This window comes from Camellia sinensis, chromosome 6 (assembly GCF_055761805.1).
Source record: "Camellia sinensis isolate YWXY chromosome 6, ASM5576180v1, whole genome shotgun sequence".
Classification (NCBI taxonomy): Eukaryota; Viridiplantae; Streptophyta; class Magnoliopsida; order Ericales; family Theaceae; genus Camellia; species Camellia sinensis.
The window spans coordinates 135,766,604-135,838,692 of record NC_138966.1 but is presented as its reverse complement, the minus strand read 5'-3'; the positions used below and the strand labels follow the sequence as shown (position 1 = coordinate 135,838,692).

Here is a 72,089-nt window from a genome sequence, read left to right as displayed (position 1 = left end):
GTCTTTTTGTGATTATTTAACCCAACATAATTACCAAACAATCCCTAAGCCAATTTCATGGCTTTTGTCAAGTGGACCAATCTAATGGTCACTTCATTCGTCCCATCTTAGGAAGCTAGCCGTTCTCATAAGGGTTAAGATTCAAAAATTTTGTACTTTAAAGCCCACCAACACAAAAGCCTGTTAATGACCAAAGTACCCTTATGAAATTTCTCCATTGAATGATTCACCACCGTCACCATCACTCTCGCTGATCATCCATTCCAACTCTACCCAAGAAATTTCCTCCCAGAGCTAAAACAACCATTTTTTGCAGACTTCCAACTAAAACAAGTTTTTTATTCAAAAAATAGAAAAATTAAAATAAAACAAAAATGGTGCCACCAAATTGCCTTATAACACTTGATCTAACCAACAAATCCATGAAAAAGCACAATTTTTATAGCCTTTTGAAGTTTTTCACCACCACCACCAAATAAATTTCTAGCAAGGAAAGGGAAATTTCTGTTACCATGCAAGAGTAAACTTGTCTCCAAAAAGGATTATTGTTCAATTCATGGATCTCTTATCCCAAACAAAACTACTGTTTTGAGGCCTTTTACACATCTAAAAACACATATACATACTGCATGACATAGAATTTTTAATGAGGAGGCTAATGGTAATCCACTCTAAAAAAAATAAATTAACGGTTCAATTATGCTTAAATCCATGTAAATAAGACCATGTTGAAAAACAATTGAAAAATTATACTAATCTCTTTTGAAGTTTGATAAAAATATAACACGTTACCTCCACTTGACTAAGGGAAGAGTAAACTAGCCTAACAGAAAATATATAATTACTTTTTCACCCCTTTCTTTGCTTAAAAATTACATTTATCTTTAATATGAAATGACAAAAACATCCTAGATATACTTAACACTAATCTCAATCCTTTCTTTATCTATTTCTTTCTCTCATCTAATGGTCCCCTTCATCATTTCCCTTCAGTATACCCCTCAACGGCCTCCACCTTTGTCCATCTCTCTTTTTTAATCTCACCTTTGGGTGAGAGTTGTGGTTGATGTTGGAAAATGATTTTATATAGGTATATTTTTTAGCTCAATTTTGAGTGGGCCCCAAACGTCTTTTGGGGTGGGTCCGAATAGGTGATGTGTTCCTTGCCACGTGGCAAGTCACACAGTGAAGACGGAACGTCAAAACCATTTATGAGTAAATGGGAAGTTGACGTCGTTTTCGGATTTAACTTTAATTTTTTAGATTAAATTCATTTGAATTTTTTCAATAAAAAATTATGGTGGGAATTCAATTTAATTCTAAATTCAAATTTTATATTCCTAAGTGGTTTCCTAAAATTTGTTCCTCTTTTTATTTATTTATTAAACTATTTAATTTGATTTATATATTTTTATATATATAAATAAGTACCTTTTGTTTCTTTGTTTTGGTTGAGTTTATTTGACTTGGTCAAACCAATGGTTGTTTTTCCAAATTCGTGTGGTAAAGCTGATCCCAAAAGTTGCTAACGGTCAGATTCGGTTTTTATAAACTACTATGAATCTGTTTGAAATTTTCAAAATAGTTTCCGTTACACTTATTGCACCTGTTCAGCCTTGTAGCGCCTATTCGGGCTGTGTAATTTTGCCTATATATACTGCCATGTTTTCTGCAGTCTAGACGTCCAAAAATTCAGTCTGAAACTGTCTTATTGCTGTCTAGATAAGTACCTTTTGTTTCTTTGTTTTGGTTAAGTTTATTTGACTTGGTCAAACCAATGGTTGTTTTTCCAAATTCGTGTGGTAAAGCTGATTCCAAAAGTTGCTAACGGTCAGATTCGGTTTTTATAAACTACTATGAATCTGTTTGAAATTTTCAAAATAGTTTCCGTTACACTTATTGCACCTGTTCAGCCTTGTAGCGCCTATTCGGGCTGTGTAATTTTGCCTATATATACTGCCATGTTTTCTGCAGTCTAGACGTCCAAAAATTCAGTCTGAAACTGTCTTATTGCTGTCTAGATAAGTACCTTTTGTTTCTTTGTTTTGGTTAAGTTTATTTGACTTGGTCAAACCAATGGTTGTTTTTCCAAATTCGTGTGGTAAAGCTGATTCCAAAAGTTGCTAACGGTCAGATTCGGTTTTTATAAACTACTATGAATCTGTTTGAAATTTTCAAAATAGTTTCCGTTACACTTATTGCACCTGTTCAGCCTTGTAACGCCTATTCGGGTTGTGTAATTTTGCCTATATATACTGCCATGTTTTCTGCAGTCTAGACGTCTAAAAATTCAGTCTGAAACTGTCTTATTGCTGTCTAGATTTTATTGTGTGCATTTTTCTTCATTTTAGTTTTAGAATAAAATTCAGAGAGTAAGAACACAAGGTTCTAGTTCGCCGAACAAATTGTTTGGAGTACTACTACAATTTGTGAAGATCATTGTATCTTGGGAGATAGACGCCACTCAACCGTAAGTACCGTAGCGGGGCGAATCTGTCTTAAGGACAGAGTGTCACACACTCGACATGATCTTAAGTTATTTATTCGGTTCAACGAAATAAATTCGGTATGTTATTTATTTATTTTGTTTGAATTATTTCAAGTTATTTTATTTACACAGAAAATTGTTCCAACAATCTTAAGACAGATTCGAATTATTTTGTTTACAGAATTTTTCGCTTGTTTTCCTTTTTCATTCTTCGTAAATAATTTCGGAAGAAAATTATTTTCTGTGGATTTACAAAATAATATTCTGGTTGGAAAAACAAATAGTTATTATATGCTATTTGACAGATAGTAGTAATATACTGTCTATTTTCTTTAACAACTAGTAGTATGATACTGGTGTCATTAACAATTCAGAATATATTTTTGTGAAATTTTTTTTTCAGAAATTAATTTTGGGTTTTAGAAATTATTTTCTTAGTTTTCATTAATTAAAATTCTGTTTCAGTACTTTAATTATTGAAGTGTTACTGAAATTAATTTTCTTGTGTGGAATTAATTTGGTTAAATAAAATTTTATTTTATTTCCAAATTAATTGAAAAATAAAAGTTATAGTTTTTATTTCTTTTATTTTTACAGAATTTAATTTCTTGTGTGGAATTATTTTGGTTAAATAAAATTTTATTTTATTTCCAAATTAATTGAAAAATAAAAGTTATAGGTTTTATTTCTTTTATTTTACAGAATTTAATTTTCTGTGTGGAATTAATTTGTTTAAATAAAATTTTATTTTATTTTCAAATTAATTAGAAAATAAAAGTTACATTCTTGTTTCTTTTATTTTTACAGAATTTAATTCTGTGAATTTGGTTTAATTTTCTGTGTAGTATAAATTCTAATTATAATTTTGTTTTATATATTAGAATTGATGGCTACTGAAACAAATGCCCGAACAAGTACTACTGTGTGGTGGCTGCAATGACGCCAACCCCCTCTCCTGTTGTAACAGTACCGATAAATCACGGGGAAAAGCCAGAGAAGTTCTTAGGAACTGACTTTAAAAGATGGCAACAGAAAATGTTGTTCTATCTTACAACTCTGAACCTGGTTCGTTTCCTCCGTGAAGATGCTCCTATCCTGAAAGAGGATGAAACCGACCGGCAAGTGGTTGCTACGGTTGATACTTGGAAACATGCCGATTTCCTTTGCCGGAATTACGTCTTGAACGGACTTGACAACACATTATACAACGTCTACAGTCCAATCAAGACTGCAAAGGAACTTTGGGAATCGTTGGAGAAAAAGTATAAAACGGAAGATGCCGGCTCAAAGAAATTTGTGGTTGGCAGATTCTTGGATTTTGTAATGGTTGATTCAAAAACTGTAATCAGCCAAGCTCAAGATTTCCAACTCATTCTGCATGACATTCACGCAGAAGGTATGTCTCTCAGTGAATCCTTTCAAGTTACAGCCTTAATTGAAAAATTACCAAAAGGTTGGAAGGAATTCAAGAACTACCTCAAACACAAGCGCAAAGAAATTTCTATGGATGAGTTAATTGTGCGTTTGAGGATTGAGGAGGACAACCGCAATTCTGACAAGCGGGCTGGTAAGCTTCCTATGGAGTCTAAGGCAAATGTGGTGGAACATGCTTCAAAAACCAAAAAACGAAAGTCTTTTGGAGAAAGTTCATCACAAGGCTCTAAAGGGGGGAAAATAAAAAGTACAAGTTTAATGGCAAATGTTACATCTGTGACAAAGAGGGACATCGGGCCAAAGATTGCCGTAGCAAAGGCAAAAGGAAAAGAAGAACAAGCAAGAAGCCTGCTCAAGCCCATATGACCGAAGTGGACAATATTTCCAATGGTGTCGATGACATCAATCTTTCTGCAGTTGTTTCCGAGACAAATCTTGTCGGAAATCCTAAAGAATGGTGGGTGGACACTGGTGCTACTCGCCATATTTGTGCCGACAAAAAGATGTTCACATCTTATTCTTCAGTGGATAATGGTAAACAACTTTTTATGGGCAACTCCTCAACTTCCAAAGTTGAAGGACAAGGAAAGATTGTACTCAAGATGACATCTGGAAAGGAACTCACTCTCAACAATGTACTGCATGTATCGGACATTCGCAAGAATTTAGTTTCTGGATCTTTGTTGAGTAAGAATAGGTTTAGGCTAGTATTTGAGAGTGATAAATTTGTACTTACTAAGAATGAGATGTATGTAGGAAAAGGTTACATGTCTGATGGCCTTTTCAAGTTAAATGTAATGACCGTTGTACCCTCAGTTATTAATAATACTACATCTTCTTCTTACTTGCTTGAGTCTTCAAATTTATGGCATGGTAGACTAGGACATGTTAATTATGAATCTTTGCGTAGATTAATTAATATGGAATGTTTACCTAAATTTAACATTGATTCAAATCATAAATGTGAAGTTTGCGTTGAGGAAAAATTATCTAAAACTCCTTTTCATTCAATTGAAAGAAGTACGGAACCACTTGAATTAATTCATAGTGACATTTGTGATTTTAAATCAATTCAAACCAGAGGTGGGAAAAAGTATTTTATCACTTTTATAGATGACTATACTAGATATAGTTATGTTTATTTAATTCGAACCAAGGATGAAGCTTTGGAAACTTTCATTCAATATAAGAATAAAGTTGAAAATCAACTTGGTAAGAAAATCAAGAAACTTAGAAGTGATAGAGGTGGTGAATATGAATCACTTTTTGGTGAGTTTTGTAAAGAACATGGAATAATTCATCAAACCACCGCTCCTTACTCACCTCAGCAAAATGGAATTGCTGAAAGAAAAAATAGAACTTTAAAAGAAATGATGAATACCATGTTAATAAGTTCTGGATTACCTCAGAACTTGTGGGAGGAAGCAATACTTTCTGCTAATTATATACTTAATAAAGTACCCCGAAAGAAAGTGAATCAAACACCTTATGAATTGTGGCATGGAAGAGTACCATCCTACAAATACTTAAAAGTGTGGGGGTGTTTGGCTAAAGTGGCTATTCCTAGTCCGAAAAAGACTAAGATAGGTCCTAAGACCATTGATTGCATTTTCATTGGTTATGCTAAGAATAGTAGTGCATATCGGGTTTTGATTCATAAATCAGAACATACCGAAATGCATGTAAATACTATTATTGAGTCTCGGAATGCATCATTCTTTGAACATGTATTTCCAAAGAAGACTGGACAAGAGACTAGTACTAATAAAAGATCTTTTGATGCTATTACTAGTCAGGATCAAGAACATGATCAAGAACAAGAGTTAGATCAAAATGAGGAAGAGGAACTTAGGCGTAGTAAACATGCTAGAACCTCAAAATCTTTTGGTCCAGATTTTCTAACATATTTGTTAGAAAATGAGCCTTTAACTTTTAAGGAGGCTATGTCCAGTCCTGAAGCTCCTTTATGGAAAGAAGCTGTCAACAGTGAAGTTGAATCCATCTTGCAAAATCACACTTGGGAATTAGTAGACTTGCCACCAGGTTGTAAACTTCTTGGGTACAAATGGATTTTCAAAAGAAAATTGAAAGCGGATGGATCAATAGATAAATACAAGGCAAGACTTGTAGTCAAAGGATTTAGACAAAAAGAAGGTTTTGATTACTTTGACACGTACTCACCGGTTACTAGAATAACATCCATTAGAATGCTAATTGCCATTGCATCTCTATACAATCTAGAAATTCATCAAATGGATGTTAAAACCGCTTTCTTAAATGGTGAGTTAAATGAAGAAATTTACATGGAACAACCAGAAGGGTTTTCTGTTCCAGGGAAAGAAAAGAAAGTGTATAAATTGGTTAAATCATTATATGGTTTAAAACAAGCGCCAAAGCAATGGCATGAGAAATTTGACAAGGCAATGATGTCAAATGGATTTAAAATTAATGAGTGTGACAAATGTGTTTATATTAAAAACACAGATAAAGGTTATGTCATTGTATGTCTTTATGTAGATGATATGCTCATCATAGGTAGTAATAATGATATGATTAAAACTACCAAGAAAATGTTGAATAAACATTTTGACATGAAGGACATGGGCATTGCTGATGTAATTCTTGGTATGAAAATTACCAAAACATCAGAAGGATATACTTTGTCATAATCTCATTACATTGAGAAAATACTTGACAAATTCAGCAAAGATGATGATCATCTAGCTAGAACACCTGTAGATGTTAACTTGTATCTTTCTAAAAATGCACAGGAAAGTATTTCTCAATTAGAGTATGCCCAAATTATTGAAAACTTAATGTACTTGATGAACTGCACTCGCCCAGATATAGCTTATGCAGTAAGTAAATTAAGTAGATATACGAGTAATCCGGGAGCAGAACACTGGAAAGCAATTATAAGGGTTCTAAGATATCTCCGATTTACTCGTAACATTAGGCTGAATTATACTAGATATCCAGCAGTACTTGAAGGATACTGTGATGCAAATTGGATATCAGATACAAGAGACTCGAAGTCCACCAGTGGGTATGTCTTTACTCTTGGTGGGGCGGCTGTATCTTGGAAATCTTCCAAACAGACTTGTATTGCTAGGTCTACTATGGAATCTGAATTCATAGCTTTAGACAAAGCTGGGGAAGAGGCAGAATGGCTTCGTCACTTCCTTGAAGATATTTCAATTTGGCCAAAACCGGTGCCTGCTATATGCATACATTGCGATAGTCAATCAGCAATAGGTAGAGCACAGAGTCATATGTATAACGGTAAGTCTCGACACATTCGTCGTCGACATCATACCGTAAGACAACTACTCTCTAATGGAATTATTTCCATAGAATACGTTAAGTCTAAAGACAACATAGCGGATCCACTAACCAAAGGGTTAGCAAGAGAGTTAGTTGAAAATTCATCGAGAGGAATAGGACTTAAGCCTATTAAATAAGAGTTACCACAACGGCAACCCAACCTAGTTGACTGGAGATCCCAAGATCTAGGTTCAAAGGGACAACCGAGTTGTGATTGACTCAGAAGGATCACTGTGGAGTCCAACTCCTACCCATTTCTATGATGAAATAAGTGATGTCTGCAGCGATTTAGGTTAAGTAATACTTTTAATGATTCTTATATTTAGGTAAACCTAGTGGAGTATGGCAGGATACTTTTCATAAGAATCACCTATGTGAGTGTGAACTGGGCCGGTTCTATAAGATTTGTGAAGGGCTACAAGTCTTTAGAGCACTCATGACAGACCAGGTTGTTCAGGGCCAAAATGAACACAATAGTGAGAACTAAACTGTGTCTAGGAATATACTGTGTGAGTTCTATTATCTTGATTTACACAAACGGCTGAACAGTTCAAGACATCATGTTCACTAGTTAGTTAGTAAATCCGATAGTATCTCACAAGGGAAGGTTCAAAGCCAAAAGCTACCTATCCTTTGCAGAATATTTTCAATTTTTGTACTCTCTGTAATTAGATCATGTTGTTGCATTTTCTCTCCGTCAAATTCCATTCATGTGGGGGATTGTTGGAAAATGGTTTTATATAGGCATATTTTTTAGCTCAATTTTGAGTGGGCCCCAAACGTCTTTTGAGGTGGGTCCGAAGAGATGATATATTCCTTGCCGCGTGGCAAGTCACACAGTGAAGACGGAACGTCAAAACCATTTATGAGTGAATGGGAAGTTGACGTCGTTTTCGGATTTAACTTTAATTTTTTAGATTAAATTCATTTGAATTTTTTCAATAAAAAATTATGGTGGGAATTCAATTTAATTCTAAATTCAAATTTTAGGTTCCTAAGTGGTTTCCTAAAATTTGTACCTCTTTTTATTTATTTATTAAACTATTTAATTTGATTTATATATTTTTATATATATATTTCAAATAGTTTACATAATAAGTACCTTTTGTTTCTTTGTTTTGGTTAAGTTTATTTGACTTGGTCAAACCAATGGTTGTTTTTCCAAATTCGTGTGGTAAAGCTGATTCCAAAAGTTGCTAACGGTCAGATTCGGTTTTTATAAACTACTATGAATCTGTTTGAAATTTTCAAAATAGTTTCCGTTACACTTATTGCACCTGTTCAGCCTTGTAGCGCCTATTCGGGCTGTGTAATTTTGCCTATATATACTGCCATGTTTTCTGCAGTCTAGACGCCCAAAAATTCAGTCTGAAACTGTCTTATTGCTGTCCAGATTTTATTGTGTGCATTTTTCTTCATTTTAGTTTTAGAATAAAATTCAGAGAGTAAGAACACAAGGTTCTAGTTCGCCGAACAAATTGTTTGGAGTACTACTACAATTTGTGAAGATCATTGTATCCTGGGAGATAGACGCCACTCAACCGTAAGTATCGTAGCGGGGCGAATCTGTCTTAAGGACAGAGTGTCACACACTCGACTTGGTCTTAAGCTATTTATTCGGTTCAACGAAATAAATTCGGTATGTTATTTATTTATTTTGTTTGAATTATTTCAAATTATTTTATTTACACAAAAGATTGTTCCAACAGTTGATTCAGTGGCAAATTACACGTAGGTGGGTTCATGTTATGGTTGATTGAAGTAGTGAGTTGTTGATTGGACGGCAAATTGGGCCTTGAGTGGTGGTGCTTATGGTGACTAAGAGCTCGTTTGGAATGTGGGTTGACTTTTTAATTTTTTTGGCTATTTTAATCTGGGGTAAAAAAGCCTCATTTGGGATAAGTTTTTTGATTTTTTTGACTTTTGTGAGAGAAAAATGAAATGATTATGAGTTAGATGTAACATTTTGTTCTATTTAACTAAAATAACGTATTTTGTCTTATATGACTATTTTAGCCCTAAGAGGCACGCCAAACGAACCCTAACAGAAGAAAGGAGGAAAAGAATAGTGATGGAGGCTGGTGGCCGTCACCGAAGGTTGATGGTTGCTAGTTTTATGGATGGAGAGAGTTTGTTTGGTTTCAAGTATATAATATCCAAATTATATAATATAAGCAAAAATGTTGTTAGTTCATTGAGTTTCAAAGTTATAACTCTATTTTTATAAATTTTTGGAGAAAAAAATTATAAAAATACACATATCAATAAAGTATTGATCATTTGATCAATATAGTAATATATTTAAACATTTAAACTTAACTCTTATGAAACATTTTATATGGAAATCAAATCAAATTTTTTTTGATATTTCAAAATATCAAAATCATATCATTTATTGATCAATAAAGTAATATATTCCCTAAAATCATATGAAAATACACGTTTAAATATAATAATATTATATTATAATATTATATGCTCTTTAGTTATATTAATAGTTCTTTCTTATTTATCATTATCTTATTTTCATTTAATTAATCAATATGGTAATTTTTTTAGTTTTGTTTAATTATAATCATCAATCTCTAATAAGCAATAACTTGACTATAATTTTTGTAATAAGCGTACATGTTTTGTAATTATCACTTTATTTTTTATCGACAAATTAAACTATAATTATTATTTGTGAGTGATAACTTTTCCAAATCTATTATTATCTATTAATTAACGCAAAATAACTTTTTGTCCAAAATATTTTAAGGGCTTCAAAATATTAATTTCAATTTATAAAAATTAAAAAATACATGTCGCATAAAATTATTAACATATCCAAACAAATCTAATTTAAAATTTTTAAAAAATAGATAAAAAAGTTTATATGTAAGCCAAATCTAATTTAAGCAATAATTAATAGATTTTGGAGTTCAAATTTAAAGTTCAACAAGAATATGAGAAAAAAAGTTATTTTTTTTGTATAAATATTCTATGACATAAATGAAATTTTTAGGAGAAAAACATTCTAGAAAAAATTCATACATGGGTAATATACATTTTCTTGATTAAATTTTAGTAATTAAATTTGGAATTTTTAAAAAGAATGTTCAAAATAAATTTTAATGATTTATACTGACAATATTTGATATCGTGCTTTAAATGACACTTCATATATATGATATGCAACATATCAAATGATGTAATTAATATCATGTAAAATGTCACATCATAATCCAAATATGATAATTCTAATATTACTCAATTTAAAAATATATATAAAAAAATGTGAATTATCCAAATTCAATATTTTATATACAAATATATGTAAGTTTAAAGGTTTAGCAAAATGGTAATGATAAGGCAAAAGTAATTGACAAAGAGAAGTTAAGATGTCTAGTAGGAGAAATACTGGATGATTAGGGTCGTGAAACTAGTGAGGCGGGTGAGAGAGAAGGACAAAAAAATGGCCCAATGTGAGGTGTCAAACCTAACGAGTGTGAGAAAATCTAGAAGTTGTATTTGATAGGTAAATATTTAATTCAGAAAGGGCAAAAGGATAAGAGTCATTGGTAGTTTCATTATTTTTTATTTTCATTTTGTTTTTCAATTTTTTGATTTAAACAAAAAAATAAAAATAAAAATAAAAATTGACATTTGATTTTTTGGGGATCAATTTTGGCATTCGATTTAAACAAATTTTGCTATATTGAGTTTCACAAAAGAAACAAAAAAAAAAAAATAGTTATATATATATACCCATAGTCTCCGATATCATCATATGAATCTATTATGTTGCAAAATAAAATTATGAAACCCTTAGAAAATAATAATATATTTATATTTTATCATAGGTGCAATTTTTGTTTCTAAAAATAAAAATAAAAATAGTTTAATTTTATAATTTACCATATTTTTTATTTAATTTTTACGAATAACATTATGATTCATGTATTTGTTATTTAGAAGAAGAAGAAAAAAACATAAGTGAAATTGTGATAAAAAAAAAATAGTTAAAATTTAAGGAGTATTTACACATAACTCTTTATTTATAAACTTATACTCTATTAAGTCTTAACTAAAATTTTTTGGACCTTCAAGTCCCATTAAATTTTTAATAATCAAAATTACCTTTCAAACAATGATTATTATCATTTATGATTATCTATAAAAAAAATGATAATTTGACATTTATTTTGATTTTCAAAACTTTAATATATATATATACCCATAGTCTCCAATATCATCATATGAATCTAATATGTTGTAAAATAAAATTATGAAACCCTTAGAAAATAATAATATATTTATATTTTATCATAGGCGCAATTTTTGTTTCTAAAAATAAAAATAAAAATAGTTTAATTTTATAATTTACCATATTTTTTATTTAATTTTTACGAATTACATTATGATTCATGTATTTGTTATTTAGAAGAAGAAAAAAAAACATAAGTGAAATTGTGATAAAAAAAAATAGTTAAAGTTTAAGGAGTATTTACACATAACTCTTAATTTATAAACTTATACACTATTAAGTCTTAATTAAAATTTTTTGGACCTTCAAGTCCCATTAAATTTTTAATAATCAAAATTACCTTTCAAACAATGATTATTTATCATTTATGATTATCTATAAAAAAAAATGATAATTTGACATTTATTTTAATTTTCAAAACTTTAAAATATCAAATTTCAAATTAAATAAATTAAAAAAAAATTATGTGCAAAAAAAAAATTGAAAAAGCTGAAGTATTTTTTTGTGCAAAACTTTGTGTTTATAAAGGAGCATGATGATAGAATATTGATGTGCAAAATTGGGGAAAAAAAAAACTTCAAAAATGAAAAAATTGATATTTTTCTCAGTTTTAAAACTGAAAAAAACTGTTAATGTTCTCGATTTTATTGAATAGTTGAATTGAAGTTGTTTGGGATGATCTAAATAAGTGCACTTTTTGATTTTTTATGAAATATGGGTTGGGTTTGAAATGATGTAATAGAGAGGTGATGTAATTTAAATAAGATGATGTGACTTAAATAGGATAGCGATTTTTTGACTTTTTGGCTTTTTTGTGTTATGCCAAACTTAATCTCATACTCTGTTTTTTTTTTCATCAGCTAGTGAAATAAGTATCTAAAATATTACTATACAAAATTGATAATGTTCTTAATTTTAAAAATTGAGAAAAACTAATAAGCTTGGTTTGGTTTTTTGACTTTTTGACTTTTTTGACTATTTTAACTTGGGCTAAAAAACTTGATTTGGGAAAGACTTTTTGAATTTGACTTTTTTTGTGAGAGAAGAGTATAAAGATTATGGGTTGAATGTGATGTTTTGTTTGTTGTAGCTAAAATAGCCTATTTTGTCTTTTGTGGCTATTTTAGCCACAAACCAACTTGCCAAACAATGCTTAAATAAGACTTATTGGTTCAAAAAATCTTAAATAGAACCTGAACTACCATAACATTTGTAAATAAAACTTTTAAATAATTAACTCAAAATTTAATCAAATCTATTTTTTTATTGTTTAATTTTAAAATTAATTATTAATTATTTATTTAAAACCATGCATATCATGAGTATTAGGTTAATACATAGAATATGGATATTTAAATATAGGTAATGATTGGATACAAGGATAAATAAGGGTAAAATTGACATTTTTGTATAAAAGTAATGACATCATCCATTGGCCTAATGAACACCAAATGTAATAAGGTTAAATTGATATGTAATTTATACCTTACGGGAAATCAGTATAATTATATTAAAATTGAGATTATGACGATTTCTTCGTACCTCAGGGGAGGTCAATGCAATTTATCAAAAAATAAAAATAGCATATACTATAGTTTCTTCAGGTGTTAGTAAAAGAGTGACAAGTGTATCACGCACTGAAGAGAGACAGAGAGAAGAGAAAGAGGAAAAACTAATGGCTTGTGGGGGTACCCCGATTCTAAATTTCCAGTAATGCTGTATCATCATGTATGCATCATCATCAGAAGTGGTCCAAATTCAAAAGTTGATCCCACCTGGGATTAAAACCGCGTTTAAACAGGGATTTGGAACACCCCCACCCACCTACCAAAACTCTCTTGATCTAAATTGCTATGTTTGTTTCTAGTGATCTTTCATTTTCTTAGTATTCAATCACACATGTTCAGAAAATATATATATATAATAATGAAAAAAATCAATGAATGGTGAACTCTAATTCGTCACAGCAATATACTGAACTGTAACGCACAAGGGGTCACAGAGATTAGTCTATCCAAACAGAGATTTGTATGTATGTCCCACCATGAAATTAAACTATTGAGACATTTTGAAACTACTTGGAAGCTCACTTACTCTCATATACTACATTACCAAGGTTACCACGTTGTGTTCATACTTGCAATGACTTTTGTTAGCATGTCAGCATCTATATATACGTGCCTGGATATAACTCAACTCCCTCAATCTTGCACAAGTTTTCACTACTTTGCATATATATATATTGATATGAAAGAGTCTAGCAACAGTCATGGTAGCAGCAGCAGCAGTGGTGGTGGTGGTGCCAGTTCGATATACAGGGGAGTTCGTAAACGGAAATGGGGGAAATGGGTGTCGGAAATACGCGAGCCTGGCAAGAAAACTCGAATTTGGCTAGGAAGTTTTGAGACACCCGAAATGGCTGCTACAGCATATGATGCAGCCGCATTGCACCTCAGGGGACATGGTGCACGACTAAATTTTCCTGAGTTGGCTGATAGACTCCCGCATCCAGCAAGCTCAAGTCCTGATGACATACGCTTAGCCGCTCAGCAGGCAGCTGCTTTGGGCCTTAGAAAGCCCGCCGGAGAGCCTCCTGATGTGAGCGGCGCTAGCTCTTCGAATCCTGCTCCAATCACCACCAGACTCTCCCCAAGCCAAATTCAGGCCATCAATGACTCCACATTGGACTCGCCAATGTGGACGGAGTTGGCTGGAGCGCTCATGTCAGAAGAGCATGCAGTCTATTACAATGATGTTGAGATGGATGAGTGGGATGAAATACCTGATGATTCCCTTTGGGACCCTTGATTCTAATTCCTAAAATAACATTCGTGCGTAGGTGAATAGGTTCTAGACACCTAGACAAAAAAGAAAAATACGTTGTGAACTGAATTTCAATCTAAAAGTGATTGACTTGGCCACTCTTGATTGGGAGCTGCTTGAGTGAGCCCATCAACTAGCAATTAGTAGTTGCCATCACAGCCACTTTTAGAGGGACCTTGGTGTGACTAGCTAGCATTGCTCAAAAAATAACCAAAATAAATCAAAAGAAATTACTATTAGGGGTTTGTTAAAAGTTTGCTATAATTAACTAATAAGGGCTTTCAAACTACATTAATTATTAATTGCTTTGAGTGCGTGCGAGTGAGGGTATGCATGATTGTGTGTGGTTTTTTTTTCTTTTTTTTACATGCTTCGAATGAATTTAACTTGTGTATTAGAAGGTTCCTAATTAACAAGGAATGACTTGGATCTTTGACAGCTCATTGGAATGTTTGTAATTTATTTTCCATATTGTTGTATGTAGAGAGGATCATTATATCTTAATAAAGTCATTTTACATACTTCTCTATTTTTCTGATTTATTTTTAATTATTTTTTGACTTTATTTACTTATTTGTCTACTAGAAGTGAATCTTAAGTGCATCTGCTTCAATTCAAATATTGTCTTTTTTTAATTTTATGATTGTTGATGTAGTTTTTTTATGCTCACGGACGACCAACCACCTGTCAAAGAAAGAATTACCAAAAAGGGAGCATCGGTGCGATGCCGGCAAAACCCCTTCAATTTACCTTTCATATTGTTGTCTATGTAAAGGACATGGTTATATCTTATTAGAGTCATTTTAAATACTTCCCTACTTCTCACTTATATCTTCCTCTTTTTTTAGACTTCTATTTCACTTATTTGTCTACCAGAAGTGAATCCTAAATGCATATACTTTTATTTCAAATATTATTTTATTCACTTTATGATTGTTGATTTAGTTTTTTTTTATGCTCACTGATGACGTCAAATAAACAACTTTCAAAAGCGGGCCATCGGTGTGATGCCGACCAAAACTCCTCTGATGCTTATGTCAGGATAATCTCTGTAGTGAAATAACTTTAACAGTTACAAGAGTTAGGCAATGTCGTATACCTTCTCAAGGTGGAGCAACAAATTGCCAGTGCAAACTTTACAAATTCCTAGAACAATAACTCATACAGATCAAACTTTACAAATAACTAGAGCAATAAACCTCTTTAAGGCTCAACCATTCTATAAATAAATAGAAGTTAGGTAGATTTGTAGACTTAGCTGATTTGAGGTGTAAATTTGCATGTCCAGAATGCCCCCGATGTTTTTTGCACTACTTGAAAGGCATGGTGGGCAGGGCAGCCACTGGACCTGTCAGCTTCAGGCTTCCAAACTTCATTCAAATTTTACAGGGTTCACACTTCAGCTTCCTGCGGTAGAAATCAAACATTTTTAACAAATAAATTGATAACAGAGCTGCAACAATTATCCACAAATAAATCACATGTTGCTCTTCATCTCATTATTGTTACATATCCAACACACATGTTTCACGTAAGTACAAGTTTTTTGGGTCTAGATAAATCTACTTCATCCAGTAGCAGTCTATTTGTAGGAATTTTTATTTTTATTTTTTTCCTTTCTTTTTTATAACTTAAATTCTAGGAAATCAAAACAAAAATATTTTGCAGGCCTCCCAGAAGAATCTCAGTGGAAAGAAATAAAAGGGTGGGTGGATAAAATATGTCTTTTATGAAGCAACCATTAGCCAACAGCTGGATTTGAAGGACTTGTCCACTAGGAGGATTAAAATAAAAATAAAATAAAAATCTCAACCAACTTTCAGACTTTGATAAAAAAGCAGGTGAACCATAATATAATGTCATTAGAAATATCCACTCCAAATCAGGAAGCATTCAAATGATAACAAGGAAAGGAAGAAACTGTTGTACCTCTTAAGTTGTTGAAGCTCTGGCTAATGGGAAACAGAGGCCAACCATGGTCCCCTTATCCACCGAGTAAAACTGCTTTTAGAACCACATCTTCATGCCAAACCATCAGAAGCAAAATTGTATCTTCTTTCCAACCCTATTACATTCAGATGCCCCGGATTTGATCTTCAGAAACCATTTTATGCCTTTCATCATAGAGAGGAGAGTTCCTCACTATCCAATCACTCATATCAACTACACATTCCATCACTACTTCTTTAGTCACTCTCTTGAGTTTTTAAAGGCCCGTCATTTGCATTCAGTATTGCATTCCACATCCAGTTGAGAAGATCAGTCATGTCATGGCTTTGCTTCGGACATTATGACAATGCCCGGTGGACTCTGGTTTCTTTAGGTCATCCATAAATTTTACAAGTACCAACTTGAATTTCTATTGGTAATGTAAAAAGGACCACATTTGTGGGTTCATTTCTACCATTTGTATTCACTTTTATTGGTAAGTTACCAGTTCAAACTGAAACAGAACATAAAGCACCCTTTTTTTATTTCTTTTGTGTAAGTGAACAGAACATAAAGTACCCTTTTGTCTGTAATGAACAAATGACATTAGTTACCGTTTGCAATTGCTGAAAATCTATATTTAGCTCCCTCAAAGCAGAAGGTGCAATTATAAAGTCAGTGGCAGCCTAATTGATATAACAACAGATATTGGCAACAATAATCACCAAGATTCCAATCCCAGTGAAGCACAGTGATGAGTTCACAAGCCATTCTCTTCATGCAAATAAACTACCGACTCATTCATTAGATTATCAGTGGGCACTTCTTGGTGACTACTAACTAGAATTTAAATTACAGCTAAACAAAAGCCACAATATGCAAATCACAAGCCACCATGCTTGCTACTCTATGGGTTGCTTTGTGCTAACATATAATATAAGAGACCAAGCAAGCTCCCTAGCATGGCTTACTTGAATCAGTTTCTTTTCAGCAATGATATTATGGTGCAGCCTGACCACACTCGTTGACAACCTAGATGTGTCTGTGCAACAAATGCAAATGCAATGAGGACTTGAACTCGATAAGGAAAATTTGAGGGAAAATCCACTTGATTTAAGTGTGTCTGCAAAACTGGACGTAAAAACTTCAAACATATCATTGAAGAAGTAACAATTGGGATAGACAAGCAGAGAAAACTAGTCAGCAATCACATAAGTCTCAAGTCTCAGCATGCAAACACGAGTATAATTGTTCTGGTAGCCTGAAATCAAACATGTATCAAAGCAGATAAATTGGGATATACCAGGATGGCAGCTCAGTCATTCTTTTTTATTTTTCAAATAAAGATGTAGTTAAAAAACAGGGGCCAAAACCTGGCATAACTGCATAAGTTACTAAGAAAAACAATCCTACACCAGCTAACATTACCCAATCTCACCCACAACACAGACAAAACAGTAAGTGAAGAACTTGCTCAACCCTGAACAAAAAGCAAACAACTTGTGTCAACAATTCACTGCAAATCTCTTTGGCCCCGTTTGATTGCCAGATTAATTTTGGGGGGAGGGATTGGATACCATGAAACTGTGGTCAGGTTTAGAGAGGATAAGTCGTAGATGGATTATGTATGTAGATAGGATTAGTTATACTATGTTTTCTTAGGGTGGGATAAATGTATGGGATAATAAAGAGGATTATTTTTTGACAGTTGGATGAAGGGGGAGAACAATCCGAACAATAACTGGGGGACAGCTATTAGTTGTTCCCCCATTTATTTGAATTTAAAAATTGTAAGCATTTATCCTTCACAAAATTCACCTATTCTCATCTTCCTAGATACACTCAAGAAAACAAGAGGAACATCATCTTAAGCTCCCAGACAGCAAAAAGCTGAAAACATTTTTTTGGCATTACTTACCAGAAACCAGACTAGATAAAACCAAATTAGAGTCATTGCATTATCAATCAGTAAAGAATGTTCTTACTAGAACAGGGGTGCAAATTGAGAGAATTTCTAACATATGCGGCGGGGGGGGGGAATGAATATGCTTCACAAATTAACTTCTTAGAAATAGATGCTATTAAGCCTCATTGCTCATTCAAAAATCTAGCAGTGAACAATCTCACTTCTTTTGTTGGAACCTCTCCTATGTTCTAGTTCTAGGTCTACATAGCATGAAACAGAACATTGAAAAAAAATAGACAGAAAAAGAACGAAAAAAAAAATGTCACGGATTCTCACAATCAATTAACTCTCCACCTAGAGAACCTGACTCTGATCTCAACCTAGAGAACTTGCGCTTTAAATCTCCAGCTAATTGTGTCCGGCCAGACCTGTAAAGCTGCTTCATAATTTTTATATAATCCGGAAAGAATGGAATGAGACCCTTATCCATCATTTCAATAAGAATGTTTCCAGCAGTGATAAGATTTCCATTTCTGTGATGAAGTCTTGCAAGTAAACTGTAAATCATATTGCCTGAGTCCTTATACTTGACACCTGAATCTACAACATAATTGTATGCCTTGTCATATTGCCTTGAATGGAAAAAACCCTTGATAAAGGCAGCATGTGTTGTAAGCCGAGGTTCAAGACCCATAGACACCATTTGATCAAAAAATTGAATTGCAGCATCCAACTGGCCAAGCCTACATGAGAAATAGATTAATATTTCAAAGGTTATTGCATCAGGAGGACAACCCTTCTTTTTCATTTCTTCAAGCACACCGCAAGCTTCAGCTATTCTATCGTGCTTGCATAAAGCACTAAGCAGATAGTTGTAAGTTTTGGCATCTGGGTCGCAACTAAATTGTCTCATCTCTTCAAGCAGGTCACATGCTTCACTAAAACAGCATCTCCGACACTTTTCGAGAATTAAAATACTGTAGTAAGACGCCTTTTTGTCCGTTATTTCTATGACAAATTTAGCCATTTCAAATAAGTCCAGCTTAGAAAGCATCGTAAGCAACCCACAAATGCCAGAACCACGACATGAGCCCCCAGCTTCATGTAACAGCTCTACCACTCTTCTTATAGATTTCATGATTGAATCATTGCTCGAACTCAAAACGGGTAGAAATCCAAAAGCCTTCTCGTTAAGGCAAATACAATCCGATCTAAACTCCCTCAACAAGCAAAGCATCGTCTCATAATCATCCAACCAACCACAGTTATCAATAATTAAACTACAAACATCAGAATTCTTGTACAGACTTGGATTCCTATCTCGAACCCAAACAAAGAAACGCAAAGCCGATATTCTTTCACAATTCAAAAAACGAAAAATCCCAATTAAGGAATCAACCGAAAGACCTAAACCCATCAAATTTAACTTCAACTCCAAGTCATCCTCACCACTCCTAATGAGTTCAATAATTCCTGAAATTTGCTTTGCACTCACATTTGAGCCAGACTTACCAATAGCTATGTTCTCAGATTCACTGGTTTTATCAGAGGATGACACTGAAAGTAATCGAAATTGCCCATGAAGACTAAAGCTTGGGTGGTCAAAACTGTGACCAATAGACCTATAACTAGCTAAAGAAATCAAAGATTGACGAAATGGGGATTTTACAGAGAAAAATGAAGATGACCCAGTTGAAGAAATCGAAGAATAAAGAGGATGTGAATTGGGTTGTTGATGAAAATGTAAGGTGGTGGTTGGAGGGGTAGGAGTGTGAGGGAGACTAGGGTTTAGGGTTTTGGTAAAGAGAGAAGGAGAAGTAAATGGGTGACAATGAGAGAAGAGAGAGGAGAGGTAATTAGGGTTTGAGAAATACCTTATTATTAGCTTGTTCTTGGAGATTTCCATCTCATGTTCTCTTCTTCTTCTTCTTCTTCTTGTTTAGGGTTTTGTTCGCAGAGTTAGGGCGATTCGACCCAAGCTTGTCTCCAGTCAGAGCAAGGCTACTTACTTTTTGTAAATTAATTAACAACTCTAATATTAAATTTAAGTTTTAAAAAATTAATTCAATATTTAGGCCAAGTTTAGCAAGTTCATAAAAAGTTCAAAAGTCAAAAAATTATTTAAAAAATTAAAAAATTAACACTATTTATCAAAAGTTAACAATTACGACTGCATAACTCCCAATCTTAATTTTTCTCTACACACTAATTTATACAATTTTTTAATACATATTTTTTCATAAAAATTCAAAAAGTTAACCCAAACATCCATATTTTTTTCCTCAATTTTTTAGTCTAAAAGACAAAAAAATACACTTATTTAAGACACCCCAAACAATCCCTAATAAAATTTTAACTTCTAATTTACAAATAAAAAAAAAAAAAGAACCAAAATAACACAACTTGATAGTTTAGATTGTTCCCTTCAGTCAACATCTGGGCTAGTAAGAAACTATCCTCTTTATAAAATTTGTTCTTAAAAAAATTTTGAAAGTTAGAATTTAAACATACAACACAATTGTTTTCAATTCATTACCAACTTTTTCGGTAATAATATAAAATTTTAAAAGACTCAAAACAATGGATTAAAATAGACTATTTTGATAAAAGAGTGAACAACTCATAGGATTATTTTTCAAGGAGATAAAAGTCAAAATAGTTAAAATTTTAATATACTTTTTATATATTTTTCATACATGTTTTACGATACTAATGACTATAAACTCACACCAATCAATTAATTTGAAATTCAAATCGAATTTTTTTTTTGAAAGGTATTAGGAAGGAATTGAAATGTTGAAATCAAACCTTCTACTCACTCTATCCCATTTTATTTGTCCACTTTTTCATTTTAATCCGTTCCAAAATATTTGTCCACTCTCTTTTTGGAGATATTAAATTTTGGTAGATTTTTTAATTTGTCCCTTATTAATCATTATAAACACATTTTAAAATTCAAAAAAAAAAGATATTGGTAGGAAAAACATTTCAAAATTTAAATTAAAAGATAATGATTGTATCTCTCCATAAATTGGATTTTTTTTTATAATAGACAAATAAATTAGGATGGAAGAAGTATTAATATCCACATCTCTAGCCACTCAAATTAAAGTTATTAAATTCAATCCAAAAAAAATTATGGGAAAGTTACTAATAAATCCTAAATGTCGAAATTGTGCTCCATTTAGTCTCAACTTTTTTCCTTTTGATCTATTTGGTCCTTTCTATTGTTGAATGACGTAAATACCACGGTCTATTTTCTGAACGCATGAATAGGTGATGGCGTGGTGTGGCACAGCCAAATGTTGGTGTGTTTCCCAAATTGGTATTTGCCACGTGTCACATTCAGGGTGGTCGCTGGGTGCCACAACATTGGAAAGTTCACTAAGGCTTTTTGTGTTTTTTTACTTTGGGGGGCATGCATTCCATGTGACACACATAACCCTATTGACAAAACCCCCTATTGGTTATGGATTAGGCAAGGTTTGAAATCCCTAATTGAATTGTCTCGAAGAATTGAAAGATTATGATCGTTTGTATGTGTGACATTGGAAGGTGATTAGCGGCACTGCAACATAATGATAGTTGAAGGAAGTTCGCAAAGGGAACGAGAGAGACGCTGAAGGACATGTTTAGATTTGTCGGCCGCTGGAACGATGGGTGGGGAAGGTATGTGACACCACTATTTTTTGTTATTTCCGTGGTCGATATGTTCTATGTATGGTTGAAACATTAGGTGGTTGTGGTTTGATGATATTTGTTTGATGTTCTGTAACAGATGAGTATTGATTGAAAAATGTCAATGGCATTATGTGTGTGTGTGTGCATGTATATTGCAACTTATTACCGTATTGTGTGTATTATGGTAGGGTGTAGGTTTCACATATTTGAACCATGTGTAGTGGGTGTGACTGTTATTTATTGGGTTAGTATATTTTGGGTCACTGTATGTTGTCGGTGAATTGGGTTTTGGGATGTGCGTTAAGATAGTGTTACATTCTTATCCTGTTTCAAAGTGATTCGTAGTAGGGGGTTATGGTGTTGTCAGGTCTGTGCAATCTTGTTGATTTATGTGGTATGTGGCACGTGGGTCCGATTCAATTGGGGTGTGTGGGTACTTTGTGTGTATTGTGATTTTATGATTCGCGTTATTTAGTGCCGAATGTATGTCAAAAGTGCTTCGTGACGATGCCCTATGTTGCTTATATGTGTGGTTTCGTTTAGTGCAATGATCTTGTTTTTTTTGTTTTGTTTGATGTGTGTGAAAGTATGTTATGGTGTGTACAAGTGTAGTGGCGTTAAATTTTGGGGTTTAGGCGATGTGAGAGATATGAGTGCGAGTGTGGCAACGGGTGTAAGCAGTGCCAATTAGTATGTAGTGGAAGTAGTTGGTATATGTCACATGTTTACCAAACAATGGGCATATTGTTCCTGGCATAGTTTGCGTTGTATGATTTTGAATTGTCAAGTGTTAATATTGGACATGGTTTTCACTATTTGTATTTAAGTTTGTCCACAATTATTGGTTGGGTGTGTTGGTTGGCTGTGTGGAATTTCAAATTTCACTTCATATGTAACTGTGTGTGATGTTGTAACATTATATCTGGCAGGGCTGTTTAATCGGGTCGGGGTGTCATGCATGTTGTTTGTATTTATGTGTTGTGTAATTTGCATGTTGGTATGTTGGTTATGGTGTGTTATGTTATGTACTGGTAGCTAATTAATATGTTATTTGTGCTATTGCAAATGCTGACATTAGCAGGAGTCCGTGGATGCGTTTATGTGAACGAAAACGTCTCGAAGGTGCATGTGATTCGAAACCAAACAGGCTAGGTGTTAACATGCAATGACGCATATTGTTCAAGAAATCAAAAGTCATCCAGCAGGGAGTTAGTGAATGAGGTGTTAATCCTACTGGCCGACCGTCGAGCAGTGCACCTACACGGATTAATTTCCGTTCAAACATTGCTGGCATTGTTAAGCTTGTAACAACACCACCATTGAGGGGTGGTCAATTTGAACAATTGAAAAGGGCTCCATTTTGGATCATGATTGAGGCTATTCGAATTAACAAACTGAATCACAATGATTTCAGGAAGTTTAACGATGCAGTTTTGAAAATCATACGGACGTATGACAACCATTGTGATGCATTCAACATCGGTGGGGATTTGTTGAAGCTCTGTAGGAGCGATGTAAGACTTTTGTTTGGAATCCAGTGTGGTACTAGGCATCTTGATCTCTCCCCTTGTTAGCGGCCAACATTGGATTTCATTCAGTGGAGGAGTCATAACACCGTAAGGATAACATTGAAGCTCGTGAAGACATTGTTCGAAGAAGCCGTGCATAGGCGAAGTAAGGTGGACAAGGAGGACGCAGCAAAGTTGTTGACACTGTACGTGTGTGGGAAGTTGTTCTTTGGTAATTCTGGGGAGACAATAAGTTGGGCATTTGTGCGATACATTGATGACCTGAAGACCGTCTGTGCATACGATTGGACTGGTGCAATATTACAAACGTTGATGGGTTCAATCAAAGATTTCCACCATACGCCGAAAAAGGTCACTAGATGTGTTGTTGCCTTGCTGGTATGTAGTATTCAATGTTTTGCGACTGTTTGAATTATTTTGCCCATGCATTTGTTGTTTTGCTAACGGCGTAATGTAATGATTTTTATGTCTGAAACACAATATTGGATTTGTGAACATTCCATGATAGTAAAGCCTGAAATAGAGAATATGTTCCCAAGATTCCTGAAATGGGACATCTGTGCATTGGTGAGCAGAATGCACAGTTTGGATTTCGCAACACCAGGCAAATTCAAGGTACATGCCTTGTTGGTTAAAATTTGTTAATCATGGATGGCGTGTGAATGTTTGTGATGTTAGTGTTGTTTTTTTTTTTTTTAGACAGGTAAGAGTTAATAGGTTAAGGTCCTTGGAGTACGAGCGTGACATTTTGGCTATGGACAAGGGATTGGTAGCCGGTCCAGTGGGAAACATCTGTGATAACAACGTAGACAACCTATGAGATGGTAGTGATGTCAACGTTGATGGTGGTTTGTACAAGCGTAACATTGGTGAAGGTGATGGAGAGCGGCTGGATGTAACAGATGATTTTGTCGAGGAGAGGGCACGCATGGCCCATCCATCTGGTGATGGCATGCAAGTGAAGTCAAATGATGTGTACAACTCAGTGCATAATACAGTTAATGATGTGGCAATTGCCACCAAAGTGGAGAAAGCATTGAATCCAATGGCAGACATAGAAATGCGGAACAAAGCTAATAAGGGGACGATAGCAAAACCAGAGGAGGAAGTTGTTAGGTTGAAGAGTAAAATGGAGTTGCAAGCCGTGAACATTGTTGGTGGGTTTGAGTGTGTCATGAAGGTGAAAGGCAAGGAAATCCGAAAGTTGCAAAATGAAAACAAAGAATTGCGGGAAACAATATCAATGCTGGAGGACCAGCTGGCTGACCATCAGGTGCACAATGTTACGCAAGCTTTTTGTAAAGTTGACATCAGTGCTGTTGGTGTGAGCCGGTGCATAGAAGTGGGATCGATGCGGCGGTCGTGCACGATGTTACGCTTATTCGAGGTGGTGTTAATATGTGTGGGAGTGTTGGACATGTAGATGTGTACACAATGTCCGATTTTAGTCTGGCGTCACTACGTTGTGTGGGTGATGTGAGTTTGTTGGATCGTGAAGTGCAAGAGTTACCGTACGTGGCGGATAGTAGGCATGGCGTAGCTGGGCAAAATTTATTTGTGTGCAAAATTAAGACCAAAGTGAGGAAAGAACTAAGGCTGAAAGATTATGACTATCCTTTAGGTTGGGAACGTGGAAAAAGAACAGTCACACACATGGACGAGGGTCTGGAAGTTTACAAATGTAATGTGAATTACGGTGTGATTGATGTTGACACAGTTGGTTTGCTTGCCAGAAAATGGTCTGGTTTCGAGTTGAACAACCGGTTTGGGGTATGGAAAATGATGACGTTTGAAGAAAAAGAGAAAATAACAAAAGCTTACAAACGGAATGGCGACGGGTATGTGGATGAGTACACGAAAATTTAATTACCCGTCATAAATACAGTTTTTGGTTAATTGATGTGTTTGTTTTCTATGCAGGGCTGTTATATGGACTAGGGTTGACAATGGTGTGTCAGTGTATTTTACCGATATAAAAAATCTTGTACGTGGAGAGAGTGTCTGTGGCAATGTAAGATGACATATTGCCTTTTGTGTTACATATGTTGTGTTGTTTTTTAAAACACTATAAAATATGGGTTGTCATACGCAGTATTTTTCAGATGAGTTTGGTAACATGTGTTGTTTGTTTCACGGCAGGTTGTATTTGTATGCAAATGTATTGCTGACAGAGCAGGCGAATGTTGGTGCGAGTGATGATTTGTCAGACAGATCATACTTCTTCAGCAGTATTTGTATGGTAAGTGTTACTGTGTCACTGCTATACGGTGGGCAATGTAAGTTTTTTATTTTTATTTTTAAAACCATTGATTGTCTTGTAAGACATTATCAAAAGCAGCAACACAAAAACAATGGAGAGTTATGTGTTGAAAAATTTTACATCATCGAAGGATTGTCGATACATTCATTTTCCAATATGTAACCAATCACACTGGACTCTCGTGGTGTACAACGCAGAGGACAGGAGTTGGAAGCATTTTAATCTGATGGGGCAACGGTTGAACGGCAGATCAGACATGCATTACAATGAAGCTCTTGTCCTGGTAAAAAGCACATTTTTTTTTCCTGTGTTTGAATGAATATGGGCGTCTTATGGTTTTATAAAATATGGAGGGGTTTTGTGTGTTGCAAAAGGAACGTGTGTCTAGTGTAATGAAGCGGTCTTTGCGAACAAATGGAATAGATGAGCTCAGCATCACTGAGACCTTCAACCACCCCCTCGAGTCTGTTGCAAACTGCCCCTAACAGATAGCTGACTCGTAAGTACCCTGGTGTTGACACTGGGACATTGTAAATTTCTTGTTGGGTAATTGTGCAATATAGTTGACAAAAACTCCTTGTGTTTTCCCAATGCAAGTTGGATTGTGCGGTCATTGTGTGCGCAGTGATACGACAGTACATGCACCATCTTGATGTGGGTCGTTCATTGCAAAGTAACAATGGTATCGTGTTAAGAGCAAACATGGTGAAGGGATTCGTGAACGACACGATCAGGGGACTGAAAGATTATATATAATTAAATTATTTTTAGGTCATAAAAAAACAGTAGCTTGAATTTATATATTTTTGGTTAGTATAGTGGTATATGCAGTATGATTGTCTTTTGTGAATTATATGTGAACAATTTCAATTTGGTAGTAGTTACGATGTGGTCGCACGATAACTGTGATTTTGTTTTTGTGATTTACGATTCTTGGGTGGCCACTGTGTGTAGATAACGTTGGTATTTAAATTGTTATTTGTGAATGAAGTGTACATGTGTTTGTTTGATGATGTTGTATACCAGTGGTTTGATGGGTGGACAGTAAACTAGGTGGGTAAGTGTGACAATTATCAGTTTGATTGTCTTAAAAGTTTTATGTTAGGTACATTAGTATGTGGGATGTAACCACCGGGTAAGAGTTGTGATTTTGGAGTTGGTAGGTGTTACATAGCAGGTGTTGTGTAATGTTCACTCTGGGGGATGCATACACACCCGCCAACTTCGTAGCTTCCACCCAAACTAAATAAAGACTGGTGACAAACAAACACAACTAGATCCCTTTCCATCCTGTTGAATTGGAACATACAAAAAGTAGTTTTTCACCCTCTGAAATTAATTACAAACAACATATCACTGCTGAATATTCCCTCTGAGTTTCGCCCTAGATTTCACTCTCATGTAAGCGAATATTCAGTTCGAATGTTATGTATCTATGTAAATATAAATCAATCATATGAAATGTATCCGTATGTGTAGCTGTGTATGTATTATGTAGCCACAGTTGCTGGATTTTGGTGTATAAAATCGTATATGTATCGGAGAAGTGTTTCGATTTTTTGGCTTTTGAAAATTTGTTTTGATATTCACCAACACTATTATTAATTTGATGAATGTTATTGTTGGTGCAATGTGCCTAAGATTTATAGTTTGATACCCAGTTTTTAAATTGAAATTAGAAATATGACCCAATGTACAGATTGGTCAATTGAGAATAATTCCAGTTTGTAATTGATGCACTAGTCTACAAAGAATCGGGGTAGTGTATATGCATATGCAACACTTCATCATTGCTTATCCAGTGGTGGAGAACTTTGAAATGGTGAGGATAGGTTTACAGAATCAACTTATGGTGTCAACAATTGGATGTTAATCAGAATGGCTTGTTTGTTGTGATTTATTCAGTATATATTTTCGTGGGTTTAGATAGTTGCCATGTATTGTTCAAATCTAAATTCCAACAAATTGGTGTAATTGTGGGATATGTTTGAATGGACGTGCGTTGCAGAAGGTGAACAATTTATGGGAGTCGGTTTGTATGTGTTGATGTGTTTATTACAATATAGATTAAGCGCAACGTGCATCAAGTGTGACGGTGTGAAGAACGTATTTTGTTTTTAAAATGTGTATTGAAAAGGAACATATTTGTGTGAAATGACATTTAATTTGGAGCGTGTTCTAAATGTGAACATATTTTACTGTAACATTCACTTAACGCAAACAACACATAGACAGAAAATAAAATTGTGCAATAGTAAGATACATACCAATGTCCCCCCGCGGGAAAGAAAAATTAAACACAACACAATGATGGAAATATTTGGATAAATGGTTCATGTGGGGGTTGTGTGCTACTCAATTTATTTGGTCAACTAATGTAATAAAACCGACATAATAACGCAAAACATAATAGTATTGTACGTTGGGGGTCGGACACCCATTTATTTAGCAAAACAAATTAAACCGAAGTGACAAACTTTAGGACAAAAACGTTAGACATGTAGTCGCAAAAAGTGAAGGCTAAATTGGTTCTTACATGTCTGGTTCCCCATGCGTTGACAACGTCTGCAACGAATTTGCTGCACTTCTTCACTCCTTGATAGAATCCGCTTTTTCTTTGGCCTACCAGGTGGCCGTTTCACAACTGGTGGGTGTATGACGAAATCTTCAATACTGAAAGGTGGTTTTTCAACAGTTGGTATTGGAGTTATACTTGAGACGTATGTCAAACGATATTCGAACACATGATAGTATAGTTCAAGCAAATCGTATAAATCTCATCCACTATTACGGAATGCAACCATCGCGTGTGCACATGGTAATCGTTTAATCTACTACTAGAAACATGAACATGTGCGCCTGCCAATATCCACAAGTACTGATGGGTACGAATACACCTCTTACACATCTTCATTTGATTGGCTTAAAAGCCACGTCCTATCTTTGTTGTACGCTTTCACCAAGCGAGACTCCATTTTGGGGCAAAGAACTCCAGGCCACGCGGCCGCCTTACGTCTGCGTTTTGACATTTGATCTATAATTTTCGTCCTAATGCTGTTAACCATCTATGTGATCGGGAGGTGACGTGCCTCACGGATCTATGAGTTGATTGACTCAATTGCATTGGAACACATCTCACCGTATCGGTCACCCCTACAAAACAAACATGAAATGTAAAATATGTTCATGTAATTATGAACAAGACATACGTTGATATGGGCAGCATATGTAATTAATTTCATGCCTTATATTCATGAACGGGTGCGTACCGGAAGTAGGTGTTTGCCCAATATAATGGGGGTAAATCTTTCAAAAAATTCGTTGCCATACTCCAGCCCGATGTCTTAAACCTTTCTACACTAGAATTGAATGTTGTTACGGTTGGTGAGTAGGCACATTCTCAAAATTTGCTTAGCAAGCCAACATGGTGCATCTTGTTGGTGTACCACATCTTGCTTGCAAGTTCCGTTGCAAATGTTGCAAGCAGAACGCATGGTGGGCAGATGGGAATGTGTTTGGAATAGATTCGAGTATGCTTGTGTGTCAGTCTGATATGAATATAAGCGTCATGTCCGTAGTAACCACGTTCGCGAAATGTTCCAAAAATCAAACCCAATTAGTTGTGTTCTTTGAGTTGACAATTGCTATTGCCAATGGGAACAACCCTATATACAAAATTGTTAGTGGGTTCAGTAAGTGGATGAAACTTACACATGATTTAAAAAAAAAAAAGGGCAACACACATAGTTATGCAACTAGCAGACTGTGTGAAATGAATGAGAATAACTTTGATTGTCATCCTTTGCGGTTGCAGCTAATAAGTTTCCTTTGAATTTCGCCCTTCAAGAAGATAACCATCCAGGAATAGTAAAGGATGGCAATGATTGAAACCACCAATGCATGCTTTAAATGATATAAAAAATCGCATGAATCGGTGATTTTAGTCATCATAGTCAACATTAATGTAACTGCCTAGATTTTTTCCATAACAGAATTACTATACCACCGTAATTGATCAAAAGAAATGGAATGTGCACCGAACATTTCGTCCTGCGCTTTTTCAATGCCCAACTAAGTTACTCGATAGCTTATCTCTAATCCATAGTCTTTCTTCAAGTCGTGAACAACATCTATCGGGCGTGTTAGCGATTTGTCATGTACTCGTTCAGAGATAAGATCGAACACTAAATCGGACCTAGCCCTTGGGTTTTTGGGTGTCCGAATGGCAACACCGCAACTGTGTTCTGTATTCCACTTACGACTGTAGAAAAACTCATCGGCATGCATGACTCGTGTATGTATAGACCACATGTATCCTGTTGATTCCCTAATCGTGCACACAGCTATAATCCGAACGGAATCATTTTTCAAATACTTGAACCGGAATCCACATTCAATCGCATACTTACGAAGGACACTGCGAAATTCAGCAGCACCTCCCTCAAAGCTTTGACCCACATGTGTGGTGCCATTAGCCCAGAGCACAAACATGAAAACTTTGTTAACATGAGGACAAAATTTGGAAAGTAAATCATCTTGTTCGTCATCAATGTCCGACTTGTCTCCTACCCTCAGCGAGCTGGACGTAACATCACATCGTTTCTGATTTGCACTACCAGTATCGTGCGTACTTTGCGTGACACAAGTTTCAATGACGATGTCAATATGTCCTAATCAAAAAGACCGTGCAAGAGATACCATGTTTTCCATATCAATATCATTTTGTAATTTGAAACTGTTGTATCCCGGTATCTTAAAAAACAAACACACATCACCATGTGTCAGACCATCAAGTTTCCCGCAAACACAACTAACCAAATCATTGAATCGGAATGGAAATTGCAATTTGATGGTGACGTTCGTACCGCGATAACAACACACTAACATAACATAAGTGTCCATCCCTACAATATCCAACCAATGACACAAAATAGAGTTAGATTATCATAAGTGCAACGAAACCCACTGTAATGTACGAACATATGGCAACACCTCCCTTGGCCCCAATACCCTCACAAACCCCACCCATGTATATCAAATACACAATATACTCTCCATTGTGTTACAACAATATTTAGGAGAAAATACATATATCGTTACATATGAACACGCACTGGAACCCCCCAAAAAAAAAAAAAAATGAATGGCACTAATGTGTCATTACATAAACCGCTTTATACGCCTAAAACCCGTTAAAACAATGAATACGAATGTGCCCAATACGAATAGGGAACAACCATATACAATAATGCAATCAGTACGGCACACAACATGCAGTATACACATACACCCCACACACACTACCACACACGCAATAACAACTGAGAACGAACCATACATCCAGAACACCGAAACTGCTGACGGCGGAATTTCGATTCTCCAGAACGAATGGCACACAACGACACTAATCACCCACACACCCCCCCTCCCCGGTCACAACAGCCCAAATCCTAACGTAATGGAGGCAACATATTGTACTCCAATATTCAAGTTGCCAATATGCACAACCAATCCCATCACAAACGAGCCAAAATAAAAAATAAAAAAAAAAGAGTATAATTGTCCACTAAATGTTGCCAAAAAAAGGGAAATAGGACCAAACAAGAAGATATTCTCCCACTAACAGGACTAATCAGAACAACAGACATAACGTTGGGACCAATTAGTGCAATTGTTTGTGGGATGAAATTTATCGGTAAATATCCCAAAAATTAAAGCTATTAAACAAATAACCAATAAATTAAAATTGCAATAGGCTAGAAAGGTTTCACATGCCAGCTACTGATGCCTTGGAAGTTGTCCAACCAAGCACAATGAACTACTATAAATAAAAAATTATGCTATATGTACTAATTAATGTACTAACTAATATATTAACCGATGATGTGACATAATTATAAAAGTTTTGGATATTTATAATTTATATAATAGGTGGAGTTAGTAATAATAACATAGCACTAGTTGATACACTGGTGTGTACATTAATTGATGCATGCAGTACCACCGATAGATAAAAGTTACCAAATGAAGGCAAATATATCATTGCCAAGAAATTATTTAGTGCTCCTAAAGCAAGTTCAAGTGGCATTCCAAATTAATAGCTATTGATCTAAGTACAAAACATATCACTTTTGTGTTGGAGTTTTAAGAGACTGTCTGAGGTAGGGGTGTGCATAATACCGCCGAAACCGCCGAAACCGCCAAAACCGCACCGAACCGCGCCGCCAAGGCAAATTCGTTATTATTTGTCAATCGAACCGCCGGTTTTTGGTAAGAAAAATGACAAATTCTAGTGACACTTTTATCAATCCGCCGGTTTCTATTTTTCTTTCAAACCGCACCGACCCGCACCGCTATTAAATCATGTTTTATAGGATTCTAAAAATTCTTTTTTACTTAAGTTTGCTTGTTGTTCTATACCTTAGAATATAGTATTACATTACTGCTCGAGGGGAATTTTATGTATTGTATTTGATCATTGTAACTTCCACAGATGTTTGTAATGAACTGATGGTATAGTCGTTGATATTATCATGTTGTTGCTACACTTGCTGCATCAGAAGAAAGCTTCGCAAGATGCTTAATATTACGATATCTCTCGTCTTTTTTTTACTCTTTGATTTAAGTTTTGTAATTTGAATTATATTTTTTATAAACCGCCAATCCGCCCGAACCGCCAAAGCAAATTCGCCATTATTTGCCAACCGAACCGCCGGTTTTTGATAAGGAAAATGGCAAATTCTAGTGACACTTTTATCAATCCGCCACCCGCCATACGGTTTCTATTTTTCTCTCAAACCGCACCGACCCGCACCGCGCACACCCCTAGTCTGAGGTGTCAATCAATAAATGGAATAATTTCTCTATCATTGCCACTGCCAGAGCACAAAACATTGTTAAGCACAAATTTACTTCAGTCCCAAATTATAAGTCAACCTTTAAGCATAAATTTACTTTAGCCCCAAATGATAAAACTGTGATCAGCAGACAAACACAATGATTAGTTAACAAAAAATTCCAAAACATTTCATCTCAACAAAAAAATTTAAACATCCTCCTCTGGTGAAGAATGCCACATAATACATCTACTGAAGCTTATCAAAATATCACTGATTGCTGCATATTTGTTGACTTGCCAAAGAGAACCCAAACAAAAAATAAATAAAAAAAAAACAAACTATCACCATGGTGGGGCTTGTCATCTTTAAGCTTGATGCCATCTGATTTAGGATTGCAACTGCGCTGGTCGACGAATCCCAGGTATCTGCAATGCAACGTAGTTAGATAGAAAAGAAGATTGTTGAGGCCAATGTGTTTAAAGATGCATACAGACATATGGAAGAGTTCAAGAACAAGATCAACAGTCAATTAATTTGAGTTCTATTCATTCATAGAGCAAATGGGATACATAAAGAACATGAACATTACGCGGGTTGGGTGGTGGCTGATCAGGTGTGGGGTTGGGTGTGCTTGATCTGAGTTGTGTGTGTGTGTGTGTGCGATCGAGAGAGAGAGAGAGAAGAAGAAGAAGAAGAAGAAGAAGAAGAAGAAGGGGTGGGAGCAGTGAAGAGAGCAGAGAAAGGTGTCACGAGTGTGGGGTGTTCGAATGATGATGGATCAGATGAACGGGTGGGGGTTTAATGGTAGCTGATCAGAGGTACAATTAGGTGTGACTGATCTGATTCTTGTGATTTGAGAGAGAGAGAGAGAGAGGGGTGGGACAGTGACAGAGAACTCAGAATGAGCTCATAAAGCGTGTACTTTGTTGTGTGTGATGAGGGCATGTTATTCAACTAATGTATTATTATATGCATATATCAATCACAAGGGAAACATTGATACTTCAGTGAATAAAATGACGATTTCATGGTCTAACCCAATGACTGACTAACAGTCTGGGTGTAGTATTATGCGACTATAAATGTCAGAGGAAGCTGGTGTAATTTTTCCAAATTAATACGGTCAGCTGTAATTTTCCCAATTATCAGGGGAGGTCAGTGTAATTTTCCCTATTCTATAACCAGATTGTTTCCTCAAAAGTTACCAGTTATTAGAGATCACATGTCTTATTAAAAAGTAATTATCAAAGGGTTCGACTATAGGTGCTCCCAAAGTTCTGTGATTCAAAAGGCTAACCATCAAAATATCAAGTTATGAACACTAACCTCGACGCCATGGGGTCCTATTCGATTGTGAGATATAAAATTGAGTACGAGAGTGGCGAATTCCTCAGGTACATCTTCCTGCATCCCACATAGATGTTAAAATGGATATGAGAAATATAGTGATCTCAACCAAAATAATGTAAGAAAAAAGATCATAAAGAAAAATGACTGATACGAACCTGTATGGCATGTCCAGTGTGTCGGACAACTACCATTTGAAACTTGCCTTGCATTTGACCAATTGTGAGAGTTCTGTAACAGTAAATTAATATAGAGAAATTCTCAGTGAACAAACTCATGTTCACATTGAGCAGTCCTATCTTCTATTTTCAGCAAAACATGAGCCATGCCAAATCCCATGTTTCCAGCTTCCGTAAAAATTGCACGTTGAAAGTTATGCATAACAAAAAATCTACAACATTTTAAAACCAATTTGGCAAAATTCAATAATGTGGTTTTGCAGTATAAAAAAAAAAAGAAATTTATAGATTTTCACTATCCTCACTTAGAAATATTCTGGTAAACTTTCATTGCCTACAATCTGCTGCAATCCTGCAACCTAAACATAAAACAACCCTATATCCTTTAATAAGTCACCAGCTTCCATTTTTTATTTTTAAAAAGTTGTGCTTCACCATGTGGCACCATTCCATTTTGAACAGGTTCCCAAACATTTAGGGTGTCCATGCAAGATAAGTAACATAACCCACAAATCAAGGCATGATAAAACTCAAAATCAAAGCTAAGGTCTTAAGCTCGTTTTCACAATCTTCACTAATCATCCTCCTATATAAACAGACCACTACCAGCACATCATGCCCAATCTTGTTTTCTTGGCCCGAGGCATAAAGAGAATAATACAGTACCCAGGTGGGATTAATTATTGGTACTCTTACTCTTTTGGTGATGTACAGTTCTGTTTGATATAAGAATCTTTCTGCTCGAAAAAGGCAATGTTTGCACTGTTGATCTTCTGTAATTGGCATTTCAGTTTCTTATGCAAAATGATAGAAACTACAACACTAATACTAACATCTATTTGATTATATAGTGAGAATAATGTTCTCAACAAAAATTGGCATCTTAGACTATTGTTGATATGCCATACCCGCCATGCCAACAATGGCTTCGCCTTGCAATAACAAATGTATTTTTTGTGGAACTTACTATATAGGTTTTAAGTCTTCATACAGGGCAATCACCCAACCTACTGAATTCATAAACAGATTGTTAGAATTTCCCATCTTTACCTTCACCTACTCCACTACACACTCCACTTCACCTACCTCTACTCCACTACACACTCCACTTCACCTAACCCACTATCACCTCCACTACACCTACTACCACATTTTCTTCTATATATAGATTGTATAGGAATTGTAATTAATGAATTTTGTAATATATCAATATAAATCAATCAATAATACATACAATTTATTCTCTCTCTATTTCTCTTTATACATTAAATTTTACATGGTATCAGAGCAAGGTTAAGACCTTAGTATTTCTCGCTTCACCGGCGGGCGGCAACCTCGCCTTGGCCGCCCGCCGGACCTCAACCTATTCCGCTTATTTTCTACACATACCTTGACTTCTTCAACATTTTCTTACACCCCTCCTCCGCTATGTCGGCGGCGGCACCCGCATCATCGTCTAGCCTCTATCGCCGTTCACCTCGCCTCTCACATATCCGTGGTTGTACTCTTACTCGTCGTCGTCGTCGTTGGCGTTTCTGGTGCTGCTTTTCTGCTCGTCACTGCTGTTTTTTTCCCGATTTGCTCTCTCTCTCTTAGCCATGGATTTGGGTGTGGGGTGTAGAGCTGTGGCTCTGTTGTTGGTAGCCATGTTTGCTGGCTTGAAGGTTTCAATGGCAGCAGTGTACAAGGTTGGGGACTCCGCTGGTTGAACCATCATTGGGAATATTGATTACAAGGCCTGGGCTGCTTCCAAGACGTTTCATGTTGGAGATGTCATCATTTTCGAATACAATTTTCAATGTCACGTGTTGCAAGTGCCCCACAAAGAATACCAAGCCTGCAGAAGTGTAAGACAGTAACATGCATCTTCACATACAGCTTGGGTAATGTGTAACTATCAAAAGCACAAGCTTCTTGGACATCCCTCTCTCTCATCTTTTCCCACTTTCAAACCCACTTTAATCATATCTCTCCTTTCTCTTAATTTATTTCATCCACGTTCTTTCACCCTTTTCTTTTATTTTAATATATATATATATTTTATTATAATATATTTTCCCTATCCCTTGTTAGTAAGCATCACCCGTTTTCCATTCTCTTATTATTATTTATTTTATATTCCACCAAAAAAAAAAAAAAAAAAAAAAATCTGCTGTTTTTCTTATCACCCATCCACAAATATTTTTCTCTATTTTCTTTATCCATTATTTTCTTTTATTTTATTTTTCTTATTAAACAAAACAACACCACAAAATAACACCAACAACATTCCACAACCTTGTCATTTTATTCATATCAGGGGATCAACCCCGATCACACTTTTACATTAAAAAAAAAAAAAAAAAAAAAAAAAAAAAAAAAAACCCACACAAACAAAAACAAAACTACCACACCCACAGTGGGATTTTTCTTCTCTACTCAGCCGCCGGTCTTTTCTTCTTGCCTCCGTCCTGGGTGGTCCTTGCCGGTGTTGCCTCTGTGCTTCCTAGACCACCAAGCAAGTTGCCTCCTCCCTGCTCCTCCACTACAGCATACGGCGGACCTCCAAATCGGAACATCACAGTGGCCTTCCGCTTCAGCTCCTTATTTTCTGCTTTCAGCACACTTATCTCTGCTCGCGCATCCTTATACATGCGTTGGAGCAGAGCCAGCTGGGAATTTAAATGCTGCACCTCATTTGTCCTACTCTGCAGCCGGTTCGACAAATTTGTGACTGCCGTCATGGTTTCCACGCATGACTTCAGAGTATACTGATTAGCCTCAATATCAGTTTGCACCGCCATTTTTTGCTCCACCGACCGCATCGGAAAGTTCAATGGAGCAAAACCAGAGGTGTTTGGTTGAGGTTCACTGGCCACCGCACCAGTTATTTCTCTTGTGGGCTCGTTCAGTTCTGGAAAGAGCGTGAGCAGGTTCTGGGTAGCTGGACGGGAAGAAGAGGCCATGTTTTTGGGTTGCTAAGTGTTTCAGCGAAATAGCAATTTCAGACTGGTAATGTTCGGAAGGGTTGGTGACAGAATGGCAACAAAGTGTTCCACAGTTTCTCTCTCCGCAGAGGCAGAGTTTTTTCAGCGAAGGGTTGGTTTCAGAGGTTTCAGAATGGTATGCCTCAGCCTCAGCCTTCGTCTTGGTTAAATAGCCGAGGCAGCCACGCGTATCGCGCGCCTCTTGCCGCCCGACAAACTGGCACGCCTTTTCATGGCACATCTTTTGACAAAGTGGACACGCCTTTTGATGGCACGCCTTTTGATGAATTGGACACGCCTTTTGATGGCACGCCTTTTGACAAAATTGGGCACACCTTTTGAGGGTGCAACTTTTTAAGAGTCCGACAAGACTCTGTAAACTGTCCCGACATTGATTCCGGTTAGTTTTTACAAGTGTCCGACAAGACTCTGTAAACTGTCCCGACATTGATTCCGGTTAGCTCCTTTATGGGTCCGACAAGACTCTGTAAACTGTCCCGACATTGATTCCGGTTAGCTCCTTTATGGGTCCGACAAGACTCTGTAAACTGTCCCGACATTGATTCCGGTTAGTTTCTACAAGGGTCCAGCAAGACTCCGTAAACTGTCACAACATTGTCTTCTACAACGGTCCGACATGACCCCATAAACTGTCTTCTACATCGGTCTGACACCACCATACAGTGTCCTCTACAACGTTATGACACCCCATACAGTGTCTTCACCAACGGTCTGACACGACCATACAGTGTCTCCTATCCTTTTTTATTTTTATGTATTTTCTTGTTTTGTTACTCTCTCCAAACTCAAGTTGGTTAGTTTCTCTCCTCCTTGAGTTTGCGGGGGGCTGTTAGAATTTCCCATCTTTACCTTCACCTACTCCACTACACACTCCACTTCACCTACCTCTACTCCACTACACACTCCACTTCACCTAACCCACTATCACCTCCACTACACCTACTACCACATTTTCTTCTATATATAGATTGTATAGGAATTGTAATTAATGAATTTTGTAATATATCAATATAAATCAATCAATAATACATACAATTTATTCTCTCTCTATTTCTCTTTATACATTAAATTTTACACAGATGCTACCATAGTCATATATATGTATAGATTTAGGTTATACCACAAAGCTAAATCCACAAATTAATATTATTTTCCAAGACCAAGGAAAGATACTGTTGAAACACTAGCTCGTGATGCATATAATCACAAACAAGACTACCATGAAACTTCTGCAGGCTTTTTTTATTTAAATGCTTTTTGGGATAAGTTCAATGGAGAAAACCTGTCCAGTCTGTCTGTTCCAGCTAGGAGCAAGAGCTTTGGAGTAGGACATGACAGAAACCTTTCTGAAAGGCCTTCATACCTGGAATACATGACAATAAGCTAATTTGAAGGTGATAGAAAAAAATGAAAGAGAATAAAATCTGCTTAACTATATAGAGAGTGATAATAAAATCAAAAATTATTTCATGAAGTTTGGCCAGGAATGCAACTTGGGCGGGCTCAACCAGAGCAACCTGAGCCCAACCCAAATTTTTTTTAGGGTTTGGCCAAGATATTTTTGAATTCGGTATGAGCATGGGTAAAAATTCAAAAACTCGAATTAAATTTGGACGGGCTTGGACAAAGACATCAAACAATCCGAGCAACCCGAAACCCGAATTATATATATAGATATATAAAAATATTAAATATATATGAATTATTAGCCATTACATGATGTTAAAATAATTTAGATCATTAAATCATCAAGAATATACATTAAATATACACAAGTAACATAATACAAAATCTTACATTTTTATTCTCACTCATAAATTGTAAAGGCTACTGATTATTTGTTTTGATGTTATTAACAATTTTCTTTACAAAAATGTAAATAGAGTCTAATTTTAACAAATTAATAATTTAGTTGGGGAAAAAAAAAAGAACTAAATTGAAATTTCATGTACAATTCGGACAATTTGAGCAATTTGGGTTTAACTCGGGTCGGGTTTGGACAGACAACCTCGGATTACAATTCAAGCTTGGGCAAGTCTCAGCAGCAAAGTTGAATGAAGATGCCTCTGACCTTAATCGAGCAAAGAAGCCATAACAAATACACTCTACACTAAATATAAGCGTCTTTTGCAGATTAAACATGAGAAACATTTATAGAAACATAAGTATATATTTATTAAGTTGGGCCCAATTTTAACCCAAACTCAGGCTTACAAGCCATGAAATTGTAGATGCCGTTTGATAACACTTACGTTTTCAGTTTTCTGTTTATATTTACAAAAATTTTTAAAACTCAAATAAAAACTTGTTTGGTAAAAATTTTGATTTATAAATCAATGGTCTCAGTTTATAAATTTGGCCAAAAAATGAAAACACAAAAAATGTGTTTCCATTTTGAGTTTTCAGTTTTTTTTTTTTTTACCATCCAAAACTAGCCACCACCACCCACCACCTGCCACTGCCACTGCCACTGCCGCCACCACCACCACCACCACTCACCACCCACCTGCCACCCACTCGCCACCACCACCCACCACCCACCTGTCATCCACCCGCCACCACCCACCATCCGCCACTACCATTCACCGTTCGCCACCACCACCCGCTACCTACTCGCCACCACCACTCACCACTCACCACCCACCACCCACCACCCACCACCCACCTGCCACCACCACCCACCTGCCACCCACCCGCTACCACCATCACCCACCACCCACCTGCCACCACCACCACCCACCTGCCACCACCACCACCCACTCACTACCACCCGCCACCGTCACCCACCCACCACCACCCACCACCTGCCATCCGCCACCCATTTGCCACCACCACCCTCTACCACCACTACAACCACCCACTCGCTACCACCCGCCACCGTCACCCACCCACCCACCATCACCACCCGCCACCACCCGCTATCCGCCACCCACCCGCCACTGCCACCGCCACCACCACCCACCCACCATCACCACCCACCACCTACCCGCCGCCCACCTGCCACCGCCACCACCACCCGCCATTTGCCACACACCTGCCACCACCACCCACCACCCGCCACCACCACCACCACCACCACCACCACCACCTGCCACCGTCACCCACCCACCCACCCACCCACCCGTCATCTACCCGCTACCACCACCAACCTGCCACCACCACCCGCCATCCACTACCCACCACCCGCCACCGCCACCACCACCCACTCGCTACCACCCGCCACCACCAGCTACCCACCACCCACTGTCACCACTTTCCACCACTGTCTTCCGCCGCCACTTGCCACCACTTGCCATTTCTCACTCTTTTTTATATTTTTAAATTTTTTTAAATATTTTGTCAATTACCAAACGCGTTTATAGTTTATGTTTTTCTAAAAATAGACAAAAAATAAACAAAAACCAGTTTATAAAATTTTTGTAAATATAAACTGAAAACGTAAACGTTACCAAACACAAACCAATGTAAAATGAATTCAAGTAAAACAGCCAAGTCCAAGCATATGGCGCGTAAAAATTAAGAAAAGCATGTTGGACACTTCAGAAAAGCCTGTTAGAATAGAAAACAATATTTGTTAGATTTTATTCTTATTTGATTTTATTTTCCCTTGATTGATGTAATGGGCTGGCCCATAATTTATGCCTAATAACACTCCTTTAATTACGCATTATTATCAATATAAAAGGAGATAAGGTCTCACTCATTCCCTATCTCTTTCTCTTCTTTAAACTTTCATGGTATCAGAGCCATGCCCTAGCTCTCTCTTTCTCTTCCCTACCCATCCCACACAATTGTTCTTGTTTGCCTCCCCAGCACCCGAAAAAAACCTGTAACTCACCTAACCAAGCCAACAGCCCCTCTACACCACCCCACCAGAGCCGATAGCCCCACTACACCACACCACCCCACCAACGCCGACAGTCTTCCTACACCTCACCACCAGAGCCGAGAGCCCTTCCTTCTTCTTCTCTCCCCCTCAACAGGCTTCTCCAAGTCCTGTCGAGGGCCTTCCTCCAACCGACCAGTCTCGATGCTGGTTGGGTGTCGTTCGATTGCCCTTTTCAAGGTCGCCAGTCGTCTCTGGTCACGATGTAAATCCTCCACAATTGTCTATTATGGGTTTCTTCTTTCGCTAATTATGTATTATGCCTAAAAAAAATAAAAATAAAAAATTGATGAGTTTTTAATTCTTTAATATTCTTAGTGGTCATCGCGTTTACTATTCCTTCACCATCTTCCGGGTTTGTGATTGGCATTAGTTTTGTTGAGGGTTAGGTAGTAGAGTATCCATGGCAGATTCCACTAGTATCCATCACTTCTCAGACACCTGAGAGTGAGAGTTCCATTATACCTACTACTATGACTGATAACCCTAACCTTGGTCTTAAAATCACCACCTCTCTATTTAACGGTCAAAACTATCTAGCATGGTTGCAAAGTTTGACTATTTTTTTAAAGAGCAAAGGGAGTATCTTGATGGCGGGATACAGGCACCCAGCACTACGGACACGAGTTATGATCACTGGGAGATCACCAACTCCCTAATTATGGGTTGGTTGATACATTCTATGGTCTTAGAGATTGGCGAGGGCTATCTATATATAGACACTGCACAAGATATTTGGGAGGCAGTGGTTACTACTTACTCCCGGAAGAGGAATTTCTCTCAGGCTTTCGAGTTACGTCGGACCATTGAGAGGGTAGTACAGGGTGAGAAGACTGTTCTCCCGTATTTTACCTTCCATAGCAATGGGTGGAAGAGATTTAACCATCATCAGGATTACAAGCCTGTTTGTCCTACGGATTCTGTTGGTTATCGGAAATTTGTGGAGCAGAAGCGGGTCTTCAAGTTTTTTGAAGGCTTGAATGTGGAGTATGATCCGGTTCGAAGCAGAGTACTTGGTATGGACATGCTTCCTTCTCTCTAGGAAGCTTTCTCTTATATGCAGAATGAGAAGAGTCGCCGCTCTACGATGCTTTCTTCTACCACTACTAATCGTTCTACCTTGGTCTCTACACCTTCCCAAGATGGAGAGCGTGTGTCTCGCGGTTCTCATCCGTCATCTGATAAGGATAATCTTTTCTGTGACTACTGCCATAGACCTAGACACACGAGAGACTTGCCGGAAACTACATGGGACTCCTCCTAGTAGCCGAGGCGATCGTCCTGGTTCTCAAGGAGTAGGTCGAGCCAGTCTAGAAGCCGAGGGGCCAATGCTCAGGCTCATTTTTCTGACACGATTGAGACACCACATTCAGCTCCTGTTGTCTCATCGGCTGCTGATATTTCTACGTTGTCTGCCTCAGAGTTTAAAATTGCTCTTCACCACTTGCTAGACCATCAAGCCTCTACTACTGTCTTCGATGCATCCTCTTCTCCCCTTGCCCACTCAGGTAACTTGGCTTCCTCTACAAGTGCATTATTATCTCATAAGACTGTTCATTGGATTATTGATTCTAGAGCTTCCGACCATATGTCTGCTTCTTCTAATTTGTTCTCAAAGTATACACCCTCCTCAAGTTAGGAAAAAGTGCGTATTGCTAATGATACGATTTCGTTTGTGTCAGGGAAAAGTTTAAGTCATCCTAACTCTTCCCTTCCTTTGACCTCTGTACTCCATATTCTCAATTATAGTGTTAATCTTTTATCTTTAAGTCGTATTACTCGTGATTTGAATTGTAGCGTGACATTTTTTCCTGATCATTATCTTTTTTAGGACCTTATCATGAGAAAGAGGATTGGCAGTGGTAGAGAGGAACATGGTTTCTATATTCTGGATCAGTCACTGACAGACAATCAACTTCTCGATATTACACATTTGTTGGAGGCAACCTAATCACATGGCGAAGTAAGAAACAAAATGTGGTTACTAGATCTAGTGCTGAGGTAGCATTCAAGGCTATGGCTCAGGGTATATGTGAGTTTCTATGGATTAGATTATTGTTGGGAGACTTGAGGATTCATCAGACTAATTCCATGAGATTGTACTGTGACAACAAGGCAACAATCAACATAGCTCATAATCCAGTTCAACATGACAGAACCAAGCATGTGGAGATTGACGAAAAACTCACTAGCGGCACCATATGTACTCCATTTGTGAAGACTGGGAAACAACTAGCAGATATTCTCACCAAAGGAATAGGGAGCAAACCATTTCATGACATTCTTAACAAGTTAGGCATGAGAGATATCTTCGCACCAGTTTGAGGGGGAGTGTTGGAATAGGAAACAATATTTGTTATATTTTATTCTTATTTGATTTTATCTTCCCTTGATTGATGTAATGGGCTGGCCCATAATTTATGCCTAAACTCCTATAATTACGCATTATTATCAATATAAAAAGGAATGAGGTCTCACTCATTCCCTATCTCTTTCTCTTTTCTAAACTTTCAAAAGCATGTTTAGAAATGAGTGTAACTAAAATGACAATGTTGAGATAGATGAGTGGTGTGGTGTTACAAGAAAAGATATTTTAAGAAATGAATTGATCAAGAAGTTAGAAATACCAACTACAGACAAATAAGGGAGAGCCATTTGAGATGATATGGACATGTGAATCATAGACCGGTTAATGAGCCTATATGGAATACTGATTTGATCTACATAAGGGGGTGGTAAAAGAAATAGAGAAAGGCCAAAGAAAACATGGAACGAGGTGCTATTAAAGGACATGATTAACTTGACCTTAACTAATGACATGACTTCGAATAGAATCAACTGGAAGAAATGGACCCATGTACCCAACCCCAAGAAATTGGTATAAAGACTTCCTGAGTTGAGTTGGAGTATTGAAAGACAGCCTCAAAGTCCCCAACTTAATCTTTTGGCAGGGGAATTATATTTGGCAGGAGGAGCAAGTTCTTTGTTTTTTTATTTTTAAAAAATAATTAAAAAAAAAAAAGCAACCTTGAAAAGAGATATATGTTCCTTTTTATGCTGTAATTTTGAAAATAGCCTAATGGAAAAGACAAAACAAAGTAAAAAGGAGCAATCAAAGAGGCATTATTCTCAATCAGAGTGATCAAAACTAAATTACATGTGCCCACTAAAATATGTGCCTGGTGGAATCAAAAGTGCTTAGTGATGCACAATCCCCCAAACCCCATATTCCATAATAAGAGGGGGGGGGAAAACAAAAACAAAAAACAAAAAACAAAAGAACAGAGAAAAAAAAGAAAATGAGAGGTCACACATAGGCTAGCTAGAATTCAGTTAACTGGGTTTGAAACTCATGAAAGGCTATAAGCCACGCCTGCAGCCTTATTAGCCTGGATACAACTCTCAAAAACATTATATGTATTGTATCACAATACATACATACTTAACAACACAAGTATGGAAGATTATTTTCTTAAAATCATTAAGTTTGATCTCAATTTCAAACAGGCAAATAATTTGAAAAACTAATCATACCAGCCTCTCCAATATTGTTCTGTTTCTTCCAGCCGTGCACGGTGAATATAACTGCAAAATCAAGGCAGTCATGCCTATTAGGTCTAGGACTAGGATATAAAGCTTAATCAGAAACATATATATATATAACCAAACTTTACAGTAAATCTACCTGCAAAGTTGATAATACACACCAAAAAAACAATCATAAGACGGTAAATTGGTAACCATAACAGATATACTGACCATTTTTTCGAATCATCAAACTTTAATGTGCTAGGGATGGATACTCGAGCAGACTCAATGTTTCTTAAAGAACCACCTTTGACATTCCACTCGACCTATTTAGAGACATAGTCCAAATCAATATGACAGCCAAACTTCAACATTTAAAACAAACAGACATTTAGAAATATAGTGTCAACTTAAAAACTGTATAATCATATACTACGTTAGAAATAACAAAGTGGCCCATGAAATTTTGGAAAAGAGACTATACCATGAAGCTTGTTTCCTACAATTCCATAAAAATCCACAGCTCTATGAGATAAATCGAGGGACAAGGAATTTTTCATATAAGAATACATGGTAAAAAACCTAATAATTGACTGACAACAAATTGTAATAACATAAATGTCATATATTATGGATAGAATGATATAAGGTTTAGAAAAGTTGAGTTTGGAAGAACAGAATGTAGGGGAAAATTATATCAAGATAGCACGTGAAGGATGAGAAAAGGAGTACAAGGGCCATGGAACTCAAGCCACATCGACTGGGAACTACTGGAATTATTTTAAGCCAGATAATGCAAATACCGTTTCACTAACTGCTATTAATTAAATCATTGCCAACCTCAAATTTAATTACCTACATATCAAACAAAAAACATCAACTCCAATTCCCAAGGACTATTGTCTACTGCTTTTTGGTGTATATATTAAACTTACTGCACCATGATCATGAACCAGAATACTTCCCCACTTGGGCAGTGCCCTCCTTGGATCCAAACCATCTTGACATGAATCCAAGAACCTGTTAAATGAGGTCATTGTCAGATTTTGGCCTTCTGTGCCACAGTACCTCAACTTTGTAACCATTTGTCCCAGTTGGTGCAAACTTTTCAAAGATGAATAGCTTTTAATTTGGTCAGATTGGTTAAACCATTTATCCATCTAAGCGTGATTTCTTTTGCCCCTCTCAGCAAAATGAACTTACTGTTTCATGATAATTGGGTGAAGACACGACTCAGATTCCCTAATTGGTGTGGATGCTTATGGAGCTGTGGATGCTCATGTTTGCGCACACGGCTCTATGGTTAGTTGGTTTCAGGGCTTCTTTTCATTTTGGCTATTGTGTCCTAGTTCGATGTATCTAAATCTAAGTTGGTGTTTCCAAGTATTAGGGAATGATTCAGAACCTCTTTTTATTAGATCCCTTCAGGGGTAATGGTTGAATTCCTCCAATTCCTTTACAGGACTGAGATTCTAGGTCTGACAGAATGAGGTGGAGGCATGACAATGAAAAGTTTTCAATGAATCGTATCAAGCACGGATACTTCAAATAGGGTGACATATCCATATCAGATATCGATACTCCTTGGACACTCGCAGATAATACTTATTAAAAAGTATCGGATACTTCTTAATTAATTTTTCATTAATTTTGGAGTATTAGATACTTGATTTTGAAGTATCGGATACTCCAAGTCACGTATTACATGTTTTACGAAATTAAAATTGTAACAATTCTTGCATAGTATTATAATATAATATAATTGCGAGGATAAATATAAAAACATATTTCTTGTACTTTGTTTAGTTTTTTCATAAGAAAAACATAGTGAGTTAAATAATAGAATTTGTCAAATTGATGTATCCTAATTGTTTCAAGCATATCTCCTATAACTAAATAGAAAGTAAAGATTAACAAGAGGATAAAACAATAGTAAAATGAACTATCAATAAATAAATAAGCAAGTGAACTTGAATACAACATTTTTCTACTAGTGCCAAAGGGAAAAGCACAGAACAAGTTGTGGATTGTATATTAGACTTCATATTGAAATCAAATATTTGCAAGACCTATTGAAAATTTAAAAAGTAAACAAGCTACAAGCTAAAATTAAGACCTAATTCTTAAAGGTTAATATTTTGCATTATAAAATTACATTGTAGTTTCTCAACATTCTTTAGCTTATGTGTAACTCACTATTAATAATTTTAAAAATATATTTGTCATAAACGCATCCTTCAAGGTTTTAAAAAGCGGCCGCAACCATTACGTAACGGTTTTGGAGGTTACCGCCACCCGTTACGGCCGCTTTTGCAGTGTGATTGAGATTCACAGGTGTGTCGGCCGTAGTGGCTGTCGTAGCGGTCGTAACGGTGCTGTAACAGCCTGTTACGCAGCGTTACGTAACGGTTCCAAACTGTTTCTTCCGAAAAAACACACAAAAAAAAGCTGAAAATGGGGAAAGAGGGATAGAGAGAAGAGAGAAGATAAAGAGAGAAAATGGAGGAGCAAGAGATAGAGAGAGAGAAGAGGGAAGATGAAGAACATGCTATTGATTTGTTGAAACTGTAAGACCTATGCTATTCTATTCAGCTACTATCACTAACCATTTTGTTTGTGTGTGTCTATCTATATATTGTTTGAAAATAATAATAATAATAAGTGTGGTCATTATCTATTTGGTTTGGGTAAAATATATATATATATATATATATTTAGGCTCTTATTTATTCTCTTACTTTTGTCATTATTTATCTTATATATAATAGTTAGTGATTGATTTTTTATATAATATAAAGTCATTAATTATTAAAATAAAATGTAAAAAACTCAGTTTATAGTGATTTAAAAATATGAAATATATTGCATCATACTTAAAAATTTACAAAAATTGATCAATATTTATTTTTAACCCAATAAATATGATCATGGAAAAAAAAATATGCATATCGGTAAGTTTTTTTCAAATTGTGCGAAAAATAAAAAAATTCACGGTTCCGGTTACCGCAACCGTTACACTACGGCCTTTACACCCCGCAACCGCAATCGCGTCACCGCCACCGTTACGGCGACCGCAACCGCTTTTCAAAACCTTGGTCATACGCGTATCCTATTTTTTAGGTTTTGTTATATTGCCGTACCCTCATTGTGTCCGTATCCATGCTTCCTTTGATCATTGGCAAGGGAAAAAGATTCCTTTCCCTTCGAGGAGTATTTGGAAAACAGGGACACGGGGTACCCACGAAGGAAGGATTTTTGTGCAGACACCTTGGATTCCATTCTTACCAGGGTGAAGACAGGATTTAGATTCCATAATTGGCGTCGCATGCAAGCTTCTGGAGTGTTTGGAATGCGGTTGTAGATTGAAGAGGTAAAAGAAAGCCTGGACGGTGGTGCCACTATGTATGATGTAGTGTTTGATGGGGGAAAGAAACTGTCGCACTTTGGAGGACAATGAATCACTAGTGCAGAAGCTAAAAATTTCTTTATTCCAAAGTTTCCATTTTTGGGGTTTTATAACAAGTTGGGGTTTCAATCAGTCACAAAGAAAAAGAGAGCAAGAGACAGATAATTTTTTACGATAATCCCCCATCCCCGCACACCCCCCCCCCCCCCGATCCCCCCCGATCAATGTTGAACATCCAAATTAAAGGCTCACAAGCCATTCTCACCAAAATCAAAACGCTACTATAGCTGAAACAAGAACAATAAGAATATATAGCTTTCTGACACTAATTTTTCGTTCTATCTTTTGGTTCTTTCTTTTTGGATTAAATAGGCAAAGGGAGAAATACCACAGGAATACGAAATATTTTTATATTACAAAATGTAGTTTAGATAACACTCCCCATTTCTTTACATATCAAAAATGAGGGGGGAAAACAGCATCACATTTTACTAGTTGCAGGAAAACACTAGCTCATAAAATTTATGAATATTTCAAGTTAAATTTTTTTGGGTAAATTACAGTAACCTCTCCTAAGGTTTGGAGAAAATAGAGTAAGCCCCATAAGTTTGGCATAATTACATTGTGCTCCCTTATGCTGTGTTTGGTTGGGGGATTTGGGAAGGAATTTAGAAAGGGAAATGGAAAAAGTGTGTGAAACTATGTGAAATATAGGCATGATTTATTCACATTTCACCTACCTTTTCCATTTACTTTTCCAAATCCCTTTTCAAATCCCCCAACCAAACACAGCATTAAGGTTTTAATTCACATAACATTTCACCCCTTTTCATCATAAATATGTTGGTCATATGGATGAAAAAATGATGTTGTCATCACTTTTACACTGAAATGTGTTAAAACCTACCACTACCACTACCACTACCACCTACTACACCTACTCCACCCACTTCACCTACTCCACCCACTTCATCTACATCTCCTATATAAGGAGCCCCTCATATTTGTAATTTACACTACATACAAAAATCAACAATATACATCAATCAATAATATCAATCATCAATACATATTTCATTCTCTATTTTTCCATACATCAAATTTAACATGGTATCAGAGCAGGTTTAGAACCTAATTTTTTCGCTTCACCGGCGGGCGGCAACCTCACCTTAGCCGTCCGCCGGACCTCAACCTAGTCCGCTAGAATTTTCTACACATACCTTCACTCTTCTTTACCACCTTCACGCCCAACTCCTTCGAGTCGCTGTCCTTGACTCACCCAGTCAACACAATCACCAGTTGTGGTGCTCCGCCGCCGTTGAATTTCTCGGAACTAGAGCGAATCAACCGAATCAGAAGCGGAAGCGGCGGAACAGTCTACAAAGTCCTCCATCGACCGAGTCGGAGGCTTTTCACCTTGAAGGTGATCCACAGGACCTACGGCGACAAAGACACCATTCGTCGCCAGATCACTCGTCGGAGGAGACTCTCCTTTCTGCTACTCTTCTTCATCACTGCCGCTATATTGTTCCCCAATTTGTCTTCTGCTTCGTCGAGAGAATCTGTAAAACAAAAAAAAAAAAAAAAAATTCTGAGAAGAGCAAAGTGACGCTAGCAATCTACTACGAGTCTCTGTGTCCTTACTGTTCAAATTTCATAGTCAATGATCTGGTTGAGCTCTTCGAAAGCGGACTCATCCCCGATGTCGATCTTAAGCTCATCCCTTACGGTAATGCCAGGATTGGACCCAACGACACCCTCACTTGCCAGCATGGCCCATTGGAATGCTTGCTCAACACCGTCGAGGCCTGTGCAATCTGTATGTCTCAGCCGCCTCAAGCACCGCCTACGGCGTCGAGAGAATTTCGTGATTTCATCAATTGTTGTTTGCAGAGAGATCCATCCAAGAGATGGACCATACCTGTGGCTACCTACCATATTCGGCAGAGCAGCAGCAGACCAGATGGGCTATATCTGCAACTTCCTCCACGCTTTTGCACAAACCCATTTTACTTTTCTTCTTTTATTTCTTTATTTTTTCTTTTCATCCATTTTACAACCACCAAACACTTTACACCCACTCTCTCTCCTCACTTTGCATCCACCGCCCAAACTTTTTTTTTATTCTAAAGCTTAATTGGTGCACTCCTTGTTCTCCACTTTCTTTATTTTATATATATATATATCTCTTTTTATTATATATTAAAAAAAAAAACAAACAAACAAACAAACATCATCATCTCTCCTCCGTTTGATTTCAAACTCCATTATTTTTATTTATTTTCTCCAAACCACTTTCCTTATTTCCCCCATCTTTCATTTTTTATTTCAAATATATTTTTATTATTTCTTTCTTTATTTTTCTTTCACATTATTTTTAATCTTTTTCCAATTCCATTCATACCATATAGCTTTGCACACCAAACCATATTTTATTCATCTCAGGGATCAACCCCGATCACAATTTTACACCAAAAAAAAAAAAAAAAAAAAAAAAAAAAAAACACCAACAACAACAAACCACCACACAACACCAAAAGCTTTGTTTTCTTTTCTGCAGCCGGCCACCAACCGACCTCACTTCTTCGCCTATTCCGCCGGTCTTTTCTTCTTGCCTCCGTCCTGGGCGGCCCTTGACGGTGTTGCCTCCGTGTTTCCCACTCCACTGGGCACGATCACTCCACCCTGCTCCTCCACTACAGCATATAGCGGACCTCCAAATCGGAACATAACGGTGGCCTTCCGCTTCAGCTCCTTATTTTCCGCCTTTAGCACACTTATCTCTGCTCGCGCATCCTTATACATGCGTTGGAGCAGAGCCAGTTGGGCGTTTAACTGTTGCACCTCATTTGTCCTACTCTGCAGCCGGTGCGACAAGTTTGTGACCGCAGTCATGGTTTCCACGCATGACTTCAAAGTATACTGATTGGCCTCAATATCAGTTTGCACCGCCATTTTTTGCTCCACAGACCGCATCGGAAAGTTCAACGGAGCAAAACCAGGGTGTTTGGTTGAGGTTCACTGGCCACCGCACTAGTTATCTCTCTTGTTGACTCGCTGAGGTCGGGAAAGAGAGTGAGTAGACCACGGGACGAAGAGGCCATGTTCTGGGTAGCTGAACGGGAAGAAGAGGCCATGTTTTTGGGTTGCTGAGTGTTTCAGCGAAGCAGCGATTTCCGACTGGTACTTTCAGAGAAGGATTGGTTACAAAGTGTTTACAGAGTATTTCAGAATGCAAATGTTCGGCAGTTTCAGACTGGTTTGCACAGCCTCTGCCTCAACCTTGGTTAAATAGCCAAGGCAGACACGCGCATCATGCGCCGCTCGGCGCTCGACGACAACATGGGCGCGCCTTTTGATGGCACGCCTTTTTATGGATTGGACACGCCTTTTGATGGCACGCCTTTTGAAAAATTGGGCACGCCTTTTGAGGGTGCGACTTTTTAAGGGTCCGACAAGACTCTGTAAACTGTCCCGACATTGATTCCGGTTAGCTCCTTTATGGGTCCGACAAGACTCTGTAAACTGTCCCGACATTGATTCCGGTTAGCTCCTTCATGGGTCCGACAAGACTTTGTAAACTGTCCCGACATTGATTCCGGTTAGTTTCTACAAGGGTCCAGCAAGACTCCGTAAACTGTCACAACAACTGTCACAACATTGTCTGCTACAACGGTCCGACATGACCCCATAAACTGTCTTCTACATCGGTCTGACACAACCATCCAGTGTCCTCTACAACGTTATGACACCACCATACAGTGTCTTCACCATCGGTCTGACACGACCATACAGTGTCTCCTATCCTCTTTTCTTTTATGTATTCGTCTATTTTCTTGTTTTGTTACTCTCTCCAAACTCAAGTTGGTTAGTTCCTATCCCCCTTGAGTTTGCGGGGGGCTGTTAAAACCTACCACTACCACTACCACTACCACCTACTACACCTACTCCACCCACTTCACCTACTCTACTCCACCTACTCCACCTACTCCACCCACTTCATCTACATCTCCTATATAAGGAGCCCCTCATATTTGTAATTTACACTACATACAAAAATCAACAATATACATCAATCAATAATATCAATCATCAATACATATTTCAACTATATTTTACCTTATTTTATCGTTGTCTTCACACCATCTACGGTCCTTTAGCCTTACTAAAACGCATATCAATGTAATTATGTCAAAATTGTGGGGTTGGTTGTATTTTCTCCAAACCTCATGGGGGACCGGTGTAATTTACCCAAAAAATATTTAAAGCAATGACATACAAGCTGCATAAGATTAATTTAAACTACAATAGCCACAACCATAAAATAAGTGAAGGGTAATGTGCGACAGCCTCAATCAAAGGCATCACTTACTGCTTTCTCGATGGTTGAAAAGTATTGCATTCTGCCTGATAGAATTTTCTGCATGTGCATCAACGATGCCATGGCTGTTCCCTGAAATTGTAAGTAATTGTCAATAAAGCTTCAATTCACCACTAACAAAGAAATATAGGCAATGCTCGGAAAGTTTTCAGTTAAAAACCAAACCTCAACAACATCCACAACAATTAGCCCACACAACCTAGATAATTCTTTCTTTGCAGCAACGTGAACCGCAACTGAGCCTCCCATGCTGCAAAACAGTTTCAGCAATGTAAATTCAAGCATTGATTGTTAAGATAGCAAAATAAGCATCAATATGAAGTTTTTGTGTGTACTAATAAAATAAAATCCCTATTAAATTAGGCCATGAACTACTAATAGCAGGAAAATCATAAACTTACAAGTCATTATTGCTCTCAAGCCTTAAAAGTCCCCTCAATAAAGATTAAATGCATCACTATGTTAGCCTATTAAGAACTAGGTGAAAAAGAAAATAGCTCAATACATCAAATCTTAAAAGTTGTAATTTTGAATTTTGTCAACAAAGGGGTAACATCTATTACAATTTCCTCTAAAAAGCTTTACTTAATTGTAATACAATGGACTAAAAGAAAAGAAGAGGACGAAGACTCATTATTTTGTCTATATGGATTGTACTTAAAGAAAAATCATAATTTAGTGGGCTTGCCCTTTATGAAGTTTTCCTGTGGAGATCATACATTAATTACTAATTTGTCATTGTTAGACGAATACGGCTAGCACTGAAAGGGTGGGTCAGCCATTGTGGATAGCACATTTTGGTGAGGAGGGAACCCATGTGGCAATTCTCTACGTGCCTCTTGTCAGTATGCTTTGGGTATTGGATTGGATTGAGTTCTTTACTCAATTTTGGTTTTTGATCTGGTAACCATTTTTGTAAGTTTTGGGGGTATGTATAGCTTTGTGGCAGGTTTCTGTAAAAAACCAAAAAAATCAACTTATAATTTCCTAATTATAGTGAATCTGTTTATTATCATGTGTATGTATTACGGATGATCCATGTTAGATCTTTTTCTTTTTCATTTGCTCTATCATTAGTACTTTTCACTCATTTTTTGCCTGCAAGTATGACTAAGCAATATATTGCACCATGTAACAAACAAAGTATACCAGGGGTCATGTATTAGTACTCCAGTCATTTGTAATTGTAGTGCTTATAGAAATTGCAAATTATCCCTATGGATTTTACAATGAAGAAGAAGAAGTCAAATGCTCCCACTGCCTTGCTCTAGCTACTACCATTTTGGTTGATTGTTTCCATAACATTTGGTTAAAAACAATATTAGTTTAGTTCCCATTCACCTCTTGCTCCCAACCCTCTCAAAACAATCAAAACAGCAATTTCAACACTACAAGATGTTAGACCACGATGACTAAAATTAGAATAATACTCAAGCACTTAAACTCAAAACTTGGCTTGATATTCAACATCTCGTATGCCACATGAAGTCATAAATTATTAAAAAGAGAATAAACAATGCAAAGTTTAACTTTCGTCTGTTTTAACATATAAATTTGCCTCAATAAATGTTAGCACAAGTTTTTTTTCTCTTCATGAAAGAATTCCTATGGTGATTATTGTACAATTTTGTAATTTAGAGCTGTAGTAACTTATCAAAAGGCTCACAACCTGTGGCCAACAAGCACAATTGCAGGGGGAGAATCGCCGTACATTGTCTTCAAAACAGCAATCGCATCATTGCATAGAGTCTGCAACCAATAGAATAGCACTTAAATTCAAGCAAAGAGACGGGTATAAAAAAAATGTTTGGAGATTAAAAAAAAAAAAACCCCAGATGATGTGCATGAGTAGTGGAACACATCCTTTTCAGTAGTTCTAGTATATCCAAAAAAATACATACCTCTATTGATAGGTCGAGTTCATTTTCCGTGGAAGATTTCCCATGTCCTCTTAGGTCCATGGCTACTACCCTTGACTTTTCCTTAAGTTTACTAGCTGCCAATGCAAATGAAAGCCTGTTCAAATGAATTTTGTCATGTACCAAGGTAAACAAGTCATAGAGCACTTGAAATAATAATATCAGCATAAGCAATCTTTATTCTTTTTCTGTTTTTGGTTCTATTTCAATCTAGAACTGCAGCCATACAAAAGTAAGAAATACACAACAACAAAACAATGTGAATTTTTTTTTTTATTGTAGTGGAGAATCTGTACGAGATCATTGACAGAACGGAAATAAAGTTGCAGGTTAAATTTTCTGTAATTCTGATAAATAAATAAAAGAAATTAAACTCCTTTCCCTTTAAAAATTATATTATGAAATTACTATTCAAAGTGAGTCCTCTTCACCACTTATTTCTCTTGTTTCAAACTGCTATATGTTACAGTTTTGTCTTTTTCTGAATACAATAACTAAGAAAGCCAGAAAGATAAAATATTGCACCACAATATAGACTATTTTCATTCTCCTTGTATATTAGTTTGTTGATAACCTCACTAAAGTTTACATAATATTTTGCATTAGTCTGGATTTCAGGATTCTCGCAAGTCATGCATTAGAAATACTATGAAAGAATATAAGACAATTCTATTAAAATAAAATCAAACGTACCCAGAATAACCACCACCATGCAGACAAAAAATAACTGGTCCATCTGATCCTGCTTTATAAATGTGAAAAACCTAAAATGAAAAGGCATGTAAATAATTCCACCCTAAAAAATAATAATAATAAGAAAGGGAAAAATTAAAATAATGAAAGAAACTTTCGCACGTATTCAATAGCTAAAAGGAGAAAAAAAAAAAAAAAAAAAAAAAAATTACTTACATCATTCGAATCTGGAATGTGAATATCATCTTCTTGGTCAAAATAGCCCAACCAATCCAAAGGTGAGTATTTTTGTGAAGAAGTCCTACAAGAACAAATGGTAAACAACAGATAGTGATCATTATTCACACTAAAGGACGATAATCAACTTGGCCAGTCCTGCATCAATGGAAAAATCATTATTTAAGTGGCTTTTTTTTTGTCTTTAGTAGACTTTTTCAATTTTTTTGGATTTTAAGAGATTTAGAGTAAAAGTCCCTGGAATTTTAAAAATATAAATTAAAATTTTAACAGTCCACTAAAGATGACAAAAGCCAATTATAAAAGCTGTTTTTTTCACTGCTATGCCAAATTAAGCATAATTTATGGGGTTCAGAACAATGGTTGGCAATTAGATTCTCTAGTGGTTAATTGGAGAAATTCTTGAGTTCCATGGAAATTAATTTCTCAAGGTATATCTCGTTTCTCTTGATTTATTTGTTTTACTGTGGGAAATAGGGAGAATATCTGCTTCTCGAAGGATGTATGGGGGGTAAGGTTTCTTTCATTTATTTACTTCCTCATTTGTATCAATTATCTCATTCGCATAATGCTTCTATTGCTTCTATTGTATATTCTTATTCACCACCATTTGTTTAGAACTTCAATTTTTCAAAAATCTTAATGATCTCAATGAACTTGTTTCTTTGTAATCTATTATTCATGATATTCTTTTTGAAATATTTTTTTGATAAATAAATAAGTTTTTATTGAAAGAACATCAAGATGATGCAAGAAAACAAGACATAAACCGTAAAAAGTAAAGACCAACTCCTAACCAAGAATGTCATCTAAGAAATCTAAAAAAGCAAACAAATCCGGATCAAACTTCCGTTCCAACCAACTATACAAAACTATAAAAAGGCGATTCTCAAGCCAAGAAACACAATGATGAAGCTCTTGAAAAGTGCGCCGATTCCACTCCAACCAAACTAACCACAACAAGGAAAAGGGCGCCAAAGACCACGCTCGGCGCCGCCGGCGACCCACCCGAGATCCATGCCAACTCCACAACATGTCCATCACCCTCCTCGGTTGAACCAAATAAATCCCAAAAATAGAGCAAATAAGTCTCCACAACCGACTAGCCACAGGACAATGCAAAAACAAATGATCCACGGACTCCGCATCAACACAACACATACAACATCGATTCACAAGAAAATGACCACGCCGCACCAAGTTATCAATCGTAAGATTTCGCCCTAAAGCAAGATTTCGCCCTAAAGCTGCCGTCCACATAAAGAACACCACCTTCGAAGGAACCCCTAGCACCCAAATACTCCGCCAAGGAAAATCACTCCTCATCTCCCCCACCAAACTCCGATAGTAGTATGACACAGAAAAACAACCCTTAGCCCCCACAACATTACACCCTAAGGCATCCTCCCCCACCCCAGTCACACCTAACCCATACAGAAAATCCCATAATACCAGCAATTGCTTAACCTCCCAATCTTGAACCAGCCACCGCAAATGAATATCCCAAACGACCATATCCCCACCCCCCAAATCAAAGAAAAACGATCAGCCAACAAATCATCACCACACCACCGATCCTTCCAAAAGCGCACCCTCAACCCAGCACCTACCCGGAACCACACCTTTTCCCAAAACTCCACTTGCTCCCCCCCCCCCAACCAAACTCCTTTCCAAAGACCACAACCATGAAAAGCCGTCACCTCCCCAGACCCCCAACCCTAGCCAGCCCATACTTCCGAGCCACCACCCGTCGCCAAAGGCCCTGCGGCTCCACCACAAAGCGCCACAACCACTTACCCAACAAGGCTTGGTTAAAGACCACCAAACTTTGAACCCCCAAACCCCCAGCCTCTTTGCGTTGACAAATCTGCCCCCAATCCACCAAATGGTAGCTAAAAACATCTCCCCCATTGCCCCACAGAAAGTTGCGTTGGAGCTGTTCCATACGCCGAGCCACCAAGACCGAAATAACATGCAATGACATGAAATACGTCGGAATACTACTCCACACACTCTTGATCAAAGTCAACCTGCCCACACCCCTTTTGCCGACGTTGGGCTCCACAACTCCGACGTTGAAGTCGCTCCACAACTCCTTTCCACACCCTTTTTGCCTTAAACGAAGCCCCCAACGGCATACCCAAGTAAGTTGCTGGCAAGACCGACACTTGGCATCCCAATACTGCGGCCAATACAGAAAGACTCTCCACCTTCCCTACCGGAATTAACTTTGATTTCTGCAAATTAACCTTAAGACCCGAAACCACCTCGAAGCATAACAAGACACATCTCAAATATCCTACTTGCTCCGCCACCACCCACAAAAGATCAAAGCGTCATCGGCATACAACAAATAGGCGCTCCCGGAGGGGAACCCATCCAAAAACCTTCAATCAAACCTTCAAGGGCAGCCCTGTCCAACAAGCAACTCAACGCCTCTATTACTAAAATGAACAACAGTGGCGACAAAGGATCCCCCTGACGAAGACCACGATATGTTGGAAAGAAACCCGCCAGTGTACCATTGACCAAAACAGACATCCAAACAGTAGAAATACAAAACAGAATTCACCGACACCAAGTCTCTCCGAACCCTATACGGCCCATAACATACAACAAAAACTCCTACCGGACATTATCATAAGCCTTCTCAATATCCAACTTACAAATCAAACCCGGTAAGTCTTGCCGAATCGAGGAATCCACACACTCATTTGCCAGCAACACTGTATCCAAAATCCGCCAACCCCCCACAAACGCATTTTGAGAATCAGACACAACCACCGGCAATACCCCACGAAGCCTATTCGCCAAAATTTTAGCCAAAAGCTTGTACACACTACCAAGTAAACTAATAGGCCTGAAATCCCAGATATCCGCTGCCCCTCATTTCTTAGGGATCAATGCCAAAAAGGTTGCATTAAAACTTTTCTCAAAGTGCCTTGACACGAAGAAAGCCTCCAAAGCTGCCATCACATCCGATTTAATCACATTCCAACAATGTTGAAAAAAAGCCATGGTAAAACCATCCAGACCTGGTGCCTTGTCCCCACTCATCGCTCGCAAGGCCCCAAAAATCTCCTCTTCCGAGACAAGACACTCCAAAGCCATGTTGTCCTCCACTGATAACGTGCTAAAAGGAACCCCATCCATCCCAGGCCGCCACATCTCTGCTTGAGGCCGAAACAAATGCTGATAAAAGGACACAATCCCCTCTTGAATCTCCTCCTCCATATCCAGATCCCGGCCATCCACCCGTAACCTATTAATCTGATTCACTCGACGATGAGCATTAGCCATACGATGAAAAAACTTAGTATTCCGGTCCCCTGCCGTCAACCACAAGCACCTAGATTTCTGGCGATAACTCACTTCCTCCATGCAAGCAATACGAACATAATCCTGTCGAGCTGCCTCCTTCCTCGCCACATCATTAGCTGACAAACCCCTTGTAACCTCTAAAACGTCCAGAGAGTGAAGAAGAGCCACCACCTTTGCCTTCTGGCCCTCCAACCGAACAAACACCTCCTTATTCCACCTCTTCAGATGCCCCTTTAACAATTTCAATTTCTGAGCTAAACGACAAGTAGGCAATCCGGTCACCACATAACTAGTCCACTAGCTACGGACCACCTCCAAGAAACAATCGAATTGCAGCCACATATTCTCAAACCGAAAAGGCGTTGGACCGCACCGAGTGCCCCCACTATCGAGAAGAAGAGGCCAATGATCTGACACCGGACGAGGCAAACAAGTCTGAAACGCATCCGCAAAATGTTCCTCCCAATTCCCTGAAAGTAGGAACCGATTAATCCGAGACAAACTCCGGCCATTTGACCACGTGAAACTCCCCCTATGAAGAGGTATATCAATCAACCTCAACTCATCAATGAAATAGCAAAAAGCTCGCATCGAACTCAACACTCGGGTGCTCCCCACCTTCTTTGACGGCCACCGGACCAAATTAAAATCCCCTCCCCCACACACCATGGTGCCGCCCGTCGAAAAGCCACATTTTCTAACTCGGATATGAACTCTCCCTGATCTAATTTCCGCACTGGGCCATATACCCCAGTAAACACCCATTGAAACTGATCCTTTACGCACCGAAACAAGCAAGACACCGAAAAACCACCCACCTCCTCCTCCTCCATCACAACCACCCTAGAGTCCCAACACAAAAGTATCCCACCGGCTGTACCAACGGCTGGCGGATAGAGCCACTCCACAAATCTCCCCCCTCCAAATCTCCTTCACCACCTCCCTGCCCACCATCTTCATCTTTGTTTCCTACAAACACACCGCATCCGCACTAGCACTGCGCAAAATTACTTTCACTGCCATCCTCTTGTCCCTATCATTCAGGCCTCGCACGTTCCAAGATAAAAATTTTAACTTCATTTCAACAAAAGTAGTCCCCCACGGGTTCGTCTACAGTCACGACCCACGTTCAAACCTCCCTGGTCATAATTAATTGAACAGACCAAATTCTTGAGCTCCCCTTGCCCTTTTCCAACATTCCTTACTGGAGTAACCATCGCCTGACTAGAACTCCCTTGCCGCCATGACGCCTCTACTGTCGAAAAAAGTCGCAAGGCCTCCTCCTCATGTCCTTCAAATGACAATCCCAACACACGGCTAACCTCACTAATTCGTTGCAACACCCAATCCGAGACTTCCTCAGTCGCCGGCACGCCATTCTTGCCCAGTTCACTGCTACAGGAGGCAGCAGTTGGAGGCGCACCATTGAAACTTCCCTAGTCTGCCATTTCCACATCTAACGGTTTTATCACCAAAGCCAAATTCAGCCTCTCCTCCACACCATCTAACTCGGATGCAGCCCTATCTGCCCACGACAGCCCACCGTGCCTCACCTACCCAGGCCGCATCTCCCCAACTTCAGAGGAAGAAGATTCAGAGCAAAGGCCATTTCGATCAGCCTCGAAAGTGGACCCAATTTGGAAACCCCTCGTCATCCGACGCACAGCGCACCACCATCGCGAACGGCGAACCCTTATGCCAATTATAAATGAAAGTAGAGTACTTGTGCAAATCCCATTTTGATAAGATTATTGAAGATCCAACTGTACCATTGTTTGATCCTAATAAAATGATTTGGAGTGCAAGCATGCCACTTAAAGTAATAAGAGTATTTACATTACTTGGGCTCAATAAAAAACTTAATACTAATAACATGGTTCAAATAAGGATACCTAGTTGCCATTTACATTGACAATGGTGTGTTATGGGTAGAGGGGATGAGGACATCACTGATCATTTATTTTTGCATTGTCATGTTGCCTTGGCATTATGCTTGAGATTGCTTCAATTAGAAAATATGAATTGGGCGGTACCTTCCTCTTGTGTTCAGATGCTATTGTTTGATTTTAGAACGTTTGACTCCAATAGGAGAGCCCAAGTTCTTTAGTAATGTGTAATTGTACGGTGTTTTAGGCTTTGGTTGGAAACAAATGCGAGAACATTTTATAAAAATGATGAAAATATAAAGGGTTGATGGGATAAAATTTGTTATTGAACTTCGTTTAGGGTATCAATGTCACCTTCTTTCTGGGGGTTCTTTTATTTTTTATTAGTAAAAATGTGAGAATTGTGTCTTAAATATAATTTTGTTATCTTTTTTAAGTGGATCAATTTGTACATTTCTTTATTCCTTATTCAAAAAAAATATATATTTGTTTCTTTAAAAAAAATGCTCAAGTATACTACAAGTGCCACAATACTCCTAAGATATAAGAACAAAAGAGAGTGAAATGATAGTGTTATATCTCTATGTTTTGACAATTTAGAATAGACATAAAGAGAAGATAATGAGTTGTCATCTACTCTAATTTGGAGGAACAAAAATGAAAACCGCATCTCACATATAGTAAGGGCAAAACTAAAACTATTAATTCCATCTCACTTTTCTCCAAATCTCTGTAATGGGTGCTTCTAAATATGCCTCCAATTTTTTCTTTCAAAAACCATTTTCTCACTAATTCCACCAAATAAATTTGAAAAACACATGGTTTCTCTAAACACACCCATAATAACAAAACTAGCCCCACCCTCAACCCACGGCTCAAAAAATCATTTCTACAACCCGATATATCAACCATCTTGTTAGAAATTTATTTGGGAGTATTTAGTGTGATTTTTTAATAGATACATGTGAAAAAAAACATGTAAAAAACTTCATTCAAAACTCTGTTCAACCGTAGTTCACTGAACAAACTAAGGTTTGTCCACCCTAGTTCACTAAGCATCCTTAGCTTGCTCAGACAACTAAAGTCCAATATTTGATCACCCACATTTGTCGAGTATGTTCGGTCACATTAGTGGGTGATCACATTGTGATGGAAAATACACAACTTTTCATTGCTAGAATCCTCCCATTAAATGTAAATAATGCAACAAATACTATAATTCACCAGATTGATAACTTGTGATTTTGAGTCAGAATCAGAATGGGAAAAGGAGTTTAGGACTTAGGATGATTGGCATATGGTGGGTGTGGAACGAAAATTGGACTTTTCTTTTTTTTTTTAAAAGTAATTTCTCTCCTTAACTGTAATTTTGCTTAGGGGTAATACTGCAATAAAAAATTTCATATATTGCTGGATGTAAGGTGAAAATGGGATGTATTTAGAAGCATTCCTCTCTAATTTTGGAGAGATTCAAAGTGGGTATTAAGTGAAAACTCTTTCTCCCCAGTTCTCTCCAATCAAGCTACCCAAATTTTCTTTTTCTCTCCAAATCCCCCAATCCAAACTGGCTGTTAGTCACTCACATTCCTGGTTTATGCATATACAAATGTCCTCACATACATACATGATTCAAAATTGAGCAAACTGTCAAAAAAATCTTTCTTTTGGGGGATCTCGGAAATGGAATACACAACCAATAGACGATCGTTACATTCCAGATAAAAATGTGTATAAAAAGTAAAAATTTAAACATTGAAAAAGTAATTAAAAGAAGGTAATTGGGAGGAGAAGTAGAGAGGACTCACTGAACAGCAGGGCGAACAGGAACAGAGGAAAAGGCAGAAGGGATATTCGGTTGCTTGGTGTGTTGTTGTTCTTCTTCTTCTTCGGGAAGCGATGCCATCGTTGAAGAGTTGGACGACGAATCCATTTCTTCGATTCTTTCTTTTCTTTTGTAAAGAAATTTCAATTCGACCTCTTTCGCTCTCTCTGTGTGCAATACGGTAGGGTCGCACTTGCACATTTTGCGTAATAACCCTGAACCTTTTTTTTATTATTATTATTTTTATTTTAATGCCCCCAGAAAACCCAGGCAAGGCCTCAAGGAAAAATTAGGGAAGCTTCTATTTGCACACACAATATACATTTTTTGCACATCTTCTTTATTATACTTTTTGTATATCTTCTTCATTAAGTGTGTGTATAGAGTGGGTTTGGTGTGGGTAAATAGAAGCTCCCAAAAATTAGTCCATTTATTTAGGCCAAGTTTGGCAATCCTAAAAAAAATCAAAAAGTTAAAAGGTTATCACTATTCACCAAAAGTCAAAAATTACGGCTGCACAACTCACAATCCTAATTTTTCTCTATACACTAATTTATACAATTTTTTAATACACATTTTTCTATAAAAAGTCAAAAAGTTAACTCAAACATCCATATTTTTTTTTTCAATTTTTTAGTCCAAAAAGACAAAAAGTGCACTTATTTAAAACACCCCAAACAACCCCTTAAATTATCAATTTTTTACTTAAATAGTAAGGGATTCAAATTCTGATCAATAAGAAGAGGAGCAAACTTCCTTATCAACTAGAATGACCCATTGATGGTAATCCTGAACTTACCGTGTCGTATTTTGCCTTAAAATTGTTGGAAAAAATGATTTTTTTTGACTTTAATTTAATATTAAAGTGTGGTGACTTTAATTAAATATTAAAATAGGTCCTAACCATTTTTTGTGTTGAGTCCAAGTGAGCCAAAAACCATTGGGTTTTGAATAAGAAATTGTCAAGAAATTGCTTCATGATGTTAGATTCATGAATAGGACTTTAAAGAGTATTTAAATCTTTTTTCTTGGCTAAAGGGTGTGAATCCTTTGGGCATCCATACTTTTCATTTTGTGGAAAGGGCTATGGATGCTTGGTGTTTTAATGACTAGCCTTAAAGGCTGGAGGCTTTTCCTCTCTCCCCTATACATGTATAAATTGAGACCCTCCTGTCAAGTTTCAATATAGAAATTTTTGCTTCCATTTTACAAGTCAGTTTGCTTGATAGTTCCTATTGTGAGAGAGTGCTGCCATTGTTTTGTTCGCTAAGCTAGACAGATAGTGCTTCTGCCGTAGCTGGTTTTGACCGTCGTATCCTGGGAGACAGACACCGGGTTTCCTCAAGTACTCGACCCGTGAGGCGGCGAAATCTGTTTTAAGGAAACTGCTTCCGTGCAGGCTTCGGTTTTGTCTCTTTACCCTTTATTATTTTTTGTGTATTTCTGTTGAAATTTAGTTGTAATTATCAGCATATGTTCTTGGCATATAATTTGTTTTCTTCATAAATCTATTTATTTAATTTCACAATTTTGAACAATAAGCTTAAAACAGATTTTATATATCTTTTCTATGAAATTGATCGAATAGATTTATATAGACTATTAGGTTAGCTTTGTATAATGTTACTAGGAATTGTTGCGAAATTGCTCACTATTTCAATAATTGTATTAGTATGATCTTGTTTTATGTGTATGGTTCATCATTTCCCTACCATGATTTGCATGAATTTTAAGGTTATAAAATATAATTTATGGATGTTGCAATTTTGACATGCTAATTCTATTCTAGTCTCAATTTGTTACATACTTATTATTTTCTAGGCTAGATTACATAATTTAATGTATTTGGAGTTATAGAGTTTTATGAATTGTGTACATAATTAATCTAAATTTTTTATTTGGGTGCATTAATCTGAATTATTTAATTAGGTGCATTAATCTGAATTATTTAATTGGGTGCATTAACTTTGAATTTGACTTATCTATTTGAAGTTATTAGTTTAAATGTTTATTATGAATTAATTTCATTCATGACTCATAAGTATTGAACTTTATTTCAAAGTTGTAATTTAATTTTAAAGTTACAAATTGTATTTCGTTTTGGTACCTTATATTAGTTGGTTACTTATATAATTAATAGTTGGCTAGATGGTTTCAATTATTTATTATAATTAAATTTTTTAGATTATTTGTTTGTATTTTGTTGTGGTTTGCTACTAACTTTCTTTGTAGGGATACCAATGCGAAAAATAAATATAAAACCAAATGAATAGAATTTGGGATGTAAAAACAAAAATGTTTGGACTACTGACGTTTGTGTTGAATAGGAATACCTAAGCGTGGAAAAGCTTTTGGACTACATAGAATCCTTATGGATTGGCTATTTTATCAAAATGTTTGAAACATGTTTGCTTGAGATGTAATTGATTTGTTTACCAATTTGTAGTAGCAAGTTTTATTTGCTTATATTGTTGTAGCAATGGTTTTACATTGCTTGTAAAAGTTTTGGATCCTGGTTTGCTTTAACCTAGTTCATCCCTAAGAAATTTAATTCTTAATTTATTTATCACGGACTAGGAGTCAACATGCTCTTAAAAGTTTTGTCAAAATGTTAACTGAGTTTTAAGTGGGACCGATGTGACCCCTCCAGTCTTCCTGGGAACTTTCTTGACCATGTTCGATTCTAGGTTTTGTGGTGAGACTAATTTTTGAATTAATTTTTCTTCTAAGGGATTTTCTAAGGGTTAAGTTTAATTTCTGGAAACACAGAAGTGATATTCTGGTATAATTTTCCGAAATGGAAACTATCACTGATGCTGCTGCTACTGCTAATGTTAGTGGGGATTTGAACGCCGGGGCAACTGGATTGCCAACCCCTACTGCTGTGACCTCTGTGGTCAACCCTGGTGTTACTCCGGCTGTTCCGGGAAGACCGTTTAGTCACCATGAGCGCCCAGAAAAATTTGCTGGGGAAAACTTTAAGAGATGACAGCAAAAGATGCTGTTTTACTTGACCACGCTAAACCTTGCCAAGGTTCTGAGTGAGGATCCTCCAGCCGTGGCAGAGAATGAGCCTGACAGGCAGAAAGTCATGGTGCTTGACACATGGAAGCAGACAGACTATCTTTGCCGGAACTATGTGTTCAACAGCTTGGCAGACTCACTCTATAGTGTGTTCTGTTCCAAAAGCTCAGCAAAAGAATTATGGGAATCTCTGGACAAAAAGTACAGGACTGAGGATGCCGGGGCAAAGAAATTTGTGGTTGGCCGTTTCCTTGATTTTAAAATGGTAGATTCTAAAACTGTGATAAGCCAAGTCCAGGAGTTCCAAGTCCACGAGTCGTTCCAAGTTGCTGTGATCATTGAGAAACTTTCCAATGGTTGGAAGAATTTCAAGAATTACTTGAAGCACAAGCGCAAGGAAATGTCTGTTGAAGAGCTAGTTGTCCGACTCCGGATTGAAGAGGATAATAGAAAGAAATGAGGGAGTACCTCCTCAGTAAAGGCCAATGTCGTTGAGCATGGCAAATCTTCTGGGATAAGGAAGAAGCCCCCTGTGAACAAGAGCTCTAAGCTGGGGCCAAGGGGTGGTGTTGCAAAGAAGTCGGCTTATAAGCCGTAGGAACCTGTTCATTGGGAAGTGTTATAACTGTGGTAACGAGGGGTATCGGGCTAGTGACTGCCGCAAGCAGAAGAAGCCATACAAGACCAAACCTCGTGCTCATATGGTAGACTTACAAGAGCACTCCCATGAGGAGGATGATATACACTTGTCTGCCGTTGTCTCTGAGGTGAATCTGGTGGGTTCAAACCCAAGAGAATGGTGGATTGATACTGGGGCTACACGCCACATCTGCTCCGAGCAGAAACTGTTTACAACTTTTGAACCGGTTACAAACGGTGAGAAGTTGTTTATGGGAAACTCTGCTACCTCGATTGTTGAAGGGAAAGGAAAGGTGGTCCTGAAGTTGACGTCAGGAAAGGAGCTGACCTTGAACGAAGTCCTATATGTTCCGGACATTCGTAAAAATCTTGTCTCAAGGTCTCTTCTTAGTAAACATGGTTTTCGCATGGTTTTTGAGTCCGATAAGGTCGTTCTTACCAAAAGCGAAATGTATGTGTGTAAGGGTTATATGTTGGGGGTATGTTTAAACTCAATGTTATGACTGTTATCCCAAAGATAAATAAAGGTGCATCTTCTTCTGTTTATATGCTTGAGTCTTCCAATTTGTGGCATGGTAGACTAGGACATGTGAACTTTGAATCTTTACGTAGATTAATCAAGTTAGATCACATACCATCTTTTAAGATTAATCCGAAACACAAGTGTGAAACTTGTATTGAAGCGAAGTTGACAAGATCTTCGTTTCATTCTATTGAAAGAAGTTCAGAACCGTTGGATTTAGTACATAGTGATGTGTGTGACTTAAAATTTATACAATCACGTGGTGGCAATAATGTAACAACCCCCGTACTGTTTACTGATTAATAACTGATTGATCACCGATTACTGTTAAACGAAACGGATAATGACTGATAACTGACTGATAATTGAACTGATTAAAAGTACTGAACTGACTGACTGAAACTGGAAACCGAATTGATTGAGTATATGTTAGTTAAATTGCATTATATCTGTTTGACTGTATGATTATCTGTTCATGTTCATATGTTTAAACTGCTAATTGAAGGCCTTATCGGCGGCCGAAGTAGAAACCGATTGATGTTCCGTGACCCTCGTAATTTATGTGATTTTATGGTATAATTATCTGAAAATTTATTAGGTATGATTAAATTAGATTAAATAAGCTAATTAAAGAGTTGGACCTAATTACCATTTTGCCACACTTAGTGGGCCACTACCTCACACACTTAGAGACTTGTTTATGCTTGATCAAAACACATTTGCTCAGCCATTTCTTCTTGATCTAGCCGAATTTAGAGAGAGAGGAAGTGAGAGTCTTGAGTTCATTTCAATATTGCTTAGAATTTGAAGAGAATTGAAGGAATTGGAACATAGGTTGCAAATTTAGCTTCCTCATCTTGTAACTAAAGCTCTAGGTAAGGAATTCAACCCCTCTTTGTTGTGTTTAAGCTCATTCATGTAAGATTCTTGAGCCTCTAGTGATTCAAGTCTAGAATTGGTTCATTGTTGTTGATTTGGAACTCATTTCATGCATGCATGTTTGTAATGTAGATGTTTGAGTTGTTTTCATGGCAAAAGGTTACATGCATGTCCATCTTTTGGTCATACTCCATGGATTCATCATGTTCTTGAAGAAATGAGTTCATTTGATCAAGCTTTGGAGCTTTAATTTGGTTTAAAACTCATGCATGTCATGTTTGAAGATTGTTCTTGAAAATGATTTGAAATTGGTTTGATATTGGGTTTGAATTAAACACCCTTGGGCTTTGATTTCTCAAATTGAGCTTTGAGCCACGTTATTTTATGTGTTTATAAATGTTTTCCAGAAAATGAGCCCAAGAGGATCGGTTTTGATGCATTTAAACTTGAGGTTGAGCTTGGAGGTGCAATCTGGGTTTTCCAGATTTCGCACTTCCGCTCGAGCGGGGAGAGTTACGCTCGAGCGTGGAATCCGAGCAACCAGCATCTCTCTGCACTGTTTTGCAGTCTGCTCGAGCGGAGGATTGGGCGCTCGAGCGGAGTCATGTCTCAAGCTCGAGCGGGCGTCGAGCGGAGATTTCACCCATCCAGTACTTTTACAGTACGCTCGAGCGGAAAATGTTACGCTCGAGCGTGTACCTTTGTTTGCCTGTACGCTCGAGCGGGGAAACCTGCGCTCGAGCGGGACTCTGTTTTTCTGAAAATCCTGAAAATGCTTTTAAATGTGCATCTTTGCATCCTTATCCCATTCTAGGCATTTAGATGAGGATATCATTGTAGAACACACCAAGGCAAATTAGGGATTAAGTTATGATATTTCCCAACTGTGTAGCTTAGTGTGTGTTCAACCTGTGAACTGTGTAGGGTTGGCAACTGGGGAGACACGCTCTAGCATACTGTAGTCCAGAACTCTGTGAGTAACAATTGTGTAAAGATATGTTCAACTGATTATCTTTTGAATACTGAACTGAACTATTTACTGAACTGGTATTACTGAATGAATGTATGTCCTTTATTTCTGAACTGTACTGTGGCATCCTTAGTACTTACTGTTTACTGTTACTGTTACTGCGACAGAATTCTCTGTCGGTTCCCTCGTGGAACCACTACTGTTTACTGACTGATGGCCATCATTACTGTTCGGTCTTTTAAGACCTACTGTTACTGTTATGCTAATGGATGTACCACATATGACTGTTTACTGTACTGAACGACTGAAATACTGATTGAATTGAACTGTTTTCATTACTGTAAGAACATTCATTCTAAACCCCTTTACGCTTTATGTTATTCACTGGGCTTTAGCTCACTGCTCATATATATATGTAGGTGTACAGGCACCAGACCACAGCTAGAGGCGTCAGGGTTACTCCAGTGTTGTCAAGCCAACCTTTGTGCCTCACTGCGAGGTTCCGAGTTGCCATGCCATGGCTTGGGGGTGTTTTGTTTGTTTTCCCCCCTTCTGTACTGTTTTACTGTTCTGTACAGACCGAGTGTTACTGTACTGTTATCTAGGGTCGAGTCCCTAGTCTGAATGATTGTAAATATTGTGTATACTGTTCTGTACTGTTTATGTACGAATGCATAAAAAATCTTTTTGCATACAGACTGTCACAGCTCAATGGACACTATTTATTTACTGTATTGGCTTCCGCCAGGCCCTGTACTCTGTTTTACTGTATTACTGTCCTGCAAGCCTTCGGTAATCTCGGATTACTGGCCGGTTACGGTGCTAAACCCATAGGGCCGGGTTTGGGTCGTGACAAATAAGTACTTCATCACTTTTGTTGATGATTGCACTAAGTATTGTTATGTCTATTTGCTCAAAAGCAAAGATGAGGCGATTGACAAGTTTGTTCTTTATAAGAATAAAGTTGAGAATCAAGTAGGCCGCAAGATTAAGGCTCTAAGAAGTGATCGTGGTGGTGAGTATGAATCTCCGTTTATTGAGACTTGTGCTCAATCTGGGATTATCCACCAAACCACAACGCCTTATTCTCCTCAGTCTAATGGGATTACTGAGCGAAAGAATAGAACGCTAAAGGAAATGATGAATGCAATGTTGATAAGTTCTGGATTGCCACAGAACTTGTGGGGGGAAGCAATTCTCTTTGCAAATTACATTCTGAATAAAGTACCCCAGAAGAAGGTGGACAAGACGCCGTATGAGTTATGGAAAGGCGTTAAGCCTTCATATAAATTCTTACGAATGTGGGGGTGTCTTGCAAAAGTGGCGATTCCTACACTCAAACGGGTTAGGATAGGCCCGAAATCCGTGAATTGTATATTCATTGGTTATGCACATAATAGTAGTGCATATCGATTTTTTGTTCATAAGTCTGAAATTCCAGATATACACAGGAACACCATCATGGAGTCAAGGAATGCATGTTTCTTTGAAGACATTTTTCCTTGCCGAACCCATGCAGGGGTTCCAAGGTCTTTGGAGCAATTTGATGAGCTTGCTAGTGAGGATGATCATGTTGATAATCCAGGTGATGATCAAATTGAGGTTTTAGATGAGCCCAGACGGAGTAAAAGGGCTAGGACATCCAAATCTTTTGGTCTAGATTTCTTGACTTATATGGTTGAGAACGAACCTCAAACTTTCCACGAAGCTGTGACTTCTCCTGAGAGTCCTTTATGGAAAGAAGTGATCAAAAGTGAGATTGACTCCATCTTACAAAACCACACCTGGGAGTTGGTAGATTTACCTCCAGGTTGTAAGCCTTTAGGCTGCAAATGGATTTTTAAACGAAAGATGAAGGCCGATGGGTCTATTGACAAGTATAAGGCGAGGCTCGTTATCAAAGGGTACAGGCAACGAGAAGGCCTGGATTACTTTGATACATACTCACCTGTAACTAGGATAACATCCATTCGCATAGTGATTGCGATAGCAGCTTTGCGCAATCTTGAGATACACCAGATGGATGTAAAGACAGCTTTCTTAAATGGAGATTTGAATGAAGAAATCTACATGGAGCAACCTGAAGGGTTTTCAGCTCCAGGACAAAGCAAGAAAATCTGTAAACTTGTCAAATCTTTGTATGGTTTGAAACAAGCGCCTAAACAATGGCATGAGAAGTTTGACAATGTAATGTTGTCAAATGGGTTTCGAATCAACGAATGTGACAAGTGTATTTATGTCAAAGACACTGACAGAGGTTATGTCATTTTGTGTCTATATGTTGATGATATGCTCATTATAGGTAGTAACGATGAAATTATCAAAACTACCAAGAAGTAGTTAAACTTTAAATTTGACATGAAGGATATGGGCATTGCAGATGTTATTCTGGGAATTAAGATTACCAGAATCTCTGGCGGAATTGTACTTTCTCAGTCTCATTAGGTTGATAAGATACTTGAGAAGTTTAGTGGATCAGATACGAGTGTGTCATCGACACCTGTAGACTTAAGTCTACACTTTACCAAGAATAATAAAGAGAGTGTCTCTCAGTTAGAATATTCTTGGGTAATTGGAAGTTTAATGTATCTGATGAGTTGTACTAAGCCAGATATAGCTTACTCGGTTAGCAGGCTTAGTAGACACACAAGTAATCCTGATGCTTCTCATTGGAAGGGCATTGTGCAGGTGTTAAGGTATTTACGCTACACTCGAGATTATTGGCTGCATTATACTCGATATCCAGCGGTGCTTGAAGGATATAGTGACGCGAATTGGATATCAGATATAAAGGACTCAAAGTCCACTAGTGGATATGTGTTCACTCTTGGTGGGGCAGCCGTGTCTTGGAAATCTTCCAAGCAAACGTGTATATCTAGATCAACGATGGAATCAGAGTTTATTGCTTTGGATAAAGCAACGGAAGAAACAGAATGGCTTCGCCATTTCATTGAAGATATTCCACGTTGGTCTAAACCTGTGCCAGCTATTTGTATTCATTGTGATTGTCAATCTACAATTGGTAGGGCACAGAGTAATATGTATAATGGAAAGTCTAGACATATCCGTCGTAGACATAATTCCATACGACAACTACTCTTGAATGGAGTTGTCTCTTTAGACTATGTAAAGTCTAAGGACAACATTGCGGATCCGCTAACCAAAGGGTTAAGTCGAGTGTTAGTCGAAACGTCGTCAAAAGGAATGGGGTTAAGCCCTTTGGAAGTTACCGGAATGGAAACCCAACCTAGTTGATTGGAGATCCCAAGATCTAGATTCAATGGGACAACCTAATTGCGTGTAACGGTGGTATGTCACTGAGGAGGTTAAACCTCTAGCCATTCCTTCTATTAGTGATACCTGCAAGTGTAGAGGATAAGTTGAGCTTTTAATGACTCTTGTGTGTTAAGTTGTTGAGCTAAGTATTGCAGGATACTTTAGCAGAGTCACCTATGTGTGTTTGAAGTGGGGCCGCTTCTAGAAGAATTGGGCAGGCCAAGATTCTTTGAAACCACTCGCTGAACCAGGCTAGTGTCCAGGGCCACACAGGGCACACCAGTGAGAACATAATGGTGGTAGGAGTAATTCCCGTCTGAGATCTATTGTTTCAGTTTACATAAACGGTAGAGCAGTTTAAGATGTCTTATTCACTGATCTGCCAGTAAACTCGATAGGTTTTCACTGGGAGAGGTTCAAAGCTAAAAGCTACCTTCTCTGATGTCAGGGTTAGTCCGTTGTACCCTCTCTCAGAGTGTTTATTGTTGAACGATGTCCGTTTGTTGAGTCATTCGGTCAATTTTTATTCATGTGGGGGATTGTTGGAAAAAATGATTTTTGGGGACTTTAATTTAATATTAAAGTGTGGTGACTTTAATTAAATATTAAAATGGGTTCTAACCATTTTTTGTGTTGGGTCCAAGTGAGCCAAAAATCATTGGGTTTTGAATAAGAAATTGCCATGAAATTGCTTCATGATGTTAGATTCATGAATAGGATTTTA

At 37.3% G+C, this 72,089-nt stretch overlaps 4 protein-coding genes across 4 annotated transcripts; 2 read left to right on the top strand and 2 right to left on the bottom strand.

Moving 5' to 3' along the window:
- Positions 1–13,606: 13,606 nt before the first annotated feature.
- LOC114266890 (Integrase-type DNA-binding superfamily protein) lies at positions 13,607–14,839 on the top strand. Its single transcript, XM_028207838.2, has one exon. It carries the CDS (start codon positions 13,638–13,640, stop codon positions 14,301–14,303), a length of 666 nt encoding a protein of 221 aa, XP_028063639.2. The 5' UTR covers positions 13,607–13,637; the 3' UTR covers positions 14,304–14,839.
- A 3,636-nt stretch (positions 14,840–18,475) lies between these two features.
- LOC114266931 (uncharacterized) lies at positions 18,476–20,059 on the bottom strand. Its single transcript, XM_082876469.1, has one exon. It carries the CDS (start codon positions 20,057–20,059, stop codon positions 18,476–18,478), a length of 1,584 nt encoding a protein of 527 aa, XP_082732595.1.
- A 12,488-nt stretch (positions 20,060–32,547) lies between these two features.
- On the bottom strand, positions 32,548–62,347 carry LOC114266892 (esterase/lipase/thioesterase family protein). Its single transcript, XM_028207839.2, has 13 exons — positions 62,038–62,347; positions 55,005–55,089; positions 54,789–54,859; positions 54,078–54,192; positions 53,846–53,925; positions 52,342–52,426; positions 52,168–52,248; positions 44,621–44,715; positions 44,396–44,446; positions 38,258–38,338; positions 33,968–34,040; positions 33,789–33,866; positions 32,548–32,887 (listed from the first exon to the last, which is right to left on the bottom strand). Exons 1-13 carry the CDS (start codon positions 62,253–62,255, stop codon positions 32,849–32,851), a joined length of 1,152 nt encoding a protein of 383 aa, XP_028063640.2. The 5' UTR covers positions 62,256–62,347; the 3' UTR covers positions 32,548–32,848.
- Positions 48,903–49,967, top strand: LOC145792532 (uncharacterized). The gene is made up of 2 exons (XM_082873202.1): positions 48,903–48,917; positions 48,969–49,967. The coding sequence occupies exons 1-2, from the start codon at positions 48,903–48,905 to the stop codon at positions 49,923–49,925; spliced, it is 972 nt and encodes a 323-aa protein (XP_082729328.1). The 3' UTR covers positions 49,926–49,967.
- Positions 62,348–72,089: the final 9,742 nt, after the last annotated feature.

Bases quoted from the DNA above. Each gene is read 5' to 3' on its own strand.
- LOC114266892 (XM_028207839.2), bottom strand. From the start codon at position 62,255: ATGTGCAAGTGCGACCCTACCGTATTGCACACAGAGAGAGCGAAAGAG. The intron at 53,926-54,077 runs GTATGTATTTTT...TATTGGTTGCAG, and splicing joins AACTCGACCTATCAATAGAG to ACTCTATGCAATGATGCGAT. The intron at 33,867-33,967 runs GTTCGTATCAGT...TGTGGGATGCAG, and splicing joins ACACTGGACATGCCATACAG to GAAGATGTACCTGAGGAATT.
- LOC114266931 (XM_082876469.1), bottom strand. From the start codon at position 20,059: ATGGAAATCTCCAAGAACAAGCTAATAATAAGGTATTTCTCAAACCCT.
- LOC114266890 (XM_028207838.2), top strand. From the start codon at position 13,638: ATGACTTTTGTTAGCATGTCAGCATCTATATATACGTGCCTGGATATA.